The sequence below is a fragment of the Hylobates moloch genome, unplaced genomic scaffold (assembly GCF_009828535.3).
Source record: "Hylobates moloch isolate HMO894 unplaced genomic scaffold, HMol_V3 SCAFFOLD_22, whole genome shotgun sequence".
In the NCBI taxonomy this organism is placed as follows: domain Eukaryota; kingdom Metazoa; phylum Chordata; class Mammalia; order Primates; family Hylobatidae; genus Hylobates; species Hylobates moloch.
The window spans coordinates 47,299,563-47,364,744 of NW_026652297.1; the positions used below are offsets into that span (position 1 = coordinate 47,299,563).

The window sequence follows — 65,182 nt, forward strand, 5'->3', positions numbered from 1 at the left end:
CCTGTAATCCCAGCTACTTGTGAGGCTGAGGCAGGAGAATCGCTTGAACCTGGGAGGTGGAGGTTGCAGTGAACCGAGATCATGCCATTGCACTTCAGCCTGGACAAAGAAGTGAGACTCTGTCTCAAAAACAAAACAAAACAAAACAAAACAAAACAAAACAAAAAGACTAAAGAAGCAAGAGCAAACAAATTCAAAACTAGCGGAAGGCAAGAAATAACTAAGATCAGAGTAGAACTGTAGGAGATAGAGACAAAAAAAACCCTTCAAAAAATCAAGGAATCCAGGAGCTGGTTTTTTGAAAAGATCAACAAAACTGATAGACCACTAGCAAGACTAATAAAGAAGAAAAGAGAGAAGAATTAAATAGACACAATGAAAAATGATAAAGGGGATATCACCACCGATCCCACAGAGATACAAACTACCATCAGAGAATACTATAAACACCTCTATGCAAATCAACTAGAAAACCTAGAAGAAATGGATAAATTCCTGGACACATACACCCTCCCAAGACTAAACCAGGAAGAAGTTGAATCTCTGAATAGACCAATAACAGGCTCTGAAATTCAGGCAATAATTAATAGCTTACCAACTAAAAAAACTCCAGGACCAGACGGATTCACAACCAAATGATACAAGAGGTACAAAGAGGAGCTGGTACCATTCCTTCTGAAAATATTCCAATCAATAGAAAAAGAGGGAATCTTCCCTAACTCATTTTATGAGGCCAGTATCATCCTGATACCAAAGCCTGGCACAGACACAACAAAAAAAGAGAATTTTAGACCAGCATCCCTGATGAATATTGATGCAAAGATCCTCAACAAAATACTGGCAAATCGAATCCAGCAGGACATCAAAAAGCTTATCCACCACGATCAAGTAGGCTTCATCCCTGGGATGCAAGGCTGGTTCAACATATGCAAATCGATAAACATAATCCATTATATAAACAGAACCAATGATAAAAACCACATGAATATCTCAATAGATACAGAAAAGGCCTTCGACAAAATTCAACAGCCCTTCATGCTAAAAACTCTCAATAAACTAGATATTGATGGAACATATCTCAAAATAATAAGAGCTATTAGGCCGGGCGTGGTGGCTCATGCCTGTAATCCCAGCACTTTGGGAGGCCGAGGCAAGCAGATCACAAGGTCAGGAGATCAAGACCATCCTGGCTAACACAGTGAAACTCCGTCTCTACTAAAAATGCAGAAATTAGCCAGGTGTGGTGGTGCACGCCTATAATCCCAGCTACTCAGAAGGCTGAGGCAGGAGAATCACTTGAAGTCAGGAGGTGGAGGTTGCAGTGAGCCAAGATCGCACCATTGCACTCCAACTTGGGCAACAAGAGAGAAACTCTGTCTCAAATAATAACAACAATAATAATAAGAGCTACTTATGACAAACCCACAGCCAATACCACACTGAATGGGCAAAAACTGGAAGCATTCCCTTTAACAACTGGCACAAGACAGGGATGCCCTCTCTCACCACTCCTATTCAACATAGTGTTGGAAGTTCTGGCTAGGGCAATCAGGCAAGAGAAAGAAATAAAGGGTATGCAATTAGGAAAAGAGGAAGTCAAATTGTCCCTGTTTGCAGATGACATGATTGTATAGTTAGAAAACCCCATCATCTCAGCCCAAAATCTCCTTAAGCTGATAAGCAACTTCGGCAAAGTCTCAGGATACAAAATCAGTGTGCGAAAATCACAACCATTCCTATACACCAATAACAGACAAACAGAGAGCCAAATCATGAGTGAACTCCCATTCACAATTGCTACAAAGAGAATAAAATACCTAGGAATCCAACTTACAAGGGATGTGAAGGACCTCTTCAAGGAGAACTACAAACCACTGCTCAACGAAATAAAAGAGGACACAAACAAACATTCCATGCTCATGGATAGGAAGAATAAATATTGTGAAAATGGCCATACTGCCCAAGGTAATTTATAGATTCAATGCCATCCCCACCAAGCTACCAATGACTTTCTTCACAGAATTTGAAGAAACTACTTTAAAGTTCATATGGAACCAAAAAACAGCCCACATTGCCAAGTCAATCCTAAGCCAAAAGAACAAAGCTGGACGTGTCACGCTACCTGACTTCAAACTGTACTACAAAGCTACAGTAACCAAAACAGCATGGTACCGGTACCAAAACAGAGAGATAGACCAATGGAACAGAACAGAGGCCTCAGAAATAACACCACACATCTACAACCATCTGATCTTTGATAAGCCTGACAAAAACAAGAAATGGGGAAAGGATTCCCTATTTAATAAGTGGTGCTGGAAAAACTGGCTAGCCATATGTAGAAAGCTGAAATTGGATCCCTTCCTTACACCTTATACAAAAATTAATTCAAGATGGATTAAAGACTTAAGTGTTAGACCTAAAACCATAAAAACCCTAGAAGAAAACTTAGGCAATACCATTCAGGACATAGGCATGGGCAAGGATTTCATGACTAAAACACCAAAAGCAATGGCAACAAAAGCCAAATTTGACAAATGGGATCTAATTAAACTAGAGCTTCTGCACAGCAAAAGAAACTACCATCAGAGTGAACAGGCAATCTACAGAACGGGAAAAAATTTTTGCAATCTACCCATCTGACAAAGGGCAAATATCCAGAATCTACAAAGAACTTACACAAATTTACAAGAAAAAAACAACCCCATCAAAAAGTGGGCAAAGGATATGAACAGACACTTCTCAAAAGACATTTATGCAGCCAACATACACATGAAAAAATGCTCAACACCATTGGTCATCAGAGAAATGCAAATCAAAACCACAATGAGATACCATCTCACACCAGTTAGAATGGCCATCATTAAAAAGTCAGAAAACGACAGATGCTGGAGAGGATGTGGAGAAATAGGAACACTTTTACACTGTTGGTGGGAGTGTAAACTAGTTCAACCATTGTGGAAAACAGTGTGGCGATTCCTCAAGGATCTAGAACTAGAAATACCATTTGACCCAGCAATCCCATTACTGGGTATATACCGAAAGGATTATAAATCATGCTACTATAAAGACACATGCACACGTATGTTTACTGTGGTACTATTCACAATAGCAAAAACTTGGAACCAACCCAAATGTCCATCAATGATAGACTGGATTAAGAAAATGTGGCACATATTCACCATGGAATACTATGCAGCCATAAAAAAGAATGAGTTCATGTCCTTTGCAGGGACATGGATGAAGCTGGAAACCATCATTCTGAGCAAACTATCACAAGGACAGAAAACCAAACACTACATGTTCTCACTCATGGGTGGGAATTGAAAAATGAGAACACTTGGACACAGGGTGCAGAACATTACACATGGGGGCCTGTCGTGGGGTGGGGGGCAGGGGGAGGGGTAGCATTAGGAGAAATACCTAATGTAAATGACGAGTTAATGGGTGCAACAAACCAACATGGCACATGTATACTTATGTAACAAACTTGCACGTTGTGCACATGTATGGGTACCTAGAACTTAAAGTATAATAAAAAATAATAATAATAAAGAAAAAAATAAAAAACAAAAAATAATTAAAAAAAAGAAATCTGGGCAAGGTAGGTTTCACACAAATGTGTACTTCCAAGACTAGCAATGTTGAGCAGGTGGGCGGTGGAATCATACATTTGCTTCCTGGTGTCCTGATGGTCACCCACAAAGCCCACACACATGAACACACACCCCAGAGTGTTCTAAGGATGCCTCTTCTTTCTTACATACTGATGTCAGAGGGGGAATGATGTGGAATGTGGCCAGGGACTGAGGGGATTACTGGGACAAGGGACTTTCTATTTCAAAACTGGGGAAGTCCTGGGCAAACCAGGAAGCTGGGACGCCCTACCTGTAACACGGACTTGCAGAATTTTCAAACCTAAAGAGAGCTTCGAGCTCATCTATTCTGTGGGTTCAGCACTCTGGCTATGGATGAGAATTACCTGAGGAGCTTAAAAACACAAAAAGGCCAGGTGCGGTGGCTCATGCCTGTAATCCAGCACTTTGGGATGCTGAGGCGGGCAGATCACGAGGTCAGGAGATCGAGACCATCTTGGCTAACATCGTGAAACCCCGTCTCTACTAAAAATACAAAAAAAATTAGCCGGGCGTGGTGGCACCTGTAGTCCCAGCAACTCGGGAGGCTAAGGCAGAAGAATGGCATGAACCTGGGAGGCAGAAGTTGCTGTGAGCTGAGATCGCACCACTGCACTCCAGCCTGGGTGACAGAGGGAGACTCCGTCTCAAAAAAAAAAAAAAAGAAGTTCCTGGGTCTCTCATCATGAGAGGTGACAGCATGCTGGCAGTCCTCACAGCTCTCGCTCACTCTCAGCGCCTCCTCTGCTTGGGCTCCCACTTTGGCGGCACTTGAGGAGCCCTTCAGCCCACCGCTGCACTGTGGGAGCCCCTTTCTGGGCTGGCCAAGGCCGAAGCCCGCTCCCTCAGCTTGCGGGGAGGTTGGAGGGAGAGGCGAGGGCGGGAACCAGGGCTGTGTGCGATGCTTGCGGGCCAGCGCGAGTTCCGGGTGGGCGTGGGCTCGGCGGACCCCGCACTCAGAGCAGCGGGCCAGCCCCACCAGCCCTGGGCAGGGAGGGGCTTAGCGCCTGGGCCAGCAGCTGCTGTGCTCAATTTCTCCCCAGGCCTTAGCTGCCTTCCCGCGGGGGCAGGGCTCGGGACCTGCAGCCCACCATGCCTGAGCTTTCCCGCACCTCTGTGGGCTCCTGTGTGGCCCAAGCCTCCCCGACCACCGCTGCCCCCTGCTCCACGGCACCCAGTCCCATCGACCACCCAAAGGCTGAGGAGTGCGGGCACCTGGAGCGGGACTGGCAGGCAGCTCCACCTGCAGCCCCACCTGCAGCCCCGGTGTGGGATCCACTGGGTGAAGCCAGCTGGGCTCCTGAGTCTGGTGGGGACGTGGAGAACCTTTATGTCTAGCTCAGGGATTGTAAATACACCAATCCACACTCTGTATCTAGCTCAAGGTTTGTAAACACACCAATCAGCACCCTGTGTCTAGCTCAGGGTTTGTGAATGCACCAATCGACACTCTGTATCTAGCTACTCTGATGGGGACGTGGAGAACCTTTGTGTCTAGCTCGGGGATTGTAAACACCAATCAGCCCCCTGTCAAAACAGACCACTGGGCTCTACCAATCAGATGTGGGTGGGACCAGATAAGAGAAAAAAAGCAGGCTGCCCCAGCCAGCAGTGGCAACCCGCTGGGGTCCCCTTCCACACTGTGGAAGCTTTGTTCTTTGGCTCTTTGCAATAAATCTTGCTGCTGCTCACTCTTTGGGTCCACACTGCCTTTATGAGCTGTAACACTCACTGCGAAGGTCTGTACCTTCACTCATGAAGCCAGCGAGACCAGGAACCCACCAGGAGGAACGAACAAGTCCAGATGCCCCGCCTTAAGAGCTGTAACACTCACTGCGAAGGTCCGCAGCTTCACTTCGGAGCCAGCGAGACAACGAACCCACCAGAAGGAAGAAACTCCGAACACATCCGAACATCAGAAGGAACAAACTCCAGGCCGGGCGCGGTGGCTCACGCCTGTGATCCCAGCACTTTCGGAGGCCGAGGCGGGCGGATCACGAGGTCAGGAGATCGAGACCATCCTGGCTAACACGGTGAAACCCCGTCTCTACTAAAAATACAAAAAATTAGCTGGGTGAGGTGGCGGGCGCCTGTAGTCCCAGCTACTCGGGAGGCTGAGGCAGGAGAATGGCGTGAACCCCGGGGGGCAGAGCCTGCAGTGAGCTGAAATCGCGCCACTGCACTCCAGCCTGGGTGACAGCGAGATTCCGTCTCAAAACAAAAAAAAAAAAAAAAAAAAAGGAACAAACTCCAGACGCGCCACCTTAAGAGCTGTAACACTCACCATGAGGGTCCGCGGCTTCATTCTTGAAGTCAGTGAGACCAAGAACCCACCAATTCCGGACACAATCAGACCAATGAAATCAATATGTCCAGGTGCAAGACCCCAGACATCAGTACTTTCTAGAAGCTTCCCAAGAGCAGTGAGCAGCCAGCATGAAGAACAGCAGATCTAATCTAGCTTCTCCCCACGATAGGCGAGGAATCTGCCAGGAAGGTTATTTGTCTAAGGTCACACAATTATTAAGAGGCAAGCTCAGAGTTCCGGACTCTCGGCCAGTGTCCTTTGCACAGGACACAGTCTTTTTATAGATGTTAATTACTGACTCATTACCTGCAATCGACCCCAGTGCTATTAATCTGGGCAAGGCGCCCGCACACCACCAGTCTGGCCTTCAATAAAGCAGCGCTTTGAGCTTCCAGCGGGGTTTGTTGGGGAGTGGGGGGATCCCAGCTCAGGCCTGTCCTTCTCTGCTCCCTCCTGACCTTCCTCCCCACACTGTTCTTAGTTCAGCAGTCCCCAGGCTGATCTTTCAAATTCAGCCCCTACTCCTTGCCCAGGGATCGCCTTTGCTCCGATTTACAGACGTGGCCCCAGCAGTTTGATGGCAGCCCTCTGTCGCCTCAGCTCTGGGCGTCCATCTGCTGTGGACTGGGCGTCCATCTGCTGTGGCTGACTGGGGCCAGAAGCCCAATACACCCGCAGCCTGTTTGGCCCATCCCCACCCAGAGGAGCTGGGACAAAGCTTCTTCAACACCAAAGCCTATGGTGGTGGAAAAGCAGACTTCAGTGCCTGGCCAGTCTGAGCAGGACACTTCCCTTGTCCTCCGACCAGGCTGCAGCCCTGAGGAACGGTGGCGGTGGCGAGGACAAAGTGCAGACGCTCCTGTCGCTCAGACAAGATGAGGGGAAGCCTCAGAAAAGAAATAGAACGACTGAAGGATGAAAGGAGAGGCGAGGCGCCCCTCTTCAACCAGGGGTCCCATGCTGCACTCTGCGCGCCTCCCAGTGCCCCCTATATCTCCCGGACCTTCCTGGTCACGGGCACCCTACTGGCGCGTGGTACTTCAGTGCGATCGGGCCCTGCGGCCACTGAGCCTTTCCTCCTGGTCTTTGCGGAGGTTTCACTTGGAAGAGGAGGCCAGCGTGGTCAGTGTCTGGGACCCTGGCTGCTCTCAGAGAGCCCAGGCCCTGTTCCAGGCCACCGGATCAGAACTCCAGTGGAAATCAAACAGGAATTCGTCTTTCTTTCTTTTCTTTCTTTCTTCTTCTTCTTCTTCTTCTTCTTTTTTTTTTTTTTTTTTTTGAGACATACTCTTGCTCTGTCGCCAGTGGTGAGATCTCGGCTCACCGCAACCTCCGCCTCCCGGGTTCAAGCGATTCTCCTGCCTCAGCCTCCCAAGTAGCTGGGATTATAGGCGCTCGCCACCACAACTGGCTCATTTTCGTATTTTTAGTAGAAATGGGGTTTCACCATGTTGGCCAGGCTGCTCTCGAACTCCTGACCTCAGGTGATCCGCCTGCCTCAGCCTCCCAAAGTACTGGGATTACAGGCGTGAGCCACGGCACCCGGCCTAATTCATGTTTCTTGAAAGCTCCCCAGATGGTTGGGAAGCACAGGGAGGTTTGGGAAACGCTGCTCATGTGATCCATTTAGACGGTTTCTTTCTGTTCCAACCCTTCTTCCCGCGCACACCTGGGTTTCCCCGGGCTGTGGCCCAGCGATTGATTCCAGTTCTTGATTGATTCTCGGCTACAGCTCTTCTGGGTTCGCGCTGCCCTTCTAGCAAGCAGTACGTGGAAGGGTAGAGCTGTTAAACCAACAGCCCATTGCCTTCCAGTGCTTAGTTTGTGATTTACTCGGGCTGTTATTACCTTTTTATTTAAAATTCGAGGAGCAAATACCGTCTGAAGCACACATCCTTTAAAGGCCTGCAGTGTGAGGAGTGAGCCACCAGAGGGCGCCCGAGCCCCACAACTCACCCTGCTCTAAGGCCCCGCAATGCCCACCCAGGGAGGCCGCGCAGCACGTCCAGGAGCCTGCGGCTTCTGAGCTCTGATCCCAGGAAAGAATTGGACACATATTTAAAAGCTGGGTACGGTAGCTCACGCCTATAATCCCAGCACTTTGGGAGGGCGAGGTGGAAGGATTGCTTGAGCTCAGGAGTTCAAGACCAGCCTGGGCAACATGGCAAGGCCCTGTCTCTGCCTAAAAAATAAAAGCCATGGTTTTCCCATCTCTACCAATAGTGAGAGGTGTGGCTATTGAAAAAATGTCATTCGTGTGGATAGAGCCCAGGAAGAAAAAGGGTTGGCTGGTTGGATTAAAGTGTTATCCTGCCCAGTGGTGGATGTAATAAGATTTAAACCAAAACAATTATCTCTAGAGTGAAATTTTAGGCATCAAGAGATGAGAGGTTATTTAGGAGGGCAGTGAGAATTTCAAATTCAGATGCTTTGGATCCTGAATCCAGACCTTCTGAATCTTGTGAATGCTGACAGCATCCCTGCTCCCTCCCACAAAACCTCCATACTGGTAGTGAGAAGAGGATCGGAGTATTTGAAATGCTGGCTGGCTTAGATCCAGGCAGGCTACAGCAGGAATGACTGAGGTTAGACATAAGGAAGGCCCTGAGGAAGGGAGCACTGGTAAACCCTGATGGATGACTGCGGAAGGGGGAGCTCATGGACCTCCAGAAGGCAGGAAGTGTGTTCTCTCCATGATAAACTGGCACCCTCTGGTTAGTGGGATTGCTTATTAAGTATCATGGTACAGAGACGGTGAGAGCACCGGGCTGTGGGAGATGTGGTCCCAGCCCCAATCCCGCCCCCACCTCACTGTGACTTCACCTCCGCAGGTGTTGGTGAGGATCAGGTAACTCACAAATAAGCTTTTTATAGAGGAAAGACAGTTCTCTTAGACTTGTTTTTTTTTTGTTTTTGTTTTGTTTTGAGACAGAGTTTCGCTCTTGTCCCCCAGGCTGGAGTGCAAATGGCGCTATCTTGGCTCACTGCAACCTCCACCTCCCGGGTTCAAGCGATTCTCCTGCCTCAGCTTCCCGAGTAGCATAGCTGGGATTACAGGCACGCGCTGCCACGCCCAGCTGAGTTTTGTATTTGTAATAGAGATAGGTTTCACTATGTCGGCCAGGCTGTTCTCAAACTCCTGACCTCCTGTGATCTGCCTGCCTCAGCCTCCCAAAGTGCTGGGATTATAGGCGTGAGCCACCGTGCACAGCCAGACTTCTTTTTTTCTCATCTAAACTCCTTGCTTTTTAATCTTTTCTCATAAATCTTCCTTTCTAGATCCCAGGTCTCTCGATGTCCCCAGAATAAACATATTTAACTTCCTAACTGTGTTGTCCTAAACAAAACGGTGCCCTAAGACGGCTCCAGACAGGCTGGGGTTCTGCTAGGAGTGCCATTCGTAGGGTGACCAAGTGACTGTCAGTATCATGTAGTTGTATTCTTTGCAGTTAAGGCAATTAATTAAACAAATACCTCAATGTGATTTTGTTTTTCTAGCTGTAAAAAGATGTAGAAATAAAATAATAAAGCAAAAAGACACTTTGTCCCAATTCACATAAATGTGGCCAAGAACTAAGCCAATCTATCTTACTAGGATGGGCCCAGCACTCCCGACTTCTGAGGTCTCTGGGTATTGTGATTCTGTCCTGCATGGTAGATAAGCGGGTACAGTTTCACACTGGAAGGGACCTTGGCAATCGGGCTGGCTCTCTTATTTTTGTTATTTGCGAATCCACTAAGTGTATCTTCCATGCCTTCAAGATGTTAAATGTGTTAGATCCACGCAGCCCACCACTAAAGACCCTCTTCCAGGCTTGACATCCATTTGTTAATCCACACCCTTGTTTACAGTTGCTCAATTAGTTCTGAGTCCCCTTATATGTACTACAGAACCAACCACAATGCTCCTTTTTGTCCCCTTAGAGGTCATGAAATAATTTCTCAAAGTTTCTCCTTTTCTCATCATTAATACCAAAATGTCCTTTTCTTTAAAAAATTTTTTGTCTTTCCTGCCTTAATAACCTTTTTAATGGTGTTGAGTTTTAGATTATAAAAAGTAACAGCTCAGTTGAAGGGTGTTAACTCATATGTCAACTGGGTGACCACAGTGCTGTCATGCGTGTTAGTGTGTGTGCTTGTGTGTGTGCACTGGAAGGAAGTAAAGCATTGATGGTGATTGGATTAGAATCATGGACTGTAAGTGGTCTTGAAATGTAGTATTAGGATTACACTGCTTTCATGATTACTAAATGCCAATCAGAACTTACATCTTCAATTGAAAGCACACCTGGCCGGGCTCGCGCAGTGGCTCACACCTGTAATCCCAGCTCTTTGTGAGGATGAGGCAGGTGGATCACTGGAGGTTGGGACTTTGAGACCAGCCTGGCCAACATGGTGAAACTCCGTCTCTACTAAAACTACAAGAATTAGCCAGGTGCAGTGGCTCCCGCCTGTAATCCCAGCACTTTGGGAGGCTGAGGTGGGTGGGTCACTGGAGGCCAGGAGTTCGAGACCAGCCTGGCCAACATGGTGAAACCCTGCTTCTACTAAAAATATAAAAATTACCTGGACTTGGTGGTGGACACCTGTAATCCCAGCTACTCAGGAGGCTGAGGCAGGAGAATTGCTTGAACCCAGGAGGTGAAGGTTGCAGTGAGGCGAGATTGCACCACTGCACTCCAGCCTGGGCAACAGAGCAAGACAGCCTCTCTTCCTATGTCTATTTGATGTCCGCTTTTCCCCCAAAAGTCTAAACTCAATGGAGAGATGATTTGAGGTTTCTACAGTGGGATGGTGAAGAGCTGAGTATCTTTGCAGGGAGAAAGGTGGCTATAAAGGGAGACAGAAAAAAACTTCCCAAGGCATAGGAAGGGGCCGGCAGGTCCTTCTGGCAGCAGGACGGTGCCCTGCTCGGGGTTGCACTCAAGGGGTGCAGTCCTCAGCAGGCCGGGGTTGTGTGGGGCCCAGGGAGGCAGGGTCCTGTTACCGAGGCCTCCAGTCTTGGCAGAATCCTGGGTCTTGGCAGAATCCTGGGCATTGGAGAAGGCAAAGAGCAACCAAGCTGTTGGATCCAGGGGACCGTGTGGGCGGGGCATAGACCCCGGCTGTGGTCAAGGCAGCCTGGAGGATACAGGACTGCGCCATATTTTGGGGACCACAAAAGGCTTCCAGATTCAGTTGCTCCCCTAGGGAGAGGGCTGCAGGGCCTGCAATGACTGAGATTGGATTTCCAGCCAGTTCCATGGAAGGCTAGCTTCATTTTATTCGATTTCTTGAAAATAAAGGTGAAACTTCCTGCACACTTGGATTGGTGGTGGCTGATTTACTCCTGAGACCGCTACAAATTCTCAACAGGCCGGGAGCACAGTTCAGATGGATAGGAGGAAATCAGTGTGTGGCTCCTTCCTTCCTCCTTGCATTCCCGCAACGTTCTCAAGCATTTGCAGGTGTCAGGCCCTGGACACAGAGAGACACAGGGGAGACTCCAGAGGGCTGGAGACCAAGCCCTCCTGCAGGAGCTGGTGGTCTAGGAAGGGAGGCCAGGCAGGGCAGTGACATCGTGATGTGAGGGGGCTCTGAGACAGGGGCCCTGAGGAACAGACAGGGCTCAAGAGCTCAGGGTCCCGGGGTCCTGGGCTAGACCTCTTTTCCACACGTGATGGCTCCTTACTGAGCACCCTCTGGGTGTCTCAAACTCACTAATGGCACACAGAGGAGGGTTAAATTAAGAAATTTAAAAATTGGAGTAAATCACTGCCGCTAAGATGGAATTCCTCCATGCCCTGGAGTGGGTTCCTCCAGCACTCAGTTCCCAACCAAGGTAGGTCTTGGCTCCCACCTGGCCCTCTTGTCTGTCTAGCCCTGACTTTGTACTTGCCATTCATTTGATGTATTACGCATTTATCAAGGGCCCTCTGGGTGTGCACAGCACTAAACTAGATGAAATCTGATCAACTGTGAAGAAGAAAGGATGGTGTTATCAGTGTCCAAGTCTCATACATAAAACACCACTAACCTCCCACCCTACTGTCCCCTGTAGTGACCAGAAGGTGGGCCTGGTGGGGTCAAGGGAGCCACAGAGAATGTGCTGATATTAACACACGTGGGAACCAGCAGAATAGGGAGGCTCCAGGACATACTCATGACTCTCAGGTCCAACTGGAAAAGAGAATAGAGAGGCCAGGCGTGGTGGCTCATGCCTGTAATCCCAGCACTTTGGGAGGCCGAGGCGGGCGGATCTCCTGAGGTCAGGAGTTCAAGAACAGCCTGGCCAACATGGTGAAACCCTGTCTCTACAAAAATACAAAAATTATCTAGGCATGATGGCAGGTGCCTATAATCCCAGCTACTCAGGAGGCTGAGGTGGGAGAATGGCTTGAACCTGCGAGACGGAGGTTGCAGTGAGCCGAGACTGTACCATTGCACTCCAGCCTGGGTGACAGAGTGAGACTCCATATCAAAAAAAAGAAAAGAAAGAATAAAAAGAAAAAGAAAAGAGAATAGAGAAATAATGGGGATGAGAAACTTTTCACTATGGATGTGGTAAAGCGTGGTTCTTCTGTACGCAGATCTCCAACTGTTAGAAAAATAGCACAGAACATTCAGAAGTTGTCTAGCTTCATCCTTTCTCCAGTGCCCTGCATCTCTTGCAAGGGAGTAAATTAATAAGTCAGGAGTTAGGACCCAGAGATATGTTTTAGACTTACACGATCTGACAGCTGACTGCAAATCAATGAAGTGCACTTTGAGAAGCGGCGCACTCGGCGAGAGGGGTTGAGATTGTTTTATTCCACTCCAGGTGTTGCTATCCTCTTGGGTTCCACTTCGGATTTTGAACCCCTGTATTTTCTTTTCAAAACCCCCTTTTCCAATGGAAATGCTCTGCTGTTAAAAAGGAAGAAATTGTCTTTCTGAAACTGACATCATGATGCTCCCAGATTTTATGCTGGTTCTCATCGTCCTTGGCATCCCTTCCTCAGGTAAGCACAAGTCACATGAAATTAAAACTACAGTTGCAGAATTATTTAAGCAGAGGAGGAAAAACTATGGTGTTGATAATGTTAGAATTACAACATGTAATGCACAGGATACATTTGGGATAACCTTTAAAATGTGGCCCAAATGAGTAATTCTGTGAGATGTGGGGGTTTTTTGCTGAAGAAATCATATCTATGATTTTCATAATGTTTATGTTTTTGTCATTTGCTGCGTTTCTCCTTCTGAATCACTATGAGCTTGGTAAGAAAATACAAAAGCAGGAAAAACATTATTGAATGCACTGAGCATTACTCAGAGAATTGTCCAAATATTTGGCACAGAAATTTACTGTATCAACTTTTTCTATCATATTTACCAATAATTTCTATATCTGCGTGTAGATATTTAATTTTGTCCAATATGCCCTGTAAACCTACATATTTTAATAAATCTGTGTATGTAGGTAGATTTAACATGTTTATATATCACAATTAAGCACAAATGCATCAAAACTCTATGAATACGTATTTTATGTGACTATTATCAACTGAAAATAGAGGAATTTTTGATAAGGATAAAGGACAAATAAAAGAAAAAAGTGAAAGAGACAGAGATGCAGAGAAAGAACAAAAAGAGAAAAGGAAAGAGGAATAAAGTACTGAAAGGCTTTGGGGATTGGTCATTCGCACCTGCCAATTTCCTGGGTTTGGGAATCATTTCACTTTTTGTGTAACTTGAGAACAGAAAGTTTTCCCCCATTGAATCAGAAACCATCTGAAACCGCAGCCAGATGGTGAGAAAAGTATGGGTTCACTAGCAATTTGTATTAATTTCTCAGTAGTATTTTTGCCACGTTTGATTACTGTAATTTTCAAATGGAGAACTGGAGACACTGAGGGAGATTTGCCCAAATCCAGAAATAAATTCTACATTTCAAGGTCCCAAGGCTGCGAGGCACCTGAACATTATCCTATTGTCAAAAACGCCTTTTCTCAGACCAAGGACTCAAAGTCAAACAGGAATTTCTAAATGCAGAAAGCCTCAAACTCACTTTCGAATATCATGAAATTTGGACTTTTCAAAGTCTTAAATGCAGTTTGCCAATCACAAAAATAATAAGAAACTTCTGTGTGTTTGAGCTTACCATTAATGTGCGTGTGTCTGATGTTTTTCTGTCTTTATTATTCTATTTATTATAAAATAATTGATTCTTACCACTCTTTTCCCAAGGAATGATTTCTCTCAATGGTTAGCGAGGGTGTTTAGCATAAACTCTCTTGGTTCAGCTAAGCCTCGTCCTCTGTGTACAATCATGATTACATAAGAAAACTGGAATTGCTTGGCCTCTGGCATTGGTCTCCATTGTGTGGGCTGGAAGAGTTTGGGAAGATTGTGTGATCTTTCACAGATCTATAATAAATCTAATAACCTGTGATAAATCTTACATCTGTATTTCTAGACCCATTAGCATCTGCTCATATTTTTAAATCTGTCCCATATTTCCTTACATTTTTTAACTTTACTATTCATTGTAAACAAAATAGTTTCTTTTTGTTATGCAAAACTACTTTTTTCAAATTACAAGAGGCAACCCCTTCATTTTTATATTTCTGGCTTTGGTAAAAAGGATCCTCGGGTGTGGCCATGGGATGTCTCTCATATTGCTATTTCATATTTTGTGTGTGCTGTCTGCTCTCAAAAAGCAGGAGGTGTATCTTATTTATCTTCCCATTTCTCTTACAACATGGTGATATGATAAGACATAATATGTTTATTCATTCAATAAATAATTATTGAGCATCTACTGTATCCTAGGAATGGTTCCAGTGTCTTGGAATGCAAGAGGAAATGAAAGCAAAGCTATTTTCTAATAAGTTCTCAGCTGGGCATCGTGGCTCACACCTGTAATCCCAACACTTTGGGAGGCCAAGGTAGGAAGATCACCTGAGGTCAGGAGTTTGAGGCCAGCCTGACCAACATGGTGAAACTCCATTTCTACTAAAAATACAAAAAATTAGCCAGGCGTGGTGGCACACGCCTGTAATCCCAGCTACTCTGGAGACTGAGGCAGGAGAATTGCTTGAACCTGGGAGGCAGAGGCTGCAGTGAACCGAGATCACGCCGCTGCACTCCAGGCTGGGCAACAAGAGCGAAACTCAGTCTCAAAAAAAGAAAAAAAGGTCTCATGCTATCAAGAATCCATTAAATATGCATTATTTGATTTCACCATGAGGGCTAGCTCCATGGGTTGACAGAAGAGGCTGCCATATTTGTGGTATGCTTTTTCTTTTTTTTTTTTGACGAGGCGGCAATAGCGGAAGGAAGAACCAAAATATACCAAAAGGCATCAAAGCAAAAAAACCCCCACATTTCCCAATCGTTTTTGCTGAGATTTGGAATTCTTCAATTATTTCTTTTTTTTTTTCTTTTTTTTGAGGTGGAGTCTTGCTCTGTCGCCCAGGCTGGAGTGCAGTGGCGCGATCTCCGCTCACTGCAAGCTCTGCCTCCCGGGTTCACGCCATTCTTCTGCCTCAGCCTCCGGAGTAGCTGGGACTACAGGCACCCGCCACCACGCCCGGCTAATTTTTTTGTATTTTTAGTAGAGACGTGGTTTCACCGTGTTAGCCAGGATGGTCTCAATCTCCTGACCTAGTGATCTGCCCACCTCGGCCTCCCAAAGTGCTGGGATTACAGGCGTGAGCCACCGCGCCCGGCCTTGTTTTTTGTTTTTTGTTTTGAGACGGAATCTCGCTCTGTCACCCAGGCTGGAGTGCAATGGCAATCTTGGCTCACTGCAACCTTTGCCTCCTGGATTGAAGGGATTCTCCTGCCTCAGCTTCCCGAGTAGCTGAGATTACAGGTGCCCACCATCACACCTGGCTAATTTTTTTTTATTTTTAGTAGAGATGAGGTTTCACCATGTTGGCCAGGCTGGTCTCAAACTCCTGACCTTAGGTGATCCACCCGCCCTAGCCTCCCAAAGTGCTAGGATTACAGGCATGAGCCACCGTGCCCGGCCCAATTATTTCTTTTCTGTCCTGGCTGAGGATAAAAAAATGGCATTATCAGTAAAACCATAAATAATCCTGAAGATTTTTATGAAATCCTGTTCGCAAAATTATGGACAGATGTTGATGGATCTAGAAATACTCACAGATCTGAGATTTATAACAGGTTATTGGATTTAGTATAGATCTGTGAGAGAGAAAAGTTTTATCAAGTCTTACCAGTTGTTTGTACCTCAGCGTGAGTTTGTCAAATTTTGCTAAAAGTGGATGTTGATATGGAGGTGGGAAGAGAGCAGGGGCGTCTGAGACTGAGGAAAGGAAACAGAATCAAGAATAAAGAGACTGGTCGGGTGTGGGGCTCACGTCTGTAATCCCAGCACTTTGGGAGGCCAAGGCGTGCAGATCACGAAGTCAGGAGATCGAGACCACCCTGGCCAATGTGGTGAAACCCCGTCTCTACTAAAAACACAAAAATTAGCGGGGTGTGGTGGCACACGCCTGTAATCCCAGCTACCTGGGAGGCTGAGGCAGGAGAATTGCTTGAACCAGGGAGTCGGAGGTTGCAGTGAGCCGAGATCACGCCACTGCACTCCAGCCTGATGACAGAGCGAGACTCTGTCTCAAAACAAAAAAAAAAAAACCAAGGGTGCTGCAATGGTTCATTTTCCAATGTTCATAATCCAACATTTTGGGAGGCCAAAGCAGGACGATTACTTGAGCCCAGGAGCTCAAGACCAGCCTGGACAACATAGTGAGAAACATCCGTCTCTACAAAAAATTTAAAAATTAGCCAGGCATGGTGGCATGTTCCTGTAGTCACAGCTACTCGGGAGCCTGAGGCAGGAGGAGCCCAGGAGGTTGAGGCTGCAGTGACCCATGATCATGCCACTGCACTCCAGCTTGGGCAACAGAGCAAGGCCCTGTCTCTATTAAAAAATAAAAAAAATAAAGAGACCAGAAGGTCAGGTCTTCAATTCCAAAGGAAAATTTCTTTGTCTTAAGGTGTTACTAGGGACCTTATCAATATCTTTCATGATTTCGTTCAGTGGGGCTGAGAGAGCCCCAACCCCCTCACAGAGGTGTCTCTCCAATCCCCTGGTAGCTGTGTTACTTTTACCTGACTGCTCTCTCTGTTGAGATAAACAGCAGCTGTGAGTGAAGGGCTCTCCCCAGTCACATGCACATCTTAAACTCTGGCAGTCTTTTGTATCTTGAAAACAGCAAATGTCTGGGGTTAATAGGCCACATTTTGTGGATGTTTCATAGACACAAAGACCCTAAAAGCCCGGAAGGTATGAGCTGCTGGAGGCCTCAGCCATCACCCATTCGCTTTTCTTATTGTCTGGCCCCAAAGGAAATATACATATTTATTTAAAATAGAAATAAACATTTATTTATTTATTTATCAGAGCCTCACTGCACCACCCAGGCTGGTCTCAAACTCCTGGCCTCAAGCAATCCTCCTGCCTCAGGCTCCCAAGTAACTGGGATTTACAGGTGTGAACCACCACACCCAGCCCCACAGGAAATATTTTGACAAAGAAAAATGAGACAAAGATTAAGCAAGGAGGCCAGGCACGATGGCTCATGCCTGTAATCCCAGCACTTTGGGAGGCCGAGGTGGGCGGATCACCAGTTCCGGAGATCGAGACCATCCTGGCCAACATGTTGAAACCCTGTCTCTACTAAAAATACAAAAATTAGCTGGGCATGGTGGCATGTGCCTGTAATCCCAGCTACTTGGGAGGCTGAGGAAGGAGAATTGCTTGAATTCGGGAAGCAGAGGTTGCAGTGAACCAAGATCGCGCCACTGCACTCCAGCCTGGCAACAGAGTAAGACTCCGTCTCAAAAAAAATAAAAAGAATATAATTCTTCCAGGTAGTCGATTGCTCTAAATAACAGTAAAGCATTCTGGAAAATACAATACTAACAGCAAAACATCAAAAATAGCAATAACACCAAATATACGTATATTGAATTGAATTTTTGGAATAAGGGAAGATGGCTGGCCTGGCCGCCAGAAGACCACGCAGGCCACCATCAGCTGGATGGCCCTGGGCAAGGCTCCTCTCAATGCCCCAGTATCTTCACCTGTAAAATGAGGGGCTGGGATGGTCCTGGAGGTGCTTCTTGGCTTTATTGTCTTAGCTTCATTATCAGTTCACTTTTCCTTCCTCTTTCATTGAGGCCGAAATTGGGTCCAAGCTTCTCTAAGAGATGCATCCATGTCTGGAAGTGGTGGCTCATGCCTGTAATCCCAGCACTTTGGGAGGCCGAGGCGGGCAGATCACTTGAGGTCGGGAGTTGGAGACCAGCCTGACCAATGTAGCGAAACCCTGTCTCTACTAAAAATACAAAAATTAGCTGGGCATGTTGGTGCACGCCTGTAATCCCAGCTACTCAGGAAGCTGAGGCATGAGAATTGCTTGAACCCAGGAGGCAGAGGTTGCCATGAGCCAAGATCATGCCACTGCCCTTCAGCCGGGGTGACAGAGCAAGACTTCGTCTAAAAAAAAAAATATATATATATATATATATATATGTATCCACAATGGGGAACACTCATCTTCTGAGAAAAAATTCTTGGTTTCTCAATGGATTACTGAGATGGATCTTAGAATATTGTGATTAATTTAAAATATAAGTTATTTTGCAAAAATGTGGTCTATGCACAACTTTCCAGGAATTCTTTTATTCTGTAATACAAAGACCACTTGTCCTGGAAACTTTGAGCACATCTGTGATTTTACATCTTCAGGAGCAGTGAGCCAGGCTGGCTCTGCCTCATTCCCCTGGGTCACAGAAAGCCCTGTTATGGCCTTTTGTTCATGTGTTCATTTGTTCATTCATCAAACATCATCAAATATTTATGGAGGCCCTGATCTCAAAGGATCAACTGTGAGAAGCACTTGGCCTTTCTCATAATGTTCTGTTTCACAAGAAGGACAAACCAAAAACGTTTCCAGGCTTATCCTCTAAGTCTGCTCCAATAATGCCAATGACTTCAGCTTCTATTTTGGAAAGGTTCTGGAATTTTGAAGATATTAGGTAGAAATCATTTAATCTTTGGCTTTTTTTGTTGGGGGGATAAAGTCTGTTTTGGTCAGAACAGATTTGCATTAGTCAGGCTGCCATCACAAAATACCATAGACTGATTAAAAACAGACATTTATTTTTTCACAGTTCTGGAGGCTGGAAGTCTGTGATCATGTGCTAGAAAGTCAGTTTCTGGTGAGGGCTCTGTTCCTGGCTTGCAGACAGCTGCCTTCTTGCTGTGTCCTCACATGGTGTGTCCTCACATGGTATGTCCTCTGTGCCTCCTCCTTATAGGCTCTGTCTTTAAATACAGTCACATTGGGGGTTAGGGCTTAAACATTTGATTTTTGAGTGATATAAACATTCAGTCCCTAACAGCCAGTACAGTTCATGCTTTTTGTTAATTCAGACGGAAAGTGCGCCTTCTGACAGTGCGCCTTAAGACAGGTGGAGATGTATGTTGTGCCTGAAAAAGCAGAGCTGCTTGCTGCCCCTGGATCTTGGTGAAGAGCAGGATTCCTATACCTTCACAGGGAGCACAGCTGTGTAAGCGCAAACGCTAAGCATGTCAGGTCAGAATTCTAGATTTCCCCTCCCAACGTGCAACTCCACCTCCTTTCAGAATGACTGGACAATTTTCCTTTTGGGAAAGGAAGTTCGTGGTTACAGTCCCTGCTCATCTTCAGGAACCCTCTCTCTTATGTGTCCAAAATTCTTCTGGCTCACGGTTGTCTGAGCTAATAGGGGTGTGTGTGTGTGTGTGTGTGTGTGTGTGTATGCTTGCATGTGTTGGTTCAGGCATCATTCAGTTGTTCTTGGCCTCCCTGGCGTGCCTGCATCCATTGTGAGATGGTGTCTTCAGTAATTTGTGCTAATTTGGCTGACTCAGGGACTCTGTAAGAACTTCAGCATCTCAGCAGCTAGTCAGGTGGTGCAAGCAGCCATCAGATGCCTGTCAGTGGCTACTGTGGCTTAACCAAATAGGAGATTGCTTTTCTCACATACCAAGAAATTTGGAGGCCAATAGTGCAGGGCTATCAGAAACCCAGGTTCTGCGTGTCTTTCCATTCTGCCCTCCTATGTGTGTAGCTTTCATCAGGTTTTCAAGACAGATGAGTGGCCAAATCTCCAGTTTCAGACAAAAAGAAGGAGGCAGACATGTCAGATCAAGTCCATCCTTTTTAACAACCTTTCCTCTAACCACCCCAATCCTAACAGCTTCTGTTTGTATCTAATTGGCTACATGTGCCACAGGCCATTCCCAGATGCAAGGGAGCCCAGAGCTGAGCTTTTTAAGCTGGCACCATGCAACCCTGAATAAATTTAGCATCTGTTGCCAAGGAAAAGGGGGGAATGCCTGTTGGGCAGGGAACTGGCAGTGTCTGCCACAATGCTGCTGTGGTTTGAATGTGTTCCCCAAAGTTCATGTGCTGGAAATTTGACCCCCAACACAGTAGTGTTGGGAGGTGGGGCCTAATGGTAGGTGTTTGGGTCATGGGGGCACCACCCTCATGAATAGATTTATGCCATTATCATGGGAGGGGTTGGCACCCTCTTGTCTCTCTCATCCCCTCTTTGCCCTTCCATCATGTTTGATGCAGCAGGAAGGCCCTGACCAGATGCTGGTGATCTCACCAGATGCTCATGATCTTGGACTTCCCAGTCCCTAGAACCATAAGCCAATAAATTTCTGTTCATTATAAATTCCTCAGGTTGTGGTATCCTGTTGTAGCAGCACAAAATAAGTGAAGACAAGTGCCTTTCAAACAATATTCTCTGCCTTAGAGGAGGGGGCTGCCTGACCTGGGGATAGATGGAGGAGGACAGCTGTGTCCTCACTGCTTCCCTCTTCTCTTGAGCAATTCACTTCTGGCCCAAACTCTCCAGATGCCCCTCAGTAAAACAAAGTCCACGAAGCTGACTGCATTGTTGCTCGAGTGGTTGTCCACTCAACAGCCATTAGCTCAACAGCTGCTGGGTGACAGTCACTGTTCTAGGAGCTGGGAATACAGGAGTGAGGAAGACAATCCCCAACTTCCTGGAGCTGGCATCATCTAGGGAGGGGAGACAACAATAAACAGATAAATGTGATATGATTAGGTTCTCTACTGGAAGATGAAGTACCCTAAGAGGATAGAGAGGAGAGGGATTTTTAAATAGTGTAACCTGAAATGACTTACTCAAGGAAATGACATTTGAGCAAAGACTGGACAAGTGAAGGGATGGCTGTGGGCTCTCCGGGTAAGGGTAAGAACTTTCCCCAAGCAGAGGCATTCTGGCTTGTTCTGGGAATCGCAGACTGGCCCGAGGGCTGGGGAGGAGGATGTGGGCAGTACGGTGGGGGAGGTGCACAGTTAGGGCCATACGGGGTCAGGGAGACTGTGGTGGGACTTAGGATGTTTCTTTCTGAGTGTGATGGGAAACCATCTGGAGCGCTTAGCAGGGAACTGACATAATCCTCTAGCTGCTGTGTGGGGAATGGACTGTAGAAAGGTCAAGAGTGGAAACAATTAGGAAGCAGTGCAGGAGCCCGAGAGAGAGAGCATCTGTGCCCTCAGCGTGGCCCCGGTGGAGGTGGTGGGGAACAATCAGGGCTGGGATGTATTCTGAAGGACATTAAGACCCGACGTGGGGTGGGAGAAAAAGAGAGGAGTCAAGGATGACTTCAAGAATGTCCCCCTGAGCAAATGCCCCCTAGAGGCTGTGGGGTTCCAGGAAGGTTTCCTGGCTCTTTACAGACTGACACCCTGGTGGCTGCCCAGCTGGCTGCTCCCAGTGCTGCTCTTGGTACTAATAGTAATCAACAGATCAGTTTTTGCTTATTAAAAAAATTTTTTTTTGAGACAGGATCTTGCTCTGTCACCTAGGCTGGAGTGCAGTGGTGCTACCATCACTCACTGCAGCCTTGACTTCCAGGACTCAAGCCATCCTCCTGCCCCAGCCTCCCAAGTAGCTGGGACTATAGGGGTGTGCCACCACACCCAGCTAATTTTTTTATTTTTGTAAGACAGGGTCTTCCTATGTTGCCTAGGCTGGTCTCCAACTCCTGGGCTCAAAAGATCCTCCCACCTTAGCCTCCCAAAGTGCTAGGATTACAGGTGCGAGCCACCATGCCTGGCCCACAGTTTTTAAATAAATAAGCACAAATGTAAGGTTGCGTCTCTCCCTATCACTCATTTGCATTTTATGTGGAGGAAAACGGGGCTGGGCACCATCAGAGCACACGGCCCACCTCACCCACGCCTCTGAGGTGCTGGGACAGAGGCACCTGGAATTGCTCCTCTCTTAGGACAGTGCCTACGGAAGCCTCCTGCACACAGGGGGATCGTGCACTGTTTTGCTTTTCTTCCTAAAAGAATCCCTGGATTTTGAGTGGGCAAACCTGGAGGGTATGTATCTCATGAGATCATTACCCAGCATGTGGGTGTCTCACTGGGAATAAAAAGGTTTTCTATGGTCAGGACATGGTGCAGAATGAGTTGCTGTAGGATATTAATTGGGTGCTGAACAGACAAGGAGGGGCAGGTTAAAACTCCCATGCTGATCAGTAATGGGACTGCACCTGTGAATGGCCACTGCACTCTAGCCTGGGCAACATAGTGAGACCCTGCCTTCTTTTTTTAAAAGTAGGGGGCTTCCTTGTTTTAAATGTGATAGCATGGCATTGTAAGGAAATAGAACTCTATTTTGGGACTGCATTCCTAAGCCATTTCCCCAACTGGAGGGTTAAAGCTTAACACTGGGTGTTTCTGAGGTTCTCACACAGTGAGGCACTGGGCAGAGTGTGACATCCTGGCTGCTGACCAAGGAAGGACTTTGCAAGGAAAGGCTTCCTTGGGAAAAAGACAAGAGGACCGTGAGGGGCACACAGCTGGTGTTCAGTGACCACGTGCCGACTCTGACATCTACTAACACACATAAAACGAACACCCACTATGGGCCAGGCACTGTTCTAGGTGCTGGGTAAACATGATCAAATATAATGCCCACTGCGCCCGTCGTCAGGGAGCTCCAGAGGAAGACAGGTGTGACAAATGACAAGAGACTTCCAATGGGAGATGCTGCAGGCTCAGGGACGGAGAACAGCTGTGGGCAGGGCCCATCTCTGTGAAGAGGGAGCGTTGCAGATGGGACCAGAGGTGGGGGTCAGGGTGGCTGCAGATGGAGCTTTTGGGACCTGGGTGTTGACCCCATGATGGGAAAATCTCGTGAGACAGTGCAGCTCTGGGTAAAATGTGGATTCTGGGCTGGGCGCGGTGGCTCACGCCTGTAATCCCAGCACTTTGGGAGGCTGAGGAGGGCAGACCACAAGGTCAGGAGATTGAGACCATCCTGGCTAACATGAGAAAACCCCGTCTCTATTAAAAATACAAAAAATTAGCCGGGTGTGGTGGCAGGCACCTGTAGTCCCAGCTACTCCGGAGGCTGAGGCAGGAGAATGGTGTGAACCCTGGAGGCGGAGCTAGCAGTGAGCCGAGATCGCGCCAATGCACTCCAGCCTGAGCAACAGAGTGAGACTCTGTCTCAAAAAAAATTCACACACACACACACACACACACACACAAATGTGGATTCTGTTTTCAGCTGTGTGTGTTTGGAGGGAGGTGGGTGTGGACATGGAGACCCTTGCATGCTCCAAGTTGCCTTTCAGGAACTGGGCTGTTTAGAAACAGACACAGCCTATGGTGCAGGAGGCCAAGGCCACAGGAGCCACGGGACACTCATCCAGGCATCGTGCCCCTCCCATTAACCCAGGTCCCCCCATGATTCTTTTACAGCCACCGCAGGTTTCAACTCAATCGCCGAAAATGAAGATGCCCTCCTCAGACATTTGTTCCAAGGCTATCAGAAATGGGTCCGCCCTGTATTACATTCTAATGACACCATAAAAGTATATTTTGGATTGAAAATATCCCAGCTTGTAGATGTGGTGAGTAATCCTTGGCACTTGGCTAAAAAGAACATGCATTCCTTAACCTGTTTATGAGTCTAAAATATATTTTTTCCCTATGTCTGCCATTTCATTTTTAAAAATAATTTACTGTGAGAGAAAATCTGCCCCCAAGAAGCCACTAAAATGACCCAAGGAAAGAACGAGAAGTTGTCACGGGGTAAATTTTCATTGCAGCACTGTTAGTGTGGGACGATTTGCTGTGGGGAGGATGTGGTTGCTAAGATAGTCATTGCTCCTGGCCCAGTTTGCTGAACACCCAGGGAGGAGGGCTGGGAACTGCAGAGAAGAAGGGCTGAGCCTGGGGCTGACGTGCTGTGATCTTGGATCCTCCCTGGCTGTGCCCTGGGCTGGTAGGGGGTTCTGCAGAGAGACAGGGTGGTAACAACAGTGCCCAGAGTAAGGCCCATTCCTGCTCTCCCTAGGCAGCCCGGTCACCTCTCCTGAACTCACCCATGCCTTCACATTCTAATTTTCCTTTTGAGCTTGCCTTTCTGCCATGATTGTGTTCTTAGAAGAAACCAGTGAACTTTAACTCCCTAAATGCAACAAAATTGTCCTGCTATGATCCCCAAAGCCCCAGAAGAATCCTCCTATGTTGTCCATATTCTCCACCCCACTACACACATGTGCGCACACTCACCTGCCCTGGCTGGCTCAATACCCCAGGATTCCTTCTAGGAAGTCATGCAAAGCCCATCTCCAATTTAGCTATTATTTCCCTCTATTTTGTACCTTCATTATTATTATTATTATTGTTGAGACAGAGACTCTGTTTCACACAGGCTGGAGTGCAGTAGCACAATCTTGGCTCACTTGCAACCTCCATTTCCCAGGTTCAAGTGATTCTCCTGCCTCAGCTTCCCGAGTAGCTGGGATTACAGGCATGTGCCACAATGCCCAGCTAATTTTTGTATTTTTAGTACAGACGGGGTTTCGCCATGTTGGACAGGCTGGTCTCGAACTCCTGACCTCAGGTGATCCACCCTCCTCGGCCTCCCAAAGTACTGGGATTATAGGTGTGAGCCACTGCGCCCAGCCTACTTTGTACCTTTAAAGTGCCTTCTGGGTTATCCAATTTTATGTACATATAGCCACAATGAACTGCTACTTGTTTCAGTTGTTTTTCATTTTAAGGAAAATCTGCATGCCATTTGACTATTTATATGCCATATGACTGTTTACATGCCATTTGACTATTGTAAATTGAGAGTCTTTTGCACTTTTAACACCTCAAAGGTAAGATTCGGATAGATTTTTCTAATCAAAACCAAACAAAAAACAACTGGGTGTAGTGGTGTGCACCTATAGTGAGCTCCTTGGGGGCTGGGGTGGAAGAATGGCTTGAGCCCCAGAGGTTGAGGGTGCAGTGAGCTATGGTGGCACCACTGCACTCCGGCCTGGGCAACATCTTGAGACCCCATTTCTAAAACAACAAAAATCACAACTTATTTTCACTTCAACTTACAGTATTTTTTTAATTGTCATTTTCTTAGGATGAAAAGAATCAGCTGATGACAACCAATGTGTGGCTCAAACAGGTAAATTTCAATCCGAGGATTGTGTCTGCTAACCCAGTCACTTATTTTCTATTTAGAAAGGCTCCCATCTGAAAAACAATTATTTAAGAAGGCATATCGTGTTCCTCAGGGAGATTTGCGGGAAGGGTCTATGGCTTTTATTTTCCGTTGTGAGTGTTGGGGAGTTGATCCTGGCAAGCCCCTGAGTACACACTGTTGTGCATGGTTGCTCCCAGCAGTAGAGCTGCTCGTGGAGCGGGCAGAGGTGACTCTCCTGCCATAAGGCCTGGGGATGGGCCCTGGGACCACTTAGAGAAAACAACAAAGAGCCTCCAGGATGCACCACTTTCCCCCAGGTAGGGAACTGAAGCTGGGTGGGAAAATTCAGGGCTACATCCTCCCTAGCCTTCTCTGGTCCTCTGTGGGTAGAATCTACCTCTAATACCTCTTGTTGCTTCCAAGGAAGAACTGAACCCTGAATGAGGGAATAACAGGGCTGCCCATTATTAATTTCAGAACAGAGTGAAGCCTGAAACAAAATGATGAATATGTGTTTTCCTGACATCACTGAAAATGCATTTTGAATCGTCCTCAGCTTTCTTCTTAGATAATTGCTTTTAGCTTGGCTAGAGCTTATTTCCTAAAGTCAGGGGAGTGTGCCCAAAGGAGTTTGTTCTAGGATTGTCAGTAAATAATTACCATTCAAATCCCAGTTTCGCATATGTTATCTACAAAGAGAAAATATTGACATTTGATAGCAGGTAAGAAGTCTGGTTTATCCCAGCTACTCGGGAGGCTGAGGCAGAATTGCTTGAACCCAGGTGGCAGAGGCTGCAGTGAGCCAAGATCGTGCCACTGCATTCCAGCCTGGGTGACAGAGCAAGAGCCTGAGTCAAAATAAATAAATAAATAAACTTGGTTTAATTGCTTGTGTTTTTATTTTGCCAGTGGTTTTTTTTTAATTTAGTTTTCTCATATTTATTTACATATTTATCTGAGACACAGTCTCATTCTGCCGCCCAGGCTGGAGTGCAGTGGCATGATCTCGGCTCACTGCAACCTCTGCCTCCCAGGTTCAAGTGATTCTTGTGCCTCAGCCTCCTAAGCAGCTGGGATTACAGGTTCCAGCCACCACGCCCAGCTGATTTTTGTACTTTTAGTAGAAACAGGGTTTCACCATGTTGGCCAGGCTGGCCTCAAATTCCTGGCCTCAAGTGATCCGCCCACCCCGGCCTCCCAAAGTGCTGGGATTACAGACTTGAGCCACTGTATGTGTTTATTTATTTTTTAGATTCAGGAGTTACATGTGCAGGTTTGTTACATGGATATATTGCGTGATGCTGGGGTTTGGGCTTCTAGTGAACCCATCACCCAAATAGTGAACATCATACCCAACAGGTAGTTTTTAATCTTATTCCCCTCCCTCCCTCCTTCCTTCCCTCCCCCTTCATCACTTTTGGAGTCCCCAGTGTGTTTTGTTCCCATCTTTGTGTCCATGGTTACCAGTTGTTTAGCTCCCACTTCTAAGCGAGAACATGTAATATTTGATTTTCTACAGTTTTTTGTTTGTTTGTTTTCCTTTTTCTTTTTCTTTTTTTTTTGAGACCGAATCTCACTCTGTCACCCAGGCTGGAGTGCAATGGCACAATCTCGGCTCACTGCAACCTCTGCCTCCCGGATTCAAGCGATCATCTTGCCTCAGCCTCCTGAGTAGCAGGGACTACAGGCACATGCCACCACGACCGGCTAATTTTTGTATTTTTAGTAGAGATGGGGTTTCACCATGTTGGCCAAATTGGTCTTGAACTCCTGGCCTCAGGTGATCTGCTCACCTCAGCCTCCGAAAGTGCTGGGATTACAGGCGTGAGCCACCGCACCCACCCTAAGTATTTTGTCCAGATATTGCCTAATTTGCCCCATAGTTTTAAAATATTCCTGGTAGGATATCTTTCTGCTAATGCTTTATAAGGAGCAATGGATACAAGAAACAGCAAGGAGTTTCCCCCAGCTTCATTTCATGTCATCAAATTTCTCCCACCCAACAATTTTAGTGAGATTTGGAGAACTATCATGATTTTCAGTGCTTTCTACTCATCTGATTCTCTAATCAGTAGAAACGGTCTGAATATTGTTTTACTTGCAAATAAAAATATCCAGAAGAAAATAATAAGCTTGGAATGTATATATAAAAATACCATTTAAATAAACATACCTTGCTATACACCCATCTAATTCCCCAGTGACTTACCCACTTTTGCAATTCAGAGGCCGTAGAATTGGGAAGTATTTTGAGTTGATAGAGGCCAAGAAGAAATCCCATATTCAAGCTTGCAGGGGAGAAAAGAACCCACACTTTCCTCTTAAGATGAAAACAGGCTTAGAAGTTAACAAAAAATCAAACAAACACACAAACCTTTACCTGCACGCTTCCTTCCCCCACTGATCTCTCTTTTTTTTTTTTTGAGTCTGTGTCTCACTCTGTCACCCAGGCTAGAGTGCAGTGGGTCGATCTCGGCTCGCTGCAACCTCTGCCTCCTGGGTTCAAGAGATTCTTCTGCCTCAGCCTCCCGAGTAGCTGGGACTACAGGCACGTGCCACCACACCTGGCTAATTTTTGTATTTTTGGTAGAGATGGGGTTTCAGCATGTTGGCCAGGCTGGTCTTGAACCCCTGATGTCAGCCCAAAGTGCTGGGATTACAGGCATGAGCCACTTTGCCTGGCCGAGATTAACCTCTAATCTCTCACAGAAAGCCGGGGTCCAGGGACTTTGGGCCTTCATATGGGGATAGTAGGTCTTTTCAGTTTTCTTGTGCTTTTGAAAATAAGGAGTCATTTTGGCCAAAGAGAACAGCATTAGACACAAAAGAGTGGACGCCGAGGGCCCTGAGGGCCTCAGCTACAGCTTTGGAAAGGACTTCCCACAGAGTGTGCCACCAGAATCCCAGAAGCCTGGTGGGTGTCTTCAAATCAAGGTGGAATTAAATCCTGAAAGTCAATTCAATACCCAAAACCAAGCAGGAGAAATCCACAGGCATGGAGCACACTGACACTTGGAAAAGTCAGCCCACTGACTGAAGTTCCCATTTAACAGAAGCAATGAGAATAATCGACTTTTTAAGGTATAAATATATAAGGTATAAGTGCAGTTTTGTTACACAGGTATCTTCGCAGTGCTGAAGTCCAGGCTTCTAGTGTACCTAAATACTAATGTACATTGTAACCATTAGGTAATTTCTCATCCCTCATCCACCTCCCACCCTCCCACTCTTCCGAGTCTCCAATATCTATTGAGATTAATATACTTTAATTGTGTTTAATTCACAAATGTATAAATGAGGTTTATCTCATTTAAACCTCTCTACCACCTGACTTAGGAATAGAGACATCATTACCCCTGTTTTATAGAGATAGAAGAGTCCAGTCCTCATCTGGCAGGAATCTGGGTTTCCTAACCCCTGGCCAGGATCTTTCTGTCCATATGCAGCCTCCTCCTTGAACACTAAGCCCTGCTTCTAGATCACAGGAGGAGCCAAAGCAGGAGAAACGAAGCTTCACATTCCAGAAAACTACAGAGGATATAGTCAATGCGACGTCTATTTGCACAGATTGAGTTCGGAGTGGGAAATGTTACAGTGGATATTAGCTAATACGCGCTGTTATGGCACAGACAACGTTGGGGCAGAAAAGAGAGGTCATTTTTATAACAGTGGGTGGCAAGAAGGGAAGGCTGCCTGCAACAGGAGGCATTGAGCTCTTCCATGATGTTATTTTTATGCTTTTTAAAAAAAGCTTTTTGGCCGGGCGTGGTGGCTCATGCCTGTAATCCCAGCACTTTGGGAGGCTGAGGCGGGTGGATCACAAGGACAGGAGATTGAGACCATCCTGGCTAACACGGTGAAACCCCATCTCTACTAAAAATACAAAAAAAAAATTAGGCGGGAGTGGTGGCGGGCACCTGCAGTCCCAGCTACTTAGGAGGCTGAGGCAGGAGAATCGGTTGTACTTGGGAGGTGAAGCTTGCAGTGAGCCGAGATCGCATCACTGCACTCCAGCCTGGGCGACAGGGCAAGACTCCTTCTCAAAACAACAACAACAACAAAAAAAAAAAAAAAAAAACAACTTTTTAAAGCTATATGGATTAAAGAAGGCTGAATGATTAAAAAAAAAAAGATGAAAAAAGAAAACCAAGATAAAACAGATATTTATAAAAAGCTATCATTGGTGTTTTACACAGATCTTAGTTCCAGAGCAGCTAATAATAAGATTTACTGAGTACTTATTAAGTGCCCAGGCACTATGCTAACTGTGTAACGGGAATAATCCCATTTAATCTTCACAGCCATCCTATAAGGGAGGTTCTATTACTATCCTAACTTTGCAGATGAGGAAACTGAGAACTGGAGAGTGGAAGTGACTTGCCCAGGGTTAAGCACTGTTAGGGAAGTCCGACTTATGTAGAGAAATCTTTCACTTGCCTTAGACTGGAGGGAGAGTTTGGAGAGTGTCCTGTTCTCCTGTTAGTCCTGTTCCTGTATAATTTCCTAACCCTGGTCTTCTAAGGCTTTGATTCCTCAATCTCCGGAACATCTGATGGAGTTGGTCTAGAAAGAATTCAGGAGAGAATGAAGTTAGGATCCACTCCATCTTCCATCCATTCACCAGGATTTATTTACATCCTATTTGCCAGGCGCCCTGCTAGATCCTAGATGTATAAAGAGTAACACACAGCACCACCTGAAAGAAGAGGACATAGCGTTAGTTACCAAAAAATAATTATCATGATAAATAGCACAAAGAAAGTACATATAAACCACTGTGGTGCTTAAAAAATGACAATGAAACAGGAAGAAAGCCAGGGAAAGCTCCCAAGAGGAGGGGATATTTAATTTGAGTCTTACAGGACAAACAGAAGTTCTACAAGCCAAAAAGGTGGAGAAGTTGTGAACCACCTGAATAGTGAATAGTAGTCCAATAACATCACTATCCAAAAGCTCTCACATTTGAGCAAACCCATTGGTAACTCTTTGCAATCATCTCTGTGTCCCTCAGTCAAAATCAAAACAAAAATGTCCAATTCCCCCTCTTTCCTCATTTGCCTCCCAGACACTGAAAAATGTTCTCTAATTCATATCCACATGGAGAAGAAAATTCTACATACTTGGAACAAAAGCATGTTCCGTGGTAGCGCATGCAAATGAGATACTTGTGGGGTTTTTTAAGCCAATTCTCCCGTCTTATCCTCTGTTCCCATAGCTCTCCTCTGGTATATTTAGACACTCTTCTTCCACCCTCTCAACCAAAGAAAGAACTTTATAAAGCACAAATCTAGTGACATCCAGAGGAAGTCTTCTACATGGTGCTATTTTTATTTTATTGATTTTATTTTGCAAACTAGTTTGTCTTCCTCCTTTGTACTTCCAGACAGTAATCAAAACCCTACAAACTATAAATATATTGTTAACATTGACTCACTAGAACTACATGAGAAAGTACTTACTGCCCCAGCCCCTCAGATCCTGCTCTGTCATATCAAGGTTAGGAAAACGTGGAAAGCACCTTAGAGACAATGAAAATTAAACTGACCTTTTTTTTTTTTTTTTTTTTTTGAGATGGAGTCTTGCTCTGTCACCCAGGCTGGAGTGCAGTGGCATGATCTTGGCTCAGTGCAACCTCCGCATCCTGGGTTCAAGTAATTCTCCTGCTTTGGCCTCCCGAGTAGCCAGGATTAAAGGCGCCGGCCACCACGCCCAGCTAATTTTTGTATTTTTAGTAGAGACGAGGGTTTCATCATGTTGGCCAGGCTGGCCTCGAACTCCTGACTTCAGGTTATCCACCCGCCTTGGCCTCCCAAAGTGCTGGGATTACAGGCGTGAGCCACTGTGCTGGGCGAAACTGACCTTTTTTGAAATGACACAAGGGTTGGCCCTTTTGCCTAGATGTTACAATAGTAATAATCACTATGACAACAAATGCCAAATTTACTCAATCCATATTTCCTGAGAGCCTACTCTGCACTAAGTGATGCAGGGCAGGTGAACCCCAAAACTGGGGCTTAGCCTGGCTTCACGGAGGAAAGAACTCAAGGACAGCGGCGGCAGAGATACTGCTCCCTACAGACCACGGCTACCCGCCAGCAGTGTGCCCAGACAAGGGCTGCAGGCATATTTATACCCACCTTTAATTATATGCAAATTAAGAGGCAGTTTATGCTGGAATGTCTAGGTGGGTGGTAACTTCCAGGTCATTGCCATGGAAAGGGGTGGTAACTTCTGGGTATTGCCATGGCGATGGTAAACTGACATGGTGCCCTGGTGGCCGTGTCTTATGGAAAGCTGCTTCTGCCTGGCCCTGTTTAGCTAGTTCTCAATCTGGTCCGGTACCCGAGTCCCCGCCGCCAGAGTCAGTTTCACCTTCTGCCTCATAAGGCCCTGAGCTGGGCGCTGTTGCATATAAAAGTAAGACAATGAGAGGACTAAATGACCTGGCTTCGCTGTAGCTGAGACAGTTTGTTCTCCTCTCCCCATGACAATCCTGAGGAAAATAAAACTGCTGGAATGTCTGCCAAGGCCATCTTAAAGTAGCAGTGTCTTTCCAACAGCTGATGTCTGTTTTAGATCAACCAAAAGTTCAGCAAACCTGAAGGCCTTATTGGATAGACCCCTGGAGCTGATTTCTCAGGAAAAATAAGAAGCAGACCTCTTGTGGAAAGGTCGGGCTAGTCCTAGAGGTCTGGGTGATCTCTCCAAAAGTCTACCATCCACAACCTGGAATGGCACTTAGAAGTTCATGAATTCATCTCAGATCTTTACTCATGATCTGATTTTCCTTCCTTTTCTGCAACCTTACTCTGATCTTAGCAAAGGAGGCCAAGTTTGGACTTCTTATTCAAGTGGACCCTGGTAAGAATTGAGTAGGGGTCAAAAGGCCTGCTATATAAACTTGAGCAAGTCACTTCACCTCTCTGACCCTCAGTCTCTGCATCTATTAAATAGAGGTAATGCCTAGCTCACAGTGTTGTCTGGGGCGTTATATGAGATAATGCATGTGAATGTGACTAGCTCAATAAATGTCACTTTCTGTTGCTTTCTCATCCTTTTTTTTTTTTTTTTTTTGAGACAGAGTCTCACTCTGTTGCCCAGGCTGGAGTGTGGAGTACAGTGGTGAGATCTCGGCTCACCACAACCTGCGCCTCCCGGATTCAAGTGATTCTCCCACCTCATCCTCCTGAGTAGCTGTGATTACAGGCACGTGCCACCATGCCTGGCTAATTTTTGTATTTTTAATAAAGACGGAGTTTCACCGTGTTGGCTAGGCTGGTCTGGAACTCCTGACCTCATGTGATCGCCTGCCTGGGCCTCCAAAAGTGCTAGGATTACAGGGGTGAGCCACCACGCCTGGCCTTCATCCTTAATAACAAATCACATTTCTTGGACTTAATAACTCATGAATTTAACAGGAATATGAAACATATAATATGCCATGTTGCTGCCTTTAAGATTAAAATGAATCAACAAGAATTTGGCTTTAAGAATTTCACATCTAAGATGACTGGAGATCCCAGGGATGTCCCAGAGACTGCAGATCAAGACAACAGCAAAGAGTATTTGTTCCTTATTATCTTTTGGTCCTATTAGCATTGAAGTAAGAATAATTTGGGGACTTGGCCGAGTGCAGTGGCTCACACCTGTAATCCCAGCACTTTGGGAGGCCGAGGCAGGCAGATCACGAGGTCAGGAGATTGAGACCATCCTGGCTAACACAGTGAAACCCCGTTTCTACTAAAAACACAAGAAATTAGCCGGGCATGGTGGGGGTGCCGGTAGTCCCGGCTACTCGGGAGGCTGAGGCAGGAGAATGGCATGAACCTGGGAGGCGGAGCTTGCAGTGAGCCAAGATGGCGCCACTGCGCTCCAGCCTGGGTGACAGAGCGAGACTCTGTCTTAAAAAAAAAAAAAAAAAAAAAAAAGCCTTACTATTTAGGTTTAAATAAAATTTGGCTCTGGGTTGTGGTTTAGCTAGACATTTATGAGTGATCGTTCAGGTAATACATGTAAGAAAAGACAATTTTAAGGGATGATATATATTTGATATGGATTTGAAATTGCAATTTTCTGAATGAGGAGGCCTAGAGTTGGAGTGTTTTTCCATTTTTTTCTTAGTCATAGATTAACTTTGATATTTGGCTCTGACATATCCTGTGAGCTCCTATTTCCTGCAAAAACACAGCTCTCAAGCCGGGAACTGCTGTGATGTGGAGCTGGTGTTTGACAACGGCTTTGAGCATCTCAGCTAGAACACACTATGCAAACACGGAATATTATTTCTCATCTCTTACCCTAAGAAGGGAGAGACAGGAGCTTAATCCCCAGATGCCACCAGGGTTTCAGAGAGAACAAAGAAGTGACCAGAAAACCTCACAGCCCCTTAGATAACAAGATAGAGGTTTGGGCTCTGGCTCCTCAGCTGGGCACTGCTGACTCCGCCACTTGCAAATGTCCTGTGGCTTGTGCCATTCTAAATCCACAGAGGTCCTGGTCTACAGGGCACAGCTAGCTCTGTGGTGAACACACATCCTGGCAGGAATTGGGTGGGCTGGGCGTGGTGGCTCCTGCCTGTAACCCCAACACTTTGGGAGGCCAAGGCGGGAGGATCACTTGGGGCTAGGAGTTTGAAACCAGCCTGGTCAACATAGGGAGTCCCCTGTCTGTACAAAAAATAAGAAAAATTAGCCAGGCGTGCTGGTGCATACCTGTAGTCATAGCTACTAGGGAGGCTGAGGTTGGAAGATGGTTTGAGCCCAGGAGGTTGAAACTGCAATGAGCTATGATCACACCACGGCACTCCAGCCTGGGCGACAGAGTGAGACCCTGTCTAAAAACAACAGAAAAGAAACTGGATGAGCCCTCTGATGGGCATCTCAGGGAGAACGTTCTGTGATTCCCTGTCTGATAGCAGAAGGACACTAAGGTTGTGAAGAATGCTCTCTCACCCTTGCAAAGCAATGCAGCAGCTGGAGATCAGTGACTTGTCCAAGTTGTACAGCTAGTAAAGCACAGTCCTAGTGTGGAGCTCAGGGCTTGTGAGTGGAGTCCAGTGTGCTTTCTCTTTTGAGGCCACCAGTGTAAGCAGTATTGACCACAAGTCCCACCTAGACTCTTTTTCTTTACTGGTTAGGAGCAACTGAGTCTGCTCTAGATCCCTTTAATATCCTCCTCAAGGATCTAAAGGCAGCCCGCATTCATGCTCTCCTTCCTTCCTGCCCCAGCACCTTCCCACAGGCGGTTCCATCTTTGGCTAGCCTTCTGCCTGCCCCATGCAACCCTGCCCCACTCAGAATCCTTCTTTTTTTTTTTTTTTTTTTTGAGATGGAGTCTTGGTCTGTCACCAGGCTGGAGTGCAGCGGCATGATCTCGGCTCACTGCAAGCTCCGCCTCCCGGGTTGAAGCGATTCTCCTGCCTCAGCCTCCCAAGTAGCTGGGACTAAAGATGTGTGCCCCCACGCCCAGCTAATTTTTATATTTTTAGTAGAGACGGGGTTTCACCATGTTGGCCAGGATGGTCTCGATCTCTTGACCTCATGATCTGCCCGCCTTGGCCTCCCGAAGTGCTGGAATTACAGGCATGAGCCACCGTGCCAAACCCTCAGACTCCTTCTTACCCTGCTTGTTTAGTCTAAATGTCATCTCCATGGAAATGCCTTCTCTGTCTACTCCACTGTTCTGTATCCCATACCCAAACTGTCTCCTTTATAGCAACTGTCAGGAGGTGTAGGTATTTATTAGTTGACTGGTTTATCATCTGAGTTAGCCCCAGGATAAGAGGTTGAGGAGCTGTGCTCAGTGCTAGTACATGCCTTGCATATTTGATGAATGAATGAACTCTTTGAAAACAGTGAGCCCCGTAAACCACTATCTCTGTTTTATCTCTGGTCACAGCTGTTAATCCTGCTGTTGAAGGTCACGTAAGCAACACAAATCTTTCTGACTTAAAAATACCTCCCCCTGAGGCTTGCCCTAGTTCTCTTAGAACAATTTATAAAGCTGGTATTTGTTTGCTGCAGTTTTGCAATTTGCAACAAGACAGAAGTGCTAGAATTTTAGTCATCCCCCATTCTCCTTTGCAGGATAGAACTGGGTGTAGGTAAAGACCTTCGGTGCCTGTAGAAGGAAGGAAACTGGATCCAAGAAGCAGGTGATTTCGTTTCCATCAATCTTTAGGTTCCAGATGGAGGAGCTGTGCATTTGGGCTCATTAGCTGTGCTCACTAAAGATGGACCTGGAGCATGACAGCACAGCCCCAGCCGGTCTTCTCAGGTCTGTGCCTGTCCCCAGTGCTCTTAGCTATGTGCTTGCAGCATGCTGCAGCTGCACAGCCACCCAGGTTCTTCCCGGGATCAGCTGAGAACCTTTTAGTTGCAAGTGACAGAAAACCTCACATAAACTAACACTAGCAAAAAAACTTACTAGCTTTCACAATCGGAAAAGTCCAGGGACAGGGCTGGCTTTACCTGCAGCTTCATCCTGGGCCCCTGCTATATTCCCAGGACCTGGTTCCTCTCTGGGAGTCTCTGGGCTCCCTGTCCTCTGTGTTGATTCCATTCTCATCCATACCCTCCCCCAGAAGCAGGATGTCTACATCAACTCCAGACTCAAAATGCTTCCTATAAGCCAGGCGCAGTGGCTCACACCTGTAATCTCAGCACTTTGAGAGACTGAGGCAGGTGGATCACTTGAGCTCAGGAGCTGCAGACCAGCCTGGGCAATGTGGCAAAACCCTGTCTCTACAAAAAATACAATAATTAGCTGGGCATCGTGGTGCACTCCTGTAGTCCCAGATACTTGGGAGGCTGAGGTGGGAAGATCACTTGAGCCTGGGAGGCAGAGGTTGCAGTGAGCCGAGATCACACTACTGCACTCCAGCCTGGACAAAAGAGCGAGACTCTGTCTCAAACAAAACAAAACAAAACATTTCCTATGTGCAAGTTCATCAGGGAAAGACTGTCCCACCTCTTTTCCAGTGGTCTCAGAAGCCCTGTGGTGTCTTGCCAAATCTGATTTGGTTGCCTGTTGTCCCTGAAAATCACAGTGGGCAGGTCTGAGAGGCAGACCTGGAGCAGAAGGATGCATCAGCTCCCCCAAAAGCTGATGGATTGAGAGTGGAGTGAGATTGTTCCACAAAAGGAAACTGGGGTTCTGTTACCAAGAGAAGGGCAGGTGAATTCGAGGCAGCAGATACAGCACGTGTCCTTTTTATCTCCTAATCTGATTTCCTCCTCTTTGTATAAAGATCTCTTGGTGGCCAGGCGTGGTGGCTCACACCTGTAATCCTAGCACTTTGGGAAGCCGAGGCGGGTGGATCACTTGAGGTCAGGAATTTGAGACCAGCCTGACCGACATGGCAAAACCCCATCTGTACTAAAAATACAAAAATTAGCCAGGCCTGGTGGCACATCCCAGCTACTGGAGAGGCTGAGGCAGGAGAATGGCTTGAACCCAGGAAGCAGAGGTTGCAGTGAGCGGAGATCGCGCCACTGCACTCCAGCCTGGGCGACAGAGTGAGACTCTATTAAAAAGAAAAAAAAAAGAAAAAAAAAGATCTCTTGGTGTGCCCCTCCTTCCTGTGGCCTTGCCGAAGCAGAGGACGACCAAAGGCCTGTGTCCCTGTGGTGCATTCCTCATCTCATAATTCTCCCATTGTTCATCACTGCACTTGGACACAGTAGAGTATGCTTTTTTGTATAATTCCCCCAACTTTTATTCATGTATTTACTGATTTATTTTGAAACAGGGCCTTAGGCCGGGTGCGGTGGCTCACGCCTGTAATCCCAGCACTTTGGGAGGCCGAGGCGGGCGGATCACGAGGTCAGGAGATCGAGACCATCCTGGCTAACATGAGGCAGAGAATGGGTGAACCCCGGCGGGCCTGCATGACCACCCATGCACTCACCTGGGGAAAAAGGAGATCCGTCTAAACAGGGCCTTGCTCTGTCTCCAAGGCTGGAACGCAGTGGTGCAATCACAGGTGCCTGCAGCCTTGAACACCCAGGCTCAAGTGATCCTCCCACCTCAGCCTCCAAAGTAGTTGGGACCACAGACACACAACTATGCCCGGCTAATTTTTGTTGTTGTTTATTTTTTGAAGAGATGGGGTTTCCCTGTGTTGCCCAGGCTGGTCTCAAACTCTTGGGCTCAAGTGACCCACCTGCCTCAGCCTTCCAGAGTGCAGGGGGTTACAGACGTGAGCCAACTTGCCCAGCTCCCCCTTGGGGGGTGTGGCTTTAACAGATATTTTACTGTTACTTATATATTTTACTATTTAGATATTTACTCATATATTTTACTGTTCAGATATTTACTAAAATATCGTTAAGTAATAGGATATCCTATTACTTAGATATTTTACTATTGCTTATATTTTATTATTACTTTTAACAGATATTTCAATGTATTTTACCATTTGCCTTTTAACAGGTGTTTTGCTATTAAGGCCAAACAGTTTTTCTGTGTTATCATTGTTTTTTTGTTTTCTCTCTTTGATGGAGAGGAGATGGAATGAGCTGCTGTTTAGCCTGAGTACACTGTTGGGCTTTGTATCTATCAGCACCAGAAATACCCGAGAGCTGAGCCACAGAAAGCTTGCTAGAAACAATTGAACTTAGGAGGCATTTTAAGCTACAGGTTTTCCCACTGCAGTGCAGCATGGGGAGAGGTAAAAGCGTGGAGGATCTGGCTTCAGGCAGACCTTAGCTTAAAGCCCATTAAGGCCACCAGGCTGCACATCTCCTGGGGGCCACCTTCACAGCAGACTCAGTGTGCAGGGCACCTCTGGAGTTGTGGCTGCACGGATGATCCAGCCATGTGCAGCAGCCTTGAATCCCGTTTCCCTCACTGACTAGCTGTGTGGCCTCGGACAGGTATTTGAACTCTCTAAGCACTGGTTGCCTCATCTAATACAGCATTAATAAATATTTATTATATTTTAGGCCGGTTGTGGTGGCTCACGCCTGTAATCCCAACACTTTGGGAGGCTAAGGCAGGTGGATTACCTGAAGTCAGGAGTTCGAGACCAGCCTGGCCAACATGGTGAAACCCTGTCTCTATTAAAAATACAAAAATTAGCTGGGCGTGTTGGTGGATGCCTGTAATACTAGCTACTAAGGAGGCTGAGGCAGGAGAATCGCTTGAACCCTGGAGGCAGAGGTTGCAGTGAGCCAAGATTGCGCCATTGTACTCCAGCCTGGGTGACAAGAGTGAAACTCCATCTCAAAAAAAAAGAAAAAGAAAAGAAACCTAGGCTGGGCGCAGTGGCTCACGCCTGTAATCCCAGCACATTGGGAGGCTGAGGCGGGTGGATCACCTGGTCAGGAGTTCGAGACCAGCCTGACCAACATGACGAAACCCCAAACAAACATCAGGAAACTAGTAATAGAAGGAATCCTCCTTAATCTAATAAAGGATATTTACAAAAACCCCCAACACCTAACATAAACACTTAATGGTGAACAACTAAATGCTTTCCCCCAAAGTTCAAGAACAAGGCAAGGATATCCTACTTAACATAATGCTACTCAGTAATTTTTTTTTTTTGGAACGTAGACTCACAGCAGAGTCAAGTGACCATTTATTTTTGTGCCTTTCTCCCTATGTGTATTTCAAGTCTTTTCCAAACAAAGGCCCCAGGAATCTCCAGATTCAATTATGTCCCTGGGGTTGGTCAACTGCTACAGGAGTCTTAGGGAGCCTTGGACAAATGCTAGAGTTACTCATTTACCAACATTAAACACTAGGATAGAAGATGCAGCAAAGCAGGACTCCCTCCTCCGTGGAATGTCCTGATTTCAGATGAGGCGGCAGCCAATGTAGAAAACGCTGGAATTGGCCAGGCGCGGTGACTCACGCCTATAATCCCAGTACTTTGAGAGGCCGAGGCGGGCAGATCACCTGAGGTAGGAGGTCGAGACCATCCTGGCCAACACGGTGAAATCCCATCTCTACTAAAAATACAAAAAAATTAGCCGGGCATGGTGGTGGGCGCCTGTAGTCCCAGCTACTTGGGAGGCTGAGGTGGGAGAATTGGCTTGAACCCGGGAGGCAGAGGTTGCATTGAGCCGAGATTGTGCCACTGCACTCCAGCCTGGGCAACAGAGTGAGACTCCATCTCAAAAAAAAAAAAAAGAAAACACTGGAATTTTTTCCTTGGAACTGGACTGTGGTGAGAGGTGCTTGCCATGAACATAAGCTACTGTCTTTTCTTTTTTCTTTCTTTCTTTTTTTTTTTTGAGACAAAGTTTCACTCTTATTGCCCAGGCTGGAGTGCAATGGCGCAATCTCGGCCCACTGCAACCTCCACCTCCAGGGTTCAAGCAATTCTCCTGCCTCAGCCTCCCTAGTAGCTGGGATTACAGGCATGTGCCACCATACCCGGCTAATTTTTGTATTTTTAGTAGAGATGGGGTTTCTCCATGTTGGTCAGGCTGGTCTCAAACTCCCGACCTCAGGTGATCTGATCACCTTGGCCTCCCAAAGTGCTGGGATTACAGGCGTGAGCCACCACACCCGGCCAGCTACTGTCTTTTCTTTGACTCTTCCTTTCCAGTTTTTGAAGATAAAGCGGGAAATAATCTTCTCTGAAGATACTTGATAAAAATTCCCCAAAATACAAAAACACATGCTTCCACTTCATTGATAAAAATTTACTGCAGTTTGGGCCGGGCGCGGTGGCTCACGCTTGTAATCCCAGCACTTTGGGAGGCTGAGGCGGGCGGATCACGAGGTCAGGAGATCGAGACCATCCTGGCTAACACGGTGAAACCCCGTCTCTACTAAAAATACAAAAAATTAGCCGGGCGTGGTGGCAGGCGCCTGTAGTCCCAGCTACTCGGAGAGGCTGAGGCAGGAGAATGGCGTGAACCCGGGAGGCGGAGCTTGCAGTGAGCCGAGATTGCGCCACTGCACTCCAGCCTGGGTGACAGAGCGAGACTCCGTCTCAAAAAAAAAAAAAAAAAAATTTACTACAGTTTGGCGCGTGGGTCTAGTTCAGCTGGCAGATGAGCTGATTGATACGTTCACCCCGATAGCCAAGTATGCCCATCTCCTTGAGGAAGCCCACTCTATTTTTGGTAGCATGACGGGCCACTGAGAGGTGGAAAGGGCACAAGAACCATGAGATCTCCTGGAAATGCTTCCTCAGGTGCTCCTCAATCACTGTGTTGTCTGTCAGAGGGATGGTCTTATTCTTGACCTTGACTTGTCCACGTTTCAAAATGAGTTCCCAGACAGACTTCAGATTTGGAAATCCCTAGGTCACATAAGTTTCCACTACGCGCAGCATTTTTAGGTTCTGGGGGATGACTTTTACAAAGACACCACTAAAAATTTTCTTTAGGCGAAGTCTCGCAATGGTTCTCTGCACCAGTAAACTCACGCCATCAATCCTTTCTGTGCGTACAACAAAGGCCAAGGAATGTTTATCCGGCAATTCCAAGGTGTGGTTTCACTTCTAGTCGTCTGAGACGCACCTTGTCACATTTCTGTCATCAGGAATCATGTACGAATGATTCCAGTTGTTTAAACCTGAGCCCTTTTCCTTTCCTCTGGTCCTTCTTTGCCAAAAGTGCCTGCTTTGCCTGGGTGGCTGTGAGGGCTTGATAAGCCATCCTCATTTTCAAGAGATTTTCTGGAACCAGAGATTTTTCTTTGCTCTTGCTCTGCCATCTTTCTAGTGTTGCAGCTACTACTACTCAGTAATTAAGGCAAAGAAAAGCAGTCAAAGTTGTTCAGATTGGAAAGGAAGAAATAAAACACTCCACTTGCAAATGACATAATTGCCTATGTAGAAATTCTACAGAAAAGATCCCAAAACTCAATGAGCTAAGCCAGGTCACAGGACATAGGGTCAATATGCAAAAGTCGATTGTATATTTAGATACTAACAATGAACGACTGGAATTTTAAAAATTAAATGACTTTTTTTTTTTTTGAGACAGAGTCTAGCTCTGTCTTCCAGGCTGGAGTGCAGTGGTGCGATCTCGGCTCACTGCAACCTCCGCTCCCAAGTTTAAGCGATTCTCCTACCTCAGCCTCCCGAGTAGCTGGGATTACAGGCACCCACCATCGTGCCCAGCTAATTTTTGTATTTTTGTAGAGACAGGGTTTCACCATGTTGGCCAGGCTGGTCATGAACTCCTGACTTCATGTGATCCACCCGCCTTGGCCTGCCAAAGTGCTGGGATTACAGGCGTGAGCCACTGCCCCTGGCCTACTTAGGTATAAATCTAACTAAATATGTGCAATGCCTGTAAGCCTAAAACTGCAAAACACTAAAAAACAACAACAAAAAAATCAAGACCTAAGTAAATGGAGACATAAATAATATTCCTGGGCCAGGAGAATCTATATTATGATGCCAGTTCTCACCAAACTAATCTGCATATTCAAATCAATCACAATTAAAATCTTGGCAGGATATCTTATAGATAGCTACAAGCAGATTCAAAATTTTACCTAAAGCTATAATAACCAAGACAGTGTGATACTGGCAAAAAGACAGACGCACAGGGCCGGGCACTGTGGCTCACACCTGTAGTACCAGCATTTTGGGAGGCCAAGGTGGCTGGATCACTTGAGGTCAGGAGTTCGAGACCAGCCTGGCCAACATAGTGAAACCCTGTCTCTACTAAAAACACAAAAATTAGCCGGGTGTGGTGGCACATGCCTGTAATCCCAGCTACTTGGGAGGCTGAAGCATGAGAATTACTTGAACCTGGGAGGTGGAAGTTGCAGTGAAATGAGATCACACCACTGCACTCCAGCCTGGGGGATAGAGTGAGACGCGGTCTTGAAAAAAAAAAAAAAAAGGACAAAGAAAGAAAGACAGATACAGAGATCAGTGAAACAGAACAGTCCAGAAGGGACCCATGCACATACACAGTTAACTACATTTTGACAAATGTACAAAGGAAGATCCATGGATAATGTTTAGTCTTCTCCACAAAAGGTGCTGAGACAATGGGACCCTCACATGCAAAAGAAAATGAACCTCAACCCATTCCTGCACCTTTATAAAAGATTAACAGACAATGGATCTTAGACCTAAGTTGAGGCTGGTGGGTCACAAGGTCAAGAGATCGAGACCATCCTGGCCAACACGGTGAAACCCCATCTCTACTAAAAATACAAAAATTAGCTGGGCGTGGTGGCATGCACCTGTAGTCTCAGCTACTTGGGAGGCTGAGGCAGGGGAATCGCTTGAACCCAGGAGGCAGAGGTTGCAGTGAGCCGAGATTGTGCGACTGCACTCCAGCCTGGTGACAGAGCGAGACTCTGTCTCAAAAAACAAACAAACAAACAAACAAAAAACTACAAAATTTCTGGGAGAAAGCATATGGGAAAATCTTTGTGACTCTGTGTTAAGCAAATATTTCTTAGATATGACACAATCCATAAATAATAAAACTGATAAAATGAACTTTTAGAATTTCTGACTTGTGAAAGACACTAGTAAGAGGAAAAAAAGACTGAGAGGTTTGTAAATCAAATATTTGACAAACCACTTTTATCCAGAATGTGTAAAGAACTCTAAAAACTCAGTAAGAAAACAAACAACTTGATTAAACATTATGCACTTCACCAAATAAGATACATGGATGGCAGATAAACACATGAAGAGATTCATGATTAGTCATTAGGAAAATGCATATTAAAAAGCACAATGAATCTGGGCTCAATGGCTCATGCCTGTAATCCCTACACTTTGGGAGGCGAGGCAGGAGAATTGCTTGAGCCTAGGGGTTCAAGACCAGCCTGGGCAACATAGGCAGACTTCATTTCTTTTTTTTTTTTTTTTTTTTTTTTTTAGTGGCGCAGTCTCGGCTCACTGCAAGCTCCGCCTCCCGGGTTCACGCCATTCTCCTGCCTCAGCCTCTCTGAGTAGCTGGGACTACAGGCGCCCGCCACCACGCCCAGCTAATTTTTTTGTATTTTTAGTAGAGACGGGGTTTCACTGTGGTCTCGATCTCCTGACCTCGTGATCCGCCCGCCTCAGCCTCCCAGAGTGCTGGGATTACAAGCGTGAGCCACCGCGCCCGGCCTGCAGACTTCATTTCTACAAAGCAAAATAATTAGCCAGGTGTGGTGGTATACACCTGTGGTCCCAGCTACTTGGGAGCCTGAGGCAGGAGCAGAAGGATCACTTGAGCCCAGGAGGTTGAGGCTATAGTGAATCCTGATGTTACCATAGCACTCCAGCCTGGGCAAAATAACGAGATCCTGTCTCAAATTAAAAAAAAAAAAAAAAAAAAAGGCCAGGCGCCGTGGCTCACGCCTGTAATCCCAGCACTTTGGGAGGCCGAGGCGGCCGGATCACGAGGTCAGGAGATCGAGACCATCCTGGTCTAACTCAGTGAAACCCCGTCTCTACTAAAAATACAAAAAATGAGCCAGGCATGGTGGCAGGCGCCTGTGGTCCCAGCTACTCGGGAGGCTGAGGAAGGAGAATGGCGTGAACCCAGGAGGCGGAGCTTGCAGTGAGCGGAGATCGCGCCACTGCACTCCAGCCTGGGCAAGAAAGCCAGACTCCGTCTCAAAAAAAAAAAAAAAAAAAGAAGAATCTAAATGCATTGCTAAGTAAGGAAGTCAGAATTGAAATGTTATGTTGATTCCATTTACATGACATTCTAGAAAAGCTGAAATTATAGAAACAGAGAACGAATCAGGGATTTCCGAGGGTTGGAAATGTGGGAGGGGTTGATTACAAAATGGCAGCACCTGGGAAATATTTTGGGCAAAAAAACTGTTTTGGCATCTTAATGCCTGCAGTTATTATACAGCTATTTGCATTAATAACTGTAAACCAAAGAGTGAATTTTATTGTAAGTAAATTTTTACAAAGTGCATAAAGTGGAATTGAAACAAACCACAAATGCTACTATGTCAGTTCCCTCCAAGATCTCTGAGACTCAGACCTACCAATGATAGTATGAGTCTCCTTAGCAGGAGACAAATTATTCCTAGGAAGGAGATTATATTTGCTCTTCAAAATAGGGAGAGGTGGAAGAAAAAAGAGAAGCCCCATGAGCACCAAGTAAACATGGTGAATACTTTATTATTGGGCTCTTAAATTGTCAGTTTCATATGCATGATTTCCCACAAATATCATGCCATTGTCCGGGCACGGTGGCTCATGCCTGTAATCCCAGCACTTTGGGAGGCCAAGGAGGGCGGATCACGAGGTCAGGAGATCAAGACCATCCTGGCTAACACGGTGAAACCCCGTCTCCACTAAAAAATACAAAAAATTAGCCGGGCATGGTGGCAGGCACCTGTAGTCCCAGCTACTCGGGAGGCTGAGGCAGGAGAATGGCATGAACCTGGGAGGCAGAGCTTGCAGTGAGCCGAGATCACGCCACTGCACTCCAGCCTGGGCGACAGAGCGAGACTCCATCTCAAAAACATAAATAAAATAAATAAATATCATGCCATTTTGTTATACTTCAGATTCTAGCTTTTTAAAGGCCCATACATCTTAAACTTTGTTTTTTGGGGATCAAGTCTCAAAAATGTTGTCTAAGACAATGTTTCCTCTGGGGTGTGGAGTTCCATCATTCATCAGGCATCATGCATATTTCAGTATTTTACTATCTAGTGACATCATCCATCTGCTGACTCCTGATGTTTTAATGACAAAGTTGGCATCACTGGGCTCTGGGAAGCCTCATGCTGGGCATGCCCTTCTAACTCTCTGAACTCCTGCATCCTTACTCACCTATCCACATGAGGGGCTGTAGAATATAAAAATTTAATTTTCAGATCAGATTTCCTATGATTCTGGACCCAAAAATCTTTTTAATAGAGTCCACTCTGCTGTGATTGGGTCATCTATACATCATCCTCTTGACCTTCACAGTCTGATCAATTCATGGTCAGGTTTATTTATCTAGATTCATCAGCCCCTGTAAAACATGCCATGTGATTTCATCCTTATGAAGAAAAATGTGTAAGCGCCTGGAGGCTAACAATATTAGGAATGTAATTTAAAATTATAATTGGGAGCTTCAAAAATAAATTCAGATTAAAACTTAAAAGAAAATGCCGGGAAAACATTTTTTTTTTTTTTTTCCTGAGACGGAGTCTCGCTCTGTCGCCCAGGCTGGAGTGCAGTGGCGCAATCTCGGCTCACTGCAAGCTCCGCCTCCCAGGTTCACGCCATTCTCCTGCCTCAGCCTCTCCGAGTAGCTAGGATTACAGGCGCCAGCCACCACGCCCAGCTAATTTTTTTGTATTTTTAGTAGAGATGAGATTTCACCGTGGTCTCGATCTCCTGACCTCGTGATCCACCCGCCTCGGCCTCCCAAAGTGCTGGGATTACAAGCGTGAGCCACTGCGCCCGGCCGGGAAAACATTTTTTATTGGATACAGGTTCTTAGGTGATCAAGAAGAATTCATGGAAAATGGATGTCTCATATTAACATAGCAGGTGGATGTTCGTCCAAGCCTCTTGAGTGGTATTCAAAATCACTTGTACCTGTTAGCATGTGATTAAAGTATCACTGGACCCGCCCTCCTAGAATAAACTGAATTAGACACATCATTGCTTTTCTTTTGTTTGTTTGTTTGTTAAGAGAAAATAGGCTGAAAAGATAGATATGAATTAGTAGCGTTTGTTGCAGAGCCTCTTCGTGGTGAGGCAGATATGGTAATTTTGGAAATATGTAGCATGCAAAGTGTGTGGGCCTGGGTGAGATCAGAGGCCAGGCTGGCTCAAGGTGAATCCTGTACTGAGTCCCCAATAGGGTCACGCAGTCCAACTGGGACAATTTCCTTTTCTTAATAAAACAGTGGCTTGGTAAAGCTAACAGAAACTTGAAGTTTTCAAGATCTAATACACTGAACTTTCAGAATAAAATCACAGTGTACTAATTTCATGCAGGAATGGACAGACCACAAGTTACGCTGGAATCCTGATGATTATGGTGGGATCCATTCCATTAAAGTTCCATCAGAATCTCTGTGGCTTCCTGACATAGTTCTCTTTGAAAAGTAAGTATCACATTGTTTCTTACTTATGGGGAAAAAAATAACTTTTTAAAAAAGTGAAAAAAGAAAAGTAAATATCACAGAAGAAAACGATTTTGGTCAGATTAACACTAGGAATAGAAAATTCTGATTCAGGCAAAATGCTTAAAAGAAATATTCAACTTTAAATTTAAAAAATTGTTTATTAAAACAGTTGCCTGGCATTGTGGTAGAAAAGTCCTAAAATAGGGCAGGGTGCGGTGGCTCATGCCTGTAATCCCAGCACTTTGGGAGGCCAAGGCGGGCGATTCATGAGGTCAGGAGTTCGGGACCAGCCTGGCCAACATGGCGAAACCCTGTCTCTACTAAAAATACAAAAACTTAGCTGGGCATGGTGGCCGGTGCCTGTAATCCCAGCTACTCAGGAGGCTGAAGCAGGAAAATTGCTTGAACCCAGGAGGCGGAGGTTGCAGTGAGCCGAGATGGCGCCACCGCACTCCAGCCCGGGCGATAGAGTGAGACTCCATCTCAAAAAAGAAAAGAAAAGTCATAAAATAGAAATAGTCAATGCTGGGAAAAAGAACAAAAACTAGCAGGTGCTCCACCGACTGCTAAGGTGAAACTGCTTTGATTGCAGCGCTGACGGCCGTTTCGAAGGCTCCCTGATGACCAAGGTCATCGTGAAATCAAACGGATCTGTTGTCTGGACCCCTCCCGCCAGCTACAAAAGCTCCTGCACCATGGACGTCACGTTTTTCCCGTTCGACCAACAGAACTGCTCCATGAAGTTTGGATCCTGGACTTATGACGGCACCATGGTTGACCTCATTTTGATCAATGAAAATGTCGACAGAAAAGACTTCTTCGATAATGGAGAATGGGAAATACTGAACGCAAAGGGGATGAAGGGAAACAGAAGGGACGGCGTGTACTCTTATCCCTTTATCACGTATTCCTTCGTCCTGAGACGCCTGCCTTTATTCTATACTCTCTTTCTCATCATCCCCTGCCTGGGGCTGTCTTTCCTAACAGTTCTTGTGTTCTATTTACCTTCGGATGAAGGAGAAAAACTTTCATTATCCACATCGGTCTTGGTTTCTCTGACAGTTTTCCTTTTAGTGATTGAAGAAATCATCCCATCGTCTTCCAAAGTCATTCCTCTCATTGGAGAGTACCTGCTGTTCATCATGATTTTCGTGACTCTGTCCATCATTGTTACCGTGTTTGTCATTAACGTTCACCATAGATCTTCTTCCACATACCACCCCATGGCCCCCTGGGTTAAGAGGCTCTTTCTGCAGAAACTTCCAAAATTACTTTGCATGAAAGACCATGTGGATCGCTACTCATTCCCAGAGAAAGAGGAGAGTCAACCAGTAGTGAAAGGCAAAGTCCTCGAAAAAAAGAAACGGAAACAGCTTAGTGATGGAGAAAAAGTTCTGGTTGCTTTTTTGGAAAAAGCTGCTGATTCCATTAGATACATTTCAAGACATGTGAAGAAAGAACATTTTATCAGCCAGGTGAGTAAACTGGTGGTATTCCTGATAATGCTGCCATAAATGTAGGCCAAAGACAAATATTTTGACATCTATTTACAATAAAATATTGTCATGGTTTAAATGTGACATTATAAGACATGCTTTTTATACATATAATACTTAAAGCAAGCCCTGACATAACATAGCCATATTAGTATGAATTTTTAGGAAGTAGTTCACAAAAACATAAGGAGCAAAAGTGAAGCAACTGTGGATTAAGCATTGTTTCTTATAATTGTTTCTTATAATTCTATATTAAATAATTCAATTACACATTTTAAGTTCATTATCCTGGTCTCTGGTAATTTATCTCTCATTTTTCCTGGGATGATAAATATGTTCAACCACAGTATTTAGAAATAAAAGATCAGAAAGAATGAGATTTTTAAATTAATATAAAATTTAGTGTTACAACAGATATTTTGGTGAGGAAAGAGGATGTGGTTATTTAGTTTACAAATTTTTTTTTTTAAGTGTGGGCCAGGCACAGTGGCTCATACCTGTAATCCCAGTACTTTGGGAGGCCAAGGCGAGTGGATCACTTGAGCGCAGGAGATCGAGACCAGCCTGGGCAACATAGTGAGACCCTGTCTCTACAAAAAATTTAAAAATTAACTGGGTGTGGGTGGGCATGCTTGTCCTAGCACTTTGGGAGGCTGAGGCAGGAGGATGACTTGAGGCCAGAATTGAGACCAACCTGGGCAATAAAGCAAGACCCTCATCTCAGAAAAAAAAAAAAAAAATAAAAGAAGAAGAAGAAAAAGGAGAAGGAGAAAGAAAAGAAGTAGTGTGGGAAGAGTGTGAATTTCAGACTGAAAACAGTCCTGGGTTCAGATCATAATCTGAATGACTTAAGACAAGTTACTTAACCTGAGCCTCAGTTTTCTGAACCCTACCTTGAAAGGTTTGTGTGAGGCTTAAATGACATAAAATACAAACATGCACAGTGTACCCAGCACACAGGGGCTCAGCTCTGTTGTATAAGCAGTCAACAAGTGTGAATTCTTACCTTTCTAATTATCATCCTCATCCTTCTTTTTTTTTTCTTTTTTTTTGAGATGCAGTCTTGCTCTGTCACCCAGGTTGGAGTGCAGTGGCATGACCTCAGCTCACTGCAACCTCTGCCTGCTTGGTTCAAGCGATTCTCCTGTCTCAGCCTCCCGAGTAGCTGGGACTACAGGTGCACACCACCACACCTGGCTAATTTTTCTTGTATTTTCAGTAGAGATGGGGTCTTGCCATGTTGGCCAGAATGGTCTCCATCTCCTGACCTCGGGTGATCCACTGCCTCAGCCTCCCAAAGTGCTGGGATTACAGGCATGAGCCACCGTGACTAGCCCATCCTTCTAAACAGTCCTTCCCCCGTGGAATGAAAATATTATTTGACATGCAGATATTCAGCATAAAAAGTGACCTGTTGGGCCGGGCATGGTCAACAGATCAAGACCATCCTGGCCAACATGGTGAAACCCGATCTCTACTAAAAATACAAAAATTAGCCAGGCATGGTGGCGGGTGCCTGTAGTCCCAGCTACTTGGGAGGCTGAGGCAGGAGAATCACTTGAACCTGGGAGGCAGAGGTTGCAGTGAGCTGAGAGTGCACCACTGCACCCCACTCCAGCCTGGCGACAGAGCAAGACTCCATCTCAAAAAAAAAAAAAAAAAAAAAAAGTGATATGTTGCCTAAAGCAAGTTACATATTTTCAGTTTATATAATAACTTCAATTTATAGGGTTCAAGTATTTTACTCTAAAATTGATGAAAATTAGTGGCAAGAGCCTGATCCCATAAACAAAGTGATGAAAGAATTTTTTTTTTTGAGATGGAGTCTTGCTCTGTCTCCCAGGCTAGAGTGCAGTAGCTCCATCTCGGCTCACTGCAAGCTCCGCCTCCCAGGTTCGTGCCATTATCTACCCTCAGCCTCTTGAGTAGCTGGGACTACAGGCACCCGCCACCACGCCCGGCTAATTTTTTGTATTTTTAGTAGAGATAGGGTTTCACTGTGTTAGCCAGGATGGTCTTGATTTCCTGACCTCATGATCCACCAGCCTCGGCCTCCCAAAGTGCTGGGATTACAGGCCTGAGCCACCGCACCTGGCCAAGAATTTTTTTTAGAAATATCCTTCTACATTTTCTCTTGCGTTCACAGACACTGCCTCAAATATCCTCTTTCTTAACAATCTGTCATGTTTTTCATCCACTTAAAATTGTTTTTAAAAGCACTAGAAAAGTGACTGCTGCTAGACAAGAAACATTCAGCTGTCAAGTTGGGAGGATTTTTTTTGTTTGTTTCTTAACATCTTTTAAAAACACTAATACAGGACCGGGCACGGTAGCTCACGCCTGTCATCCCAGCACTTTGGGAGGCCGAGGCGGGCGGATCACGAGGTCAGGAGATAGAGACCATCCTAGCTAACATGGTGAAACCCCGTCTCTACCAAAAATACAAAAAATTAGCTGGGCGTAGTGGCCGGCGCCTGTAGTCCCAGCTACTTGGGAGGCTGAGGCAGGAGAATGGTGTGAACCCAGGAGGCGGAGCTTGCAGTGAGCCGAGATCACGCCACTGCACTCCAGCCTGGGCAACAGAGCAAGACTCTGTCTCAAAAAACAAACAAACAAACAAACAAACAAACAAACAAACAAAAAACCACTAATACAGGCCGGGTGTGGTGGCTCACGCCTGTAATCCTAGAACTTTGGGAGGCCGAGGCGGGTGGATCACCTGAGGTCAGTAGCTCGAGACCAGCCTGGCTAACATGGTGAAACCCCGTCTCTACTAAAAATACAAAAATTAGCTGGGCATGGTGACAAGTGCCTGTAATTCCAGTTACTCGGGAGGCTGAGGCAGGAGAATCACTGAAACCCAGAAGGTGGAGGTTGCAGTGAGCCAAGATTGCACCACTGCAGCCTGGGTGGCAGAGCGAGACTACGTCTCAAAAAAGCAAAACAAAACAAAACAAAAACCTAATACAAAGATTGCTTTTTTTTCCCCCAAGACGGAGGACATTTATTTACTCTAGAGGGACGAGGACTCCCCTTCCTTTCAGACTTCTCCAGCCAGTCGTGTCTTGACTTTGTGTTCATGGACCTGTTGCCCACTCTCTGCACCTCCCCTTCCTAATAAAGGGGACTCGGTCTCTTGTCTCCTTCATGAATTCCTGTCTTGGCCTGGTCGGTTCTTCTCCTTGGCAGCACCCTTCCTTCTGGAGCTGCAGCACAGGTGGAGTGGAAGAAAAGAAATCCTGTGACATTTGGCCACAAAAACTCTTCAATTATAAATTTGTGATTCTTTTCATACGTGTATCAGGAAGCACCCTAGTAAGATATACTGGCTTACTAAGATATGCTCTGTCTCCTGGGTTCAAGCAATTCTCCTGCCTCAGCCTCCCAAGTAGCTGAGATTACAGGTGCCTGCCACCATGCCCAGCTAATTTTTGTATTTTTAGTAGAAAGGGAGTTTCACCATGTTGGCCAGGCTGGTCTCGAACTCCTGACCTCAGGTGATCCCCTACCCAGGCCTCCCAAAGTGCTGGGATTACAGGCGTGAGCCACCACACCTGGCCTATACTGGCTCTTTATTCACGTAAAAATCAGACTTTTCCCATTCTGATCAGGAATGTTGACATATGCATACAGAATTCTATTGTTTCTATTTTCCTTCTTCAGTGCTGATGAGAGGGTTCCAAGCTGCTTCTTTTGGGCACAATCAGCGAAGTCCCTGAAAGAACCTGAGCCTGTAGTGTGGTTGGGACATTAGATGCATTTTGAAAACTTAAGTAAATGCTGTAAATCTGAATGTTACTCTTTTTAAATCCCTTGAGATGAATACAGAACAGTTGCTCAGTGTCTTGAGTGAAAGGCATCTTTTTCTCTTTTGCAGGTAGTACAAGACTGGAAATTTGTAGCTCAAGTTCTTGACCGAATCTTCCTGTGGCTCTTTCTGATAGTGTCAGTAACAGGCTCGGTTCTGATTTTTACCCCTGCTTTGAAGATGTGGCTACATAGTTACCATTAGGAATTTAAAAGACATAAGACTAAATTACACCTTAGACCTGACATCTGGCTATCGCAGAGACAGAATCCAAATGCATGTGCTTGTTCTATGAACCCCGACTGCGTTGTCTTTGTGGAAGTGGAACATCTCCTCATGGGAGAAACTCTGGTAAATGTGCTCATTTGTGGTTGCCATGAGAGTGAGCTGCTTTTAAAGAAAGTGGAGCCTCCTCAGACTCCTGTCTTGGCTTCCCCAGACATTCAGAGAGGGATCATAGGTCCAGGCTTGAGCTCACATGCGGCCAGAGTGCACAAAAAGCTGTTGCTACTTGGTGGAGGAACACCTCCTAGAAGCAGCAGGCCTCGGTGGCGGGGGAGGGGAGATCCACCTGGAATTTAAGGAGGTCACGGTGTCAAGCTATCTGTGTGGGCAGAGCCTGGATCTCCCACCCCACACTGGCCTCCTTGGTGGTTTTGTCTGAGCTGCAAACTGGGGCCGTGTTGTGCTTCTGCAGCAATGGGCCAGGCAAATCTCAACAAGAGTTTCGGGATTACACTGGCAGGGCAGCTGGCGCTGCACACTTAACAATAACACAGATTCCCGGATGCCTGGCCTACCGAAGCAGGTGGTATTCATGGTTTATTCCCAGCATGATAAGGCTTTCAGATGGTGAAACTGGAGCCCACTGTGAGGTATGACTTGCTCTTTTGTTTTGTTTTGTTTTGTTTTGTTTTTTTGAGAAGGAGTCTCGCTCTGTCACCCAGGCTGGAGTGCAGTGGCACGATCTCAGCTCACTGCAACCTCTGCCCCCTGGGCTCACGCCATTCTGCCTCAGCCTCCCGCATAGCTGGGACTACAGGCGCCTGCCACCACGCCTGGCTAATTTTTTGTATTTTCAGTAGAGACGGGGTTTCACCGTGTTAGCCAGGATGGTCTCGATCTCCTGACCTCGTGATCTGCCACTTCAGCCTCCCAAAGTGCTGGGATTATAGGCGTGAGCCACCGCGCCCGGCCGACTTGCTCTTAAAGCAAGCCATGCATACCGAAATAACTCACAATAGAAACAAAGCCCTTTGCTACCAGAAGTGGATTCATTAATACCCATTATCTTTTCGTAGTAAACTAGTATACAGAACATTCTCTGATTAATGGTTTTTGATGTCACCTCATCTAATCGGATCCATACCAACACTATCCCCTATGCTCCACCTTCTGTTTCCTTGTCTCCTGGCACCTGGCTGGGCTTCACCCCCACCCACCATCATTCCTTCTCTAAGACTCCGAGGGGAGTGTGCTCAGGTTCTTCTTGCCCTCCAAAATTGCGGCCGCTGCCAAATCCTTCCTGAATTTTAGCTTAAAGCAATTTTTCTCTCTGCCCAGTTATAAATCCAAATCCCTTTCTGGAGTACTTTTAGGCATGGCTCTTGCAAGCAGTTTGCAATCTAGGCTGGGTGGAGTGGAGTGGCTCACACCTGTAATCCTAGCACTTTGGGAGGTCTAATCAGGAGGATTGCTTGAGGCCAGGAGTTTGAGACCAGCCTGCTCTCTACAGCAAGACCCTGTCTCTACAAAAAACTTAAAAAATTTAAATTTTAACAATTTTAAATGGTGATGTGTGCCTACAGTCTCAGTTACTCAGGAGGCTGAAATGGGAGGATCACTTGAACCCAGTAGTTGGAGGCTGCAGTGAGCCGTGATTGCTCCACTGCACTCCAGCCTGGGCGACAGAGCAAGACACAGTCTCTTAAAAAATATCTAAGTGGCTGGGCGTAGCGGCTCAAGCCTATAATCCCAGCACTTTGGGAGGCCGAGGCAGGTGGATCGCAAGGTCAGGAGATCGAGACCATCCTGGCTAACACAGTGAAACCCCATCTCTACTAAAAATACAAAAAATTAGCCCGGTCCATGCCTATAGTCCCAGCTACTTGAAAGGCTGAGGCAGGAGAATCACTTGAACCCGGGAGGCAGAGCTTGCAGTGAGCCGAGATCGCGCCACTGCACTCCAGCCTAGGCAACAGAGCAAGATTCCATTAAAAAAAAAAAAATCTAAGCATGAAACACCTTCACATATTGTTACCATTGATGTATTTCGTCTTATTAATGCCATTTAGTTTGTGTTTTCTGTATAACATTTTGTTGTTCCTTCACCTTTTTCCCTTCACCTTTTTCCCCCTTTTTCAGCTTTGGCCGAGTTTGTAGTTTGTCCATTCCTTCTTTGCCCTTAATGGCTTGAAAGTTACATGTCCACTTCTATTAATTTATTAATAAACGTTCAACTTTTTAAATCAATGTTGAGAATTAGTGTTTGTGGCTGCCACTTTCTACACAAAATAATTTCTTTAGGACCCTCACTTCCCCTCACCTTCATTTCACTTTTATCACCTTCCACATTTTCTTTAAGTCATCCAAAATTTTAGTTCTATATGATTAATTTTTATATTATGTGTTCCTTTCCCTAAGAACCATGTATTGGCCACACATTTTGTCCACAACCACATAGCAAACAATTTCATTTCTTTGTTCATCATTGTTTTTTATCTTAAGCATTCCTCTTTTTCTGCTTCATTTCTTCCATTATTTTAGAAGAACATGTCTTCAAGTAATTCTTTCAGGAAATATCTGAGTTTGGTAACCTTCTTGAACCCTTGCTTTTCTGAAATTGTAATTTATTTTGCCCTCACATTTAAATAATGGATTGGCTGGGTATGGAATTCTGGTTCAAAATCATTTTCCCTCGGAGCTTTGAAAACATTATTGTTTAATATCCCGTGCTCTAGATGGGAAGCATGATGGGGTTGATTATTATTCCTCACTCAATAGGTCCCTCTAGGGTTTCAGTTTCCCAGTCAGTAATAAGTATCGACAAAAAGAGTCAAACTCTGCAAAATATTTGAAGAGATGTATTCTGAGCCAAATGTGAGTGATCATGACCTGTGACACAGCCCTCAGGAGATCCTGAGGGCATGTACCTAAGGTGGTCAGGGCACAGCCTAGTTTTATACATTTTAGGGAGACAGGAGACATCAATCAAATACATGTAAGGTTTACAATGGTTCCTTTTTTTTTTGAGATGAAGTCTTGCTCTGTCACCCAGGCTGGAGTGCGGTGGCGCCATCTTGGCTCACTGCAAGCTCCGCCTCCCGGGTTCACTCCATTCTCCTGCCTCAGCCTCCCTAGTAGCTGGGACTACAGGCGCCTGCCACCATGCCCAGCTAATTTTTTGTATTTTTAGTAGAGACGGGGTTTCACCGTGTTAGCCAGGATGGTCTCGATCTCCTGACCTCGTGATCCGCCCGCCTCGGCCTCCCAAAGTGCTGGAATTACAGTTGTGAGCCACCGCGCCCGGTCTGCAATGGTTCTATCTAGAAGGGCAGGACAACTCAAAGCAGGGGGGTTGGAGGGGGTTTCCAAGTCATAGGGAGATTTTAAAATTTTCTGATTAGCAATTGGTTGAAAGAGTTATTATCAATAGAAAGGAATGTCTGATTGACAATGAGGGGTTGTGGAGATCAAGGTTTTATCATGCAGATGAAGCCTCCAAGTAGCAGACTTCTGAGAGAAGAGATTGCAAATGTTCCTTATCAGACTTCAGATCGGTGTTGATGTTAATTCTGCTTGGCTTTTCCTGAATTCCAAAAAGGAGGAGGGTATAGTGAGGCATATCTGAGCCCCACTTCCATCATGGCCTGAACAAGTTTTTCAGATTAATTTTGGGCTGCCCTGGCCAAAGGAGGGGACCATTCAGATGGTTGGGAGGCCTTAGAATTTTAGTTTTGGTTTACAGGAGTTATGATTCATGCATGACTTTTGAAGCTCTCCGCTGCTCTAAATTTCTACACTTTGGATAATTTTACTGGAGCTTTCAGTTTTTAAACCACACAACTCATTGTAACTTTGTTCCTTTGGGAAAATTGCATCTGCTTTATCAGTACTTCAGGATGGGATTTGCAGGAATACATTGTAACGAAAATCAAGGATTCCTTGCCTTAAATTATTGATGGGATTGCGGATTCAAAGGGCAAGCCACTATTCCTCTCCTTTTTATTGAGAATACTATTGACTTTAACACACCACTTAACTTTAACTCTTAGTTTGCTAGGTAAATGATGTCAATCTAAAATAATCAAAAGGGTCAGAATCTAGTTTAAGCAGTTTATTCAAGTGCAAAGTTTGAGGACAACCCTTCCAGGAAGCACAGATTCCAAAGAATGGAAGTCAGCATTCCAAAGTCAGAAATTTGGGATCACTTTTATAGACAAAGCTTAGGGAAGTTTAACAGAATTTCAACCTCTTTCTATGTAAGGCTTAATGCATAGTCACAATGTTCTCATTAGTCAAGGTGGTTCTTTTCTTTTGGGAAAAGTATATTTAACATTCTACACTAAAGATGGAACTGTCATGGGGTCCCTGTTTGGGACACCATCTGGCCTGAGTTAGGTGCAGGATAACAAAGGAGGCAGTTAATCTATCACAGTGATCAGTGTTTGGAAGAGGGAGGTCTGGTCTTTCCTAGTCAATGACAGAACAAGGACAATGAGGAAGAAAAGTTAAGCTATAATCTAAGAAACAGACGTTACAACAACATGCCATATAACTCAGATCACAGCCACATCTCTCTCAAAGCTTAAAGCATTTGGGGGTTTCCAACAGCTTTTAAGTTTTATTTATTTTCACAATGATGATACTAATTTCAGAAAAATGTGTTTAGATCTGAATTCAGTTTCAAATTTTGAAAAAATGCCAGTATGAGCCAGGTGGGGTGGCTCATGCCTGTAATTCCGGCCACATGGGAGGCTGAAACAGGAGGGTCACTTGAGCCCACGAGTTGAAAGTTTCAGTGAGCTATGATTGTGCCGCTGCACTCCAGCCAGGAGCGGCAGAGTGAACCCTCATGTCTAAAGCAAAATCAAAACAAAGTTAAAAAAAAAAAAAGGAAAATATCGCATGAAACACCTTCTACAGGAAGCTTCTTACTGATCAGACACAGATTCAGAAAAGATTATGCCTTCACATGTGTGCATGTAGCCAACGTGGGAGATAATAACAGCTTCAAACACAGAAAAGAACAAATATTTATATAACATAATAATCCTAAGGGAGTAACCACAAATGATCACTGTAAGGCAAAGAAATTTTAATTCCAAATGTATAGCAAGAAAAATCTGTGTGCAAAATCTGCCAATTAATCCAAGAAGTGGAAGTTGCAAGAACGATTTCTCTCTGTATCACACTGTGGCAGGATGAGCCGCAGACAAAACCTCTCAGACACCGAGTTGTAGAAGCAAGGGCTTTATTCAGCTGGGAGCATCAGCAAGCTACTGCTTTAAAATCCGAGCTCCCCGAGTGCACAATTTCTGTCCCTTTTAAAGGCTCAGAACACTAAAGATTTCACCTGAAAGGGTTGTGATTGATTTGAGCAAGCAAGTGGTCCGTGACAGGGGCTGCATGCGCTGGTGGTCAGAGAGAAACAGAACAGGGCAGGGAGTTTCACAGCGTTCTTCTATACAATGTCTGGAATCTATGAATAACATCGGTTTCTAAATTATGAGTTGATTTTTAACTACTGGGTTTAGGCCAGGCAGGCCCAGGCCTAGTTTCAGTCTTTGGTTTTACTTACTTGTTTTTTTTTTTTTTAAACAGGTACTGAATATAAAACAATAAAAAACAATATGAGAGGCTCTCTCTCTTCCCTCAACCCGTGTGAGTGTGGGACACAAGTGTGCAGGCACACACACGGGGGGCCACAGAGAGCTGTCCACATTATGTGCAGCCTTCAGATTTCTGCTCACACACCCCCGCCACTGCTCCTCCCGAAGCCTTCATAGAACATATGGCCGCACTGGGCTCCCTGTGTTGGAAAGCCAGTGGCATTTCCAGGGTATGCTGTATGGTTTAGAATATCGTTTCTGTTATTAAGTGAACCTCATTTTCTTAGCTATACCAGCATATTCTCCATCATACCCCCAACAATATCTAATAGAGCTTAGTCCACAGTCAAGGCTTACTTGATATTTGTTGATTAATTAAACCAGATACCAGGAATTTTGGATGAAGTTGTCTAAAATGGGGACAAATGTGTACCCTTGCTCAGCCCCTGCAAATATTTCTAGCTCTGTGTATGTGTGTAATTTTCAGTATGCACCTTAAAAAAACATTTTCTTACATTAAAACAATCTCCAGCCGGGCGCGGTGGCTCACGCTTGTAATCCCAGCACTTTGGGAGGCCGAGGCGGGCAGATCACGAGGTCAGCAGATCGAGACCACGGTGAAACCCCGTCTCTACTAAAAATACAAAAAATTAGCCGGGCGTGGTGGCGGGCGCCTGTAGTCCCAGCTACTCAGAGAGGCTGAGGCAGGAGAATGGCGTGAACCCGGGAGGCGGAGCTTGCAGTGAGCCGAGATCGCGCCACCGCACTCCAGCCTGGGCGACAGAGCGAGACTCCGTCTCAAAAAAAAAACAAAGACAGAAACAAAAAAACAATCTCCAGAATACTATTATCATACTTAGCAAAATAGCAAAATTAATAATTCTACATTCAAGTTCCCCACCTCAAAAATATCCTAATTTGATATTTAGCTTGTCTCAAACAGGATTTGACCCAAGACCGTTTGTTATGCCTCTTAAATCTTTTTTTTGAAACGGAGTCTTGCTCTGTCACCCAGGCTGATGCAATCTCAGCTCACTGCAAGCTCCGCCTCCCGGGTTCATGCTATTCTCCCGCCTCAGCCTCACGAGTAGCTGGGACTACAGGCACCCACCACCACGACCTGCTAATTTTGTTTTTGTATTTTTAGTAGAGATGGGGTTTCACCGTGTTAGCCAGGAAGGTCTTGATCTCCTGACCTCGTGATCCACCTGCCTCGGCCTCCCAAAGTGCTGGGATTACAGACGTGATCTTAAATCTATTTTAATCTGTTTCTTGGCACTGATTTGTTGAAAGGACCAGATCTGTTTTCCCCAAGTATATCTCCCTATTTGGAGTTTGCCTGGTTGCTTGCTTCTGGTGGCATTTAACTTATTCCTTTGTCTCCTCCTGTATTTTCCTGTAAACTCAAAGTTACATTTGTATCCCTAACCATAATTCTGGTTCAATCTTTTTTTTCTTCCCCTGGGACGGAGTCTCGCTCTGTCACCAGGCTGCAGTGCAGTGGCACGATCTCGGCTCACTGAAACCTCCACCTCCCAGATTCAAGCAATTCTCCTGCCTCAGTCTTCTGAGTAGCTGGGATTATAGGCTTGTGCCACCACGCCAGGCTAATTTTTGTATTTTTAGTAGAAATGGGGTTTCACCACATTGGCCAGCTGATCTTGAACTCCTGGCCTCAAGCAGTCCTCCCACCTCAGCCTCCCAAAGAGCTTGGATTACAGGCATGAGCCACCGCACCCAGCTCAATCTTTTTGTTAGGGATGTGCTATAGATGATAACATGGCATTCATATTGTACCATAGTGAGGAGGGAGGCTACTTGGCTATCTGATCATTAGAGTTAAGATTAATCCCTAGATTAAGGTAATGCAAGTCTGATCTCTCCACTGTATCCAGTGGTAAATCTTGTGGTCTAGCCTGTGGCCACAACGCACAGCAAGGTTACAAAAACTCTTAGCTGTGTTCTTGGTCCCTTTGGAGATGGTGTATAGCCAGCTAACATTGGAACATAGTAATTTCCAGAAAGTAATATTCTTATGTTGGAATGGACCTTTCGGTTGTGTCAAAATTCTTTCTCTGAAGCACCTACTGTTATCTACTTAAATTAATTCATTTAATTAACACAGTGATTACCATATATGTTTAACCTGACATGTATTTCTTCTTTGTATTAAAACTTTCTGTTCAGTATGTCAATCAAGTACCAGTGACCATAAAAGTCACTGGTGGCTTTTGGCTCATGGACATAATCTTGGGTTTGGGAAAACTAGGTGAAAGCAGCAATCCGTGCCCAGATGTGGACTGTCACCCCATCAACAGGCAGTGTTGATGGCCATGGGACAGGGCAGCTCGGCCTGCTGTGGAATTAGACATGCTCGTCTGAATGCTCAAGGACAGTCTCAGCTCTGGGCATCAAGAGGAGAGTCAACCAGCCCAGAAGATCATGGTGTTCAAAAGGAAACAATAGAAGGATGAAAACTGTGACATTAACTCAGGCAACGTTAGAGAAACAGCCCTGTGAGGAAGGCGCTATTATCGCTCTTGTTTTACAGATGAAGGTTCTCTTCATCTGCAAAATTCCATGAGGTGGGAGTGGGGAAGGATTCACCCTACTTTACTCGGGCACCCCCAGTCATTGTGGCAGCCAAAACACCCCTTTATACATTTCCAAACACCAATGGGAAATTGTGTGACAGTCTGTGTGTGTGTGTGTATGTGTGTGTAGAATGGGTGCAATGGCATCTCCAGTTGAGAATAACTGATATCTAAATTAATTCAGGATGCTATATAAAATTACCATAGATTGGGTGGCTTCTAAAGTGCAGACATTTATTGCTCACAGTTCTGGAGGCCGGGAAGCCGAAGAAAAGGTGCTGGCAGGTCTGGTGTGTGGTAAGGGCTGCTTCCTGGTTTATAGACGGCCCTACTCTCCCTGAGTTCTCACGTGGTGGATGGGGTGAGGGAACTCTCTGGGGTCTCTTTTATAACGGCACTAATCCCATTCACGGAGTCTCCATCCTCATGACATAATCACCTTCCAAAGGCCCCACCTCCTAACATCATCACATTGGAGTTCAGGATTTAAACTTATGGGTTTGAGGCAGGAACTGTGGCTCACGCTTGTAATCCCAGCACTTTGGGACACCAAGGCAGGCAGATCACTTGAGGTCAAGAGTTCAAGGCCAGCCTGGCCTACATGGTGAAACCCCATCTCTACTAAAAATAAAAATTAAGAAAATTAACCAGGCGTCGTGGCAGGTGCCCATAGTCCTAGCTACTCAGGAGGCTGAGGCAGGAGAATCACTTGAACCTGGGAGGCAGAGGTTGCAGTGAGCCGAGATTGCACCACTGCACTCCAGCCTGGGCAACAGAGTGAGACTCTTGTCTCCAAAAATAAAATAAAATGAAACAAAATACATGTATGGGTTTGAGGAGGGCACACATTCATTCAGTCTACAGCAGCTGGATATGCTGAAGTACTGAGGAGATTGCTTCAAAGTCTAAAGGGGATGGGAGAGGGGAGGTGTGCACATGTGTGCCCCCGTTCTTATTGCCTTGTTCCTGAAACCGCCTTTGTAAAAATTATAACAGTGAAAAAAGAGATCTGACCTAACCTACTCCATCTTGCCTTTAACCTCCAAGCTGCCATTGTTCATCCCTGGATGTAGGCCAAACTAACAGGGAGAAATTTAGTTTATAGTTTTAACTTTGTTGTTATAGTTGTTGTTGTTGATCTTTTTTTGTTTTTCTTTGAGACAAGGTCTTACTCTGTCACCCAGGCTGGAGTGCAGTGGCAGGATCACAACTCACTGCAGCCTCGACTTCCCAAGCTCAGGTGATCCTCCCATCTCAGCCTCTCCAAGTAGCTGGGACCACAGGGAGGCACCACCATGCCCGGCTAATTTTTGTATTTTTTTATGGAGATGGGGGGGGGGTCTCTCTATGTTGCCCAGGCTGGTCTCGAACTCCTGGGCTCAAGCACCCACCTGCCTCAGCTTCCCAAAGTGCTGGGATTACAGGTGTAAGCCACCACACCCAGCTTGATTCTTTCCCCTTTTCCTCTCCAGATGTTCACCTTCTCTTATGTAAAATGCACCATTCGCAGCCGGCCTGTCCCTCTCCGTACTCGCCCCACCCCCACCTCTAAGGACGTGTATAAATGTTAAATCTCCTGAAATCATCTTCTGAAAAACAGCCACAGGTGTGTCCCACAGGTGCGGTGTTTTTTCCAAACTCGCCCTCAAGTGGCTTAATAAACCTCGATGATCGAGACACACCTCAGTCCTTCATTTTGGTCATCATTGTTTCTCTGAAAAATGAGATGATCAAGCACCTGAGGCCACAGCCAGCACGCGGCTTCGAGGGCTCCCGAGTGGAGCTGGGTGAGGGCACAGGGGTGTCTGCCTGTCTTTCCCAGCCAACTCCAATCTGGCTCATGAGCCCCCAGGACGACCTACCCTGGGCATCACCCCTCTGCACTCAGCATCTGCTGATGTCAGTGGTTTTTCCTCTGCCCACTTTCTGCTGCCTCTGCCATGGGAAGTGTGACAGGGTGGGTGGGGCAGGGCAGTGGGAAGAGGAAACTGGGCATGCTTCCAACTGGCCTGTGACTTGTCTTCCTGCAAATGTCGACCACGCAACTCAGCTTGCCACCTCCATGATTGGTCTCATTGTGAAAACTTGTATACATTAGATATTTTTATCCTTTATGCTCATTAAAATAAACTTTCTCAGGTTTTTTTTTTTTTTTTTTTTTTTTGCCAACTGATAGTCCTGATCTTCCTTTTTTATTTTTACTTATTTATTTATTTTTTGAGATGGAGTCTTGCTCTGTCGCCCAGGCTGGAGTGTAGTGGTGCCATCTCAGCTCACTGCCAGCTCCACCTCCTGGGTTCACACCATTCTCCTGCCTCAGCCTCCCAAGTAGCTGGGACTACAGGCGCCCACCACCACGCCTTAGACATGAAATGAAACTCATAGATTATTTAACCCAAGTCTTATTTTATCTCAAAAGATAGTTTGCCCACAATCATACAGCTAATTAATAACAAATCCAACACTAGAAAACAAATCCCCTGACTCTTTAACCATGTCTTTACCTCCTGTACAATTCATCCTCTTCCATGAGATGAGAGTAGAAAAAGAAGTAAATCAATTGTGATGGTTCATCCTGTCCCCGCCCCAACTCCAGGCTCACCATCACAGGACAGGGGTGGCAGGGGGACGCCCAAATTAGGGAGAGTGGTTTGGGGGACAACTTTCAGTGTCAGTAGTCAGTAGGGAGAAGAAGGCTTTGAAATGTAAACCGTGTCAGGAAGACGAAGGAGCAAACTACCCACTTATTTTAGGAAGATCAGGGACTGGGCGCGGTGACTCACGCCTGTAATCCCAGCACTTTGGGAGGCCGAAGCGGGCAGATCATGAGGTCAGGTGATCGAGACCATCCTGGCTAACACGGTGAAACTTTTCCGTCTCTACTATCATTGATTCTATGGTTCAGATACACAGACAACCCCCAATGCATGTGCACATGTGTGAACACACACACAGACAGTAATGATGAAATCATAATCAAGAGTATTTCAAGTCAATTCTAAAAGTTAAAAATCTCGGACCAGGCGCGGTAACTCACGCCTGTAATCCCAGCACTTTCAGAGACCAAGGCTGGTGGATCACCTGAGATCAGGAGTTCGAGACCAGCCTGGCCAACTTGATGAAACCTCATCTCTACTAAAAACGCAAAAATTAACCAGGCATGGTTGCATGCGCCTGTAATGCCAGCTACTCGGGAGGCTGAGGCAGGAGAATCGCTTGAACCCAGGAGGCGGAGGTTACAGTGAGCCGAGATTGCACCACTGCCCTCCAGCCTGCGTGACAAGAGCAAAACTCCAGCTCAAAAATAAAAATAAAAGTTAAAAATCTCAATTAACAAAGAGATCTTTAACGTTTTACTCCCTTCATGCCCCTTTATACATTTTCAATCCATGCTTTCCTTTGTTCTTCTGAACAAATGCTGGGATTCCCTTTTTTTTTTTTTTTTTTTCCCAATGCTTAGTTCGTTTCTTCTTAAAAGTATGTTGCTAGTTTGTTTACTTGTAAGTACAAGATCCTCTCTCCCCTAAGGGTCACTGAGCAACCTCTGGAAAGCTGAACTGGGCAGCCTAAGGCATGCTCAAGTAGAAAGGTATGTGTTAAGAAGTCAGAATGGGGTTTCCTTGACCCTGGCTGGGGGCACTCTCCTCCCATCTTCCTGCGATGCAGTTCCTTTTTCTATTTTATTTGTTTTATTTTGTGACAGGGTCTCATTCTGTTGCCCAGGCTGGAATGCAATAGCATGATCATAGGTCACTGCAACCTTGACCTCCTGGCCTCAAGTAATCCTCCCACTTCAGCCTCACGAGTAGCTGGGACTGCAGGTACCAGCACACCCAGCTAATTTTTGTATTTTTTGTAAAGACGGGGTTTCACCATGTTGCCCAGGCTGGTCTCAAACTCCTGGACTCAAGCCATCCCTCCACTTCAGCCTCCCATAGTGCTGGGATTACAGGCATCAACACTACACCTGGCTGCAATGCAATTCCTTTTTTTCATTTCTTTTTTTTTTTTTTGAGACGGAGTCTTGCTCTGTTGCCCAGGCTGGAGTGCAGTGGTGTGATCTTGGCTCACTGCAAGCTCCGCCTCCCAGGTTCACGCCATTCTCCTGCCTCAACTTCCCTAGTAGCTGGGACTACAGGCGCCACCACCACGCCTGGCTAATTTTTTGTATTTTTAGTAAAGACGGGGTTTCATCGTGTTAGCCAGGATGGTCTCAATCTCCTGACCTCGTGATCCACCCACCTTGGCCTCCCAAAGTGCTGGGATTACAGGTGTGAGCCACTGCGCCCGGCCAGTGCAATTCTTAAAAGTCTTGTTTTTATATCTGATGGGTGATTAATATACAGAACATATCAAGAACTCCTACAACTCAACAATTCAAAAAACAAATAACCTGATTTTTTTTTTTTCCTTAGATGGAGTCTCACTTTGTCGCCAGGCCGGAGTGCAGTGGCACAATCTCCGCTCACTGCAACCTCCACCTCCCGGATTCAAGTGATTCTGCTGCCTCAGCCTCCCAAGTAGCTGGGACTACAGGTGCACACCACCACGCCCAGCTAATTTTTGTATTTTTAGTAGAGACGGGGTTTCACCATGTTGGCCAGGATGGTCTCGATCTCTTGACGTCGTGATCTGCCCGCCTCGGCCTCCCAAAGTGCTGGGATTACACGTGTGAGCCATCATGCCAGGCCACAGATAACCTGATTTTTAAAATGAGTGAAGGACTTAAATAGACATTTCTCCAAAGAAGATATACAAATGGCCAGTAAGCACATGAAAAGATGCTCAACATTGCTAATCATTAGGGAAACACAAACCAAAACCACCACAAGACACCACCTCTCACCCATTAGGATGGCAACTGCCAAAAAACCCAGAAAATAACAAGGGTGGTGAGGGTGCCGAGAAATCGAAACCTTTGTGCGCTGCTGGTGGGAATATGTAAAATGGTGCAGCCCTGTG

General features: G+C 45.8%; 1 protein-coding gene and 1 pseudogene across 1 annotated transcript; one reads left to right on the forward strand and one right to left on the reverse strand.

Annotated features, from left to right (window-relative positions):
* Positions 1-6,815: 6,815 nt before the first annotated feature.
* CHRNB3 (cholinergic receptor nicotinic beta 3 subunit) lies at positions 6,816-51,999 on the forward strand. The gene is made up of 6 exons (XM_058433414.1): positions 6,816-7,062; positions 23,742-23,893; positions 25,411-25,455; positions 46,361-46,470; positions 47,084-47,966; positions 51,865-51,999. The coding sequence occupies exons 1-6, from the start codon at positions 6,816-6,818 to the stop codon at positions 51,997-51,999; spliced, it is 1,572 nt and encodes a 523-aa protein (XP_058289397.1).
* Positions 40,466-41,163, reverse strand: LOC116461817 (ribosomal protein uL30-like; annotated as a pseudogene).
* Positions 52,000-65,182: the final 13,183 nt, after the last annotated feature.

Bases quoted from the DNA above. Each gene is read 5' to 3' on its own strand.
- CHRNB3 (XM_058433414.1), top strand. From the start codon at position 6,816: ATGAGGGGAAGCCTCAGAAAAGAAATAGAACGACTGAAGGATGAAAGG. The intron at 46,471-47,083 runs GTAAGTATCACA...CTTTGATTGCAG, and splicing joins GACATAGTTCTCTTTGAAAA to CGCTGACGGCCGTTTCGAAG. The intron at 47,967-51,864 runs GTGAGTAAACTG...TCTCTTTTGCAG, and splicing joins AAGAACATTTTATCAGCCAG to GTAGTACAAGACTGGAAATT.